At 38.9% G+C, this 60,948-nt stretch overlaps 1 protein-coding gene and 1 pseudogene across 1 annotated transcript; both read right to left on the bottom strand.

Moving 5' to 3' along the window:
• Positions 1-3,427: 3,427 nt before the first annotated feature.
• POM121L12 (POM121 transmembrane nucleoporin like 12) lies at positions 3,428-7,410 on the bottom strand. Its single transcript, XM_033192143.1, has 2 exons — positions 7,391-7,410; positions 3,428-4,847 (listed from the first exon to the last, which is right to left on the bottom strand). The coding sequence occupies exons 1-2, from the start codon at positions 7,408-7,410 to the stop codon at positions 3,845-3,847; spliced, it is 1,023 nt and encodes a 340-aa protein (XP_033048034.1). The 3' UTR covers positions 3,428-3,844.
• Positions 7,411-31,619: 24,209 nt separating this feature from the next.
• On the bottom strand, positions 31,620-32,693 carry LOC117072242 (annotated as a pseudogene).
• Positions 32,694-60,948: the final 28,255 nt, after the last annotated feature.

Raw genomic sequence — 60,948 nt, 5'->3', positions numbered from 1 at the left:
AAATTTAGCAAGGCATAGTGGCTCAGGCCTGAAGCAAGAGGATTGCTTGGGCCCAGGAGCTCAAGGTTGCCATGAGCCATGAGGTCACCACTTTACTCCAGCCTGGGCAACAGTCAGAGTTCGGCCCTGTCTCTAAAAAACCAAACCAAACCAAACAAAAAAGACAATATCAGCATGTGGTTTTGAAGGGAAATTAAGCCAAATGACTTAGAAATTAATAGTAGGGACAAAAGGAGTCCTTTTGGCTCCCATGTGAGAAATATAATCAAGCTTTTTAAATCATAAACTTGTTATCAGCTGTAACTATTTCTGTACCATGTTAGATATTTTTGTGCCAATGTCTAAGTCATAAAAATCCCTCCTATTTTTTTCTATTTTTCTTTTCTTTCTTGTTTTGTTAATGTATTTCAAAGCTATGCTATTTGGCCCAGTTCATGGCTCATATCTTTATTGCATATTAAATCCTTTATTAAAATTAAATGACACTGCCAAAATGGAAGAATAATTAAAAAGTTACATGCAAAGATAATTTGCAAACTCTCATTCTGATCAATTTATCAAATTTACATGATATTTTCTGTTTCTCCTACAAAGGAAGGGTATTAGCAGACCTTGTTTTTGGTAATGAGTGAAAATTCCATATATATTTATTTCTCTGAATATATAGAACACTTTTGAGTATTTTATATTTTTATTAATAATTTGAGCTATTTATTACATGAACTGTGTAGTTACGTTTTTAGTAATTCTATGTATTCTCTATTTTTTTATCATTGATATTTAGTGATGTCTTACTACTGTGGAATAGTAACCCTGCTATGTGGGTTATAAAAGTAGCCACCTCTCCTGTCGCTTGTCTTTCAAGTTTTATTACTTGTAGATATTTCCCAGTGTATTATAACTGGCTCACACCTAATTCAGAAGAACTGTTTTGTTTAACTCTACTTAAGTGTTTCCAAATTATTAAGCTTACATGGAAATAAATAACTCTCTTTCTGCAGTTACATTTCATTCTTCTATGAAATAGATCACCTACGTAACTAAAAAGTTTTTTATGAACTGGTTTGGTAACACATTTAAGTAAATTTGTGGTAAAAGTGCAATTAAATTGATAGAAGATATTGGGCTACTAAAGAGATTCTGGGCCACAAGATATTTGAATGTACTAATTATATACACATATTCTTATTCCTAATTGGGTGTCCAATAGTTGCAATCCAATTTCTGCAGCAATTAATTATTTTCACAGAGATTTTGAATGTCACCATTTTCGGATATTAAGTTCTTGCATACCTGTTTCAGAATCTATGTTCTCTCCTAGAGATATGTCTAGTCACATCCCCTTGCCAGGCCCTTGTGCTGGCTAGAAGGAAGGAGGCTTCCTTTGCTACTGTTCACAGGGGAATCACTGTTCCTCAGCTACTGCAATGCTGGTGTACAGTCAAGAGTCCTTGCCTTCTTGCTAAAATGTGTCCCTACATTCCAGATAAATACTCTGTTCCATAATGTAATTGATCAACCACATTACTCTGAGATAGTGCTTTGAATTACCAGGTGAGCAATCTCTTTCTAGACTAATGAGTCCTTCCCAGTCCATTCCATTTCTGACTCAGCCTTACATCCTGTCTTCTCAAATTTCACAGGGTCACCTCTGAAACTCATGAGGAGTCATCAGAAATCCCACAAACCATAACTTCTACAAATGCTCTCTTTATCTCCCTACCCTTAATTCATCTTGCATGTGCACTGCCCCTCACCTGAAAGCAAAGCCACACTTTATCTTGAATTCCAAGACCTCCATGGCTTGGACAACAGTGTAGATACCATTCTTATTCACATTTGCCCCCTATCCTTTCTTAAAAGAAAATCTAAAAACAAAGTAAAATTCCTCCAGCAGTTTTATTGCTTGCTTCACTTGACAACCTAATATCTCCTAGTGGCTTCTACAGTCCCTGCCTCCAGGCCCACTGATAGAGTTTGGATGTGTGTCCCCTCCAAATCTCATGTTGAAATGTAACCACTGATGTTGGAGATGGGTCTGGTGGGAGGTGTTGGATCCTAATTAATGACTTGGGGCCATCTCCTTGGTGACACATGCCAGCTGGTGGTTTATAAAGACTCTGGGACTTCCCTGTTCTCTCCTTGCTTGATAGCTGTCTCCATGTGAGGTGCCTGCTCACCACTGGCCTTCCGCCGTGACTGGAAGCTTCCGAAGACCTCACCAGAAGCCAGTGCTGGCACCACACTTCCTGTATAACTTGCAGAACAAAAATTAAACTCTTTTCTTTCTAAATTACCCAGTCTCAGGTATTCCTTCATGGCAATGCAAACGGACTAACACACCCTGCCTTCCTTCCATCTCCCATGCAATTGAGGCTTCCCACTTCCAACAATCTAAACAACTTCTCTTCTGAAATCAGGGAAGGAACATCTCTCTTCTCAAAGGCAGCCACCGTGGTGGGTAAACTCCATGCTCTGGAATCCTCAGTGTCCCTGCTGCTCCTGGATTTCCTTCTCCTTCATGGTTCTTGGTTTTGAGGGTTCTTCTTTTTCCATTCTCCTTTCTTTCATGTTCTAAATGTCAGAGTACCCTAGGCTTCACCCTTGCCCTTCTCTGTATTTTCTGCATAAGTGATCTCATGTAGCCTGTGGCTTTAAGGACCATTTCTATGCCATGAGGAATTTATATGTTCATGACTCCCAAATTTATTTTGCCAGGTTCAAACCCTCCAATGAGTTCCAGGATTATTATTTTCAATAGCACAGTTAACAGGACCACAGCATAGCAATTGTTTTTGTTGTTGTGGAAAACACACCCTGAACAAAACTCTTGATTTCTTCAAATATTTTCTCCTATTGGTAGTGCCCATCCCGATAAATGACACTATCATCATCCAGTTTCTTAAGCCAATATGCTAAAATTGTTGGGATCCTTCCTCTTTCCCAGTGCTAACATCTAGGGCACCAGCAGGTTCCACACTATATTCTAGGTCAACCTCAAACTTGTCTGTATCCTTCCAGATGCACCATTTGCCTCTTAGACCAAACCATCCCCATGGATTGCTTGAAATACTGTATTGATCTCCTGTGGTTTCCATTTCCGTTGCTGTAGCCAGAATCGTGTTTTTAAAAATATTAACCAGATCATAAGACTATCCACTGCTTAATACTCGTGGCTTTAGAATAAACCCTGTACTCTGGTCCCCACACCTTATAGTAAGTACTTCATCACAGTCTATTTCTCTAACCTCATATCTTCTCTCTCACTGATCACCAGATCTACTGGACTTATATTTGGACTTCAAATAAATAGAAATTATTCCCCATACAGAATCTTTGCCCTTGCCCCTGCCTGGAACACAATCTCCCCTTTGTTTTGGCATAAAAAGCTTTTTTGATTGTTATTATTATATACAGAGAGAGTTTCTGCAGACAAATGTTTTTAATAAGATCAAATATTTAACTACACAAACTGGACAATTTAGCTATACAAACTGGGAGACATGGAGAAAAAGCAAGCCTTCCCGAAATGCCTCTTTTCAGAGGAAGGGCAGGAAGAAGGGCAGGGAGAGGAGAGGGCCAGCAGGGCGAAGGTTGTTCCGAAATCAACAGCTGTTAGGGTGGGAGGGAGCACAGAGGGAAGATCTGGGGATGTGCAGATGAGGGGTGTGGGGGTTGCATGTTTGAAAACGTGGTGTCAGGGCCCCACTTTCGAGGTAGAGCAAGGATGAGCAAGTGAAAGTAGATACATGGGCGTTAAGTCTCCGGAGGTGGGTAGCAGGGCCCAGATTCTTAGGAGCCAAAGGAGCCAGCAGACTGGGTGTCCTCGAGGGCAAAGGAGACCCTACTGCAGCTGCCGTAGGAAGGCGTTGTCGCCTCCCAGAATTCCCAGACGGCGGACAGGGCGGGATATTTCCAGCAGGAAAGGCCAAGTATCATCACAAACACTGAGGCTCCAGGGGCCGACGCTCGACTTCAGAGGCCCTGGCCTGGGCACGAAGGAAGCAACCACTCCATTTTTGCTCAGGGGCTTGAAGGCAGAGGGCCGGGGCTCCAGGTTCCACCTGCCGCCCTTGCTGTCTGAAACCTCGAACCACAATGGCCCTTCGAACCTGGCGCTTTCCTTGTGACACTGGCTGAGCGTCCTCAGCAGAGTCTCCCGGGTGCAGAAGTACGGGAGCTCCTGGGCAGCGGGGAGGCTTGCGGGGCGGCCTCGCTGTCCTGGGGATCCCCAGGGGCTCTCCTGAAGCTCGGGAGGGCCGATCCTGATGGTCATCGGGCTCCAGGTACGTCCTGGGTTCCGGGCAGGACACAGCCCCCTTTTCATGTAACTCTCCGAGGCGCAGGAGAGGTTTCGCCCCAGGGCGGTCTCTCTGGGCAGGGCAGGGCGCCTCCAGGCCTCGGAGCCCACCCACTGGGACTTGTGGGGGTCCTGGCTGAGCCGCACCGCGGTGAGGTGAGTGCTGGGCGCCGGGCGCCCCCACTGGACGTACTGAATATGGCTCTGAGTCGGGGACCTCGGGGGCCACGGGCTCTGGTGACCCCGGGGAGACAGCGCGGTCTGGGGCGTGCTGGGTGACCTGCCCATGGGAGCTGCCAGGGTGTCGGGGCCTTGCAGCAGGGGTTCGCCTGCCTTCCAGAAGTTCCTGAAGTCTGCGGACTTGGCCGGAGCTGCAGCGCCCAAGGCTGGGGGACCGTTGGCCTCTGGGTGCTTGGAAGGCACGCGGGGCGTGGGCACGGGACACTCCACAATGGCGCCACGCACAGGCCAGGTGCCCAGACGCCCAGACTGCAGGAAGACACTGGAGGCATAAGCCTCCTTCCAGGTGCCGCCAGCAAGTTTCTCTCTGGAGAGAAGGGTCTGGGAGCTACCATGGTCTGCTGTTCTCTCCTCCTCCCTCCCTCTCCCCTTTATCTCTGCTCCCCCTCCCACTCCCTCTCCTCTCAGCTCCTCTTCGGCCTCACTCTCCCTCCCCTCCTCCGCTCCCCTTCCTCCCCTTCTTGTGATGTCGTTCATGTACCTAATAATTCAGCAACTTCAAGTGTAGAATTCAGTGGGTTTTATGGTACAGCCACACATGTGCACCCATCAGCACAGTAAATGAGAAAAAACTTTCATCACCTCAGGAAGAAGCTCTGTACTCTGTAGCTGTCACCTTCCTATCCACCGGTCTCCCCAGCCGGGACAACCAGGAATCCACATTCTGTCTCTGTAGACTTCCCTCCTGTGGGCTCTCCTATGGCATCACTTAGCATGATGATTTCTAGGTTCATCCTTGCTGGGACCTGTACGTCCTTCCTTTTCATGTCCAAAAATCTATTCCATTGCATGGATATAACACATCGGTTTGGCCTTTCATCAGCTGATGGACATTTGGATTGTCTGCATGTTTGGGACATCATGAAGAATTTTGTCATAGACATTGGTGGGGCAAGATTTTGTGCAGACAGATATTTTCACCTCTATGTAGTATGTAGCTGGGAGTAGAATTTCTGCGTCTGTGGTTAGTCCAAGTTTAAGGGGAACCACCAAACTGTTCTCCTGTGCCTCTGTAGGGTGTTGTGTCCTCACCAGTAATGTTGCTCTATTTTATACTTGACATTTAGAAAGAGAATGTATAATAATACCTGCAGAAAGCTGCAGATAGACTATTGACAGAAGTACCTTCTCTTTCATTATCATAAAAACAAACATAACTCACTGAAATACTTTTAAGAAAAACAGCTAGTTTTGTTTTAGTAAACAAGATACATGTTTTATTCTTCTAGAATGGTTATTAATGTTACATCTTGCAATTTACCTTTTAAGGAAATGGTGGTTGTACACCACAACTTATGTTTGAGAGCTGACGATGATTTTATGTAGACTCCTGTAATTTTAAGCTTTTATACATTCGTGTATAGATTTCTTCCCTTCAGACACTAATGCAGTTTTTCTTTTTTCCATTTTCTCCTAATATGTGTATATGGAGTAGAATGATTCACTATTGTAGCTACCAGGTGCAAAGATCTGCCTACAAAAACATTATCTGAAGGCTATTGGGCAATTGATTACAGCCATCTCATTTGAAGATCTGTTCAAGGAGGTGTAAGACAAACTGCTCTGGAGAGCCTCTCAACAGCATTGCAGAAGGCAACACCTGAGTGGGTCCAATCACAGGGGCAAAAAGTAGAGACTAACAAAATACCAAAGCCAATAATCCACAACAGGTTTTCTTTCGGGATTTGAGAGACAAAGAAGTGAATGGTGAGGACACTGAAAAAACGTGTAATAAGAAGTCTTCACGGAAGTTCTGTGGTTCAGAAAGGGGTTGATTATCAAAGGCACTGTCAGTCAAGGGGAGCAGCAGGATGAAAGGCCCAGGACTTTCCACTCAGTCAGTCATTCATTTTCATTTCCCCAGATTTCTTAAGAATCCTCCAGTATAAAATTTAAAAACAAATTTCCTATGCTATAACTTTTTTATTAACTAATTTCTTGATAAAGATGACAATAATTTTTATAGCTAAAAAGCCTCTTTAGATGGTATTATCATTGGAGTGGACAGTTAATGCAGTGAGGGGTCTATATATATTTTTTAATGTATGTTTTCTTAGTATCTACGCAGTTTTCCATGTCCTATTTGAAGTACAATCCAGTGGGTGCCATTTTGGTTTGTTTTTGGTTAAAGACCCTTCAAAAAACCACATTCTTCCTGCTGGTGAAGTGCAGGCAGCCATAGGTTGGTAGTCAAGTCTAATTATACCTTCAAAGGCAAAGGCGAGTAAAAAGTTATTTTCATAAACATTGAACATGTCTGTTTCTTTTCCTTCTCACACACTAAGAGACAACTGATTTCTTTTGGTTAGATAATATTAGAGATTAAGGTAGAACAGTAGTTTTCAATTAGAGATGACTTTGCTGTACCTGTACCCTCTCACCCCCACCTACCCATCTGAGGACATTAGAGAATGTCTGCAAGGGAGGTTGCCAGTAGCCCTGCTAAACAGCCTACAGTGCTGAAAACACACTCCCACAACACAGAGTGACCTACCCAAAAATGTGAGCACTATGGAGACTGAGAAACCCTGCTTCATGCCCTTCTCCTAAAGTTACTAAATTATGTAATACCTATGTTATGTTTATCAAAACTAACAAATTAACATTGGTTCCATCTATTAAGTAAACTCCGGACTGTATTTGAATTTCACTGGTTTCTCTTTTAACTCGATTTTTCTTTTCTAAGAACTAATCCTCTTTAGTCTTTTCTAGTCTGTGAGACTTGCTCTGTCTTTTTCATACGTCCCATGATCTTGATACTTTTGAACAATACTGGACAAAGTATTTTCTAGAAATGCTCAATTTTTAAAAACTTATTTTTAGCACTTTAATTATTTAATTACTATTTACCTGTCAACCAAATTATCCATTCAGATAGCTTAAAGTGCTAAGTCACTCTAGAATTCTTATTGAAAAGATATGCCATTTATCCTATTTTATTACCCAGAGAAATCTGATTTCATGGTTTTCAATTTTTTAAGCTGATTTTCTTTCCCCGAGCACTGCTACCTATACATTAGCTCTTTCTGTCCTCTGTTGCTCTGTTTTGCCTGAGCTCTGAGATCTTTACATTTTCTCATGTTTGTACAGAGCTGATAGCTTCATTATTTTCAATAACTTGGTGCTAAATTTTGATCATGGTTTTCTTTCCTTCTGATCTATTTTTTTATTCAAGACTATTTGTCAGTAAACTCTTTAAAAACAACTTTATTGAGATAAATCTTATACCATGTAATTTACACACTTAAAGTGCACAATTCAATCGCTTTTAATATATTCACAGATATGGGCAGCCATCAACCCAGTAAGTTGTAATATTTCATCATTTCAAAAAGAAACCCTAGACTCTATAGTTATGGCCCCCTACCTCTCCACCCGATTCTCAGCCCCAGGAACCACTAATCTACTCCCTGTCTCTAGATTTCCATATGGTGCATTTTTATATAAATGGAATTATATAATATGCATTATTTTGTGACTGGTTTCTTTCATTTAGTATGCTATTTTTAAGGTTATCTGTGTTACAGTATGTACTTCATTCCTTTTGATATGCGAAATACGCTTCAATTCATGATTATACCATATTTTGTTTATCCTTTCGTCAGCTGATGGACATTTGGGCTCTTATGAACAATAATATTCTAAATATTCATGTATGAAATTTTTGTAGATAAATGTTTTTATTTATGTTTGAATTACACAGAGTAGTAAAACTTCTGGGTCATTTGATAACTGTATTTAATCATTGAAGAAACTTCCAGACTGTTTTCCATACTGGGGATACTATTTTACATTCCCACCAGCATGTATGAGACTACCAGTTTCTCCACATTCTCACTAATGCTGATTATTATCTGACTGTTTGATTCTAGCAATTCTAGTTTGTGTGAAGTGGTATCTCATTGTGGTTTTGATTTGCATTTTGCTAATGGCTAATGATATGGAACATCTTTTCATGTGTTTACTGGCCATTGGCATCCCTTCCTTGGAGAAATGTCTAGTCAGACTCTTTATTCATTTTTAATGGAGTTATTTGTCTTTTTATTTTTGAGATTTAAATGTTCATTAAATATTCTGCTTACAAGTTTTTTATGAGATACGCGGGATTGCAAATACTTTCTCCTGTTCTGTGGATTGTCTGGTCATTTTCTTTAAAGCAAAAATGTTTTTTTTTATTGTAATAAAATCCAATTTAAAATTTTTGGTCATGAGATAGATAGATAGATAGATAGATAGATAGATAGATAGATAGAAAAATAGGTAGATATAATTACTTATTTGGGAGGGCTTGCCTTGGAGGTTATGAAGTCAGTGTTAGATAAGAAGTACAGACATTCAGTTATTTCTGAGCTCCTTTATCTACCATATTTATCAAAATGAAAAAAAAAAAGTATGCCTGCCTGAGAACAAAAGCAGGGGTACATTATGACTATGACTTGTGCGTTCCTTAAAAATGTAATAAAATTATGTTTATGAGTGTGCTGATGTGTGTGTGTGTTGTGTGTATGTATGTGTGTGTGTGCGTATGTGTGTGTATATATATATATCTCTCCACTCTGTCCTCATAGGTCGTTTACTGTTTAGATGAGAAACTTCAGAAATCTATCTGAATTCCTATCTATCTAGGAGATGAACCTATGCATCTATCTCAACTCCTCTCTTTGTTTTAAGGGATCTGGTAGGAATATTCCAACTGGTTCTGCAGCTAGGAATAAATATGCTTATTGTTCTAAAGTTTGTCATAGAACATCCCACAACTTTTTATTTGTTCACTCTGAGATTTTTCTAGATTTTACTGTGATATTGACTCCTGTGTGTGCTCCTATGTGCACATGCATGAATGCACAATGCACATTTGTAACAATTCATCCTATTCTTTTTCTCTCATCTGGGAATTCCATAAAATATCTGATCCACTTATGATACCATGTCATTTTCCAATACTGCTATGGATATACTATTTCCTTAAATTTCTCACACTTCATTTTAAGAGTATTATAGTCAATATGGAGTTCAGTTTGTGTGTCCTTTAAAAATATTTTAGTTTCTATATTGTAATTGTTTACAGTATTACAATAATTTTATAGGCCAGTAATTCTCAAACTTGCTTATGTGGCACCACAGTCACCTGGAGGAATTTCTAAACAAACTATTGAGACCCATGCCTACTAGGTCTGGGTTGGTCCCAACAACCTTCATTTCTAACATCTTACCAGGTAATGCCATGATGCCTACCTGGGGACCAAACAATAAGAATCACTGCTATAGGACTGTCTATCTTCTGGTTACGATCTGAAATTTGTGGGAACTGAACAAATTTAATTTAGATCTTAAAGGAACAGAATATCATTTGCCATCTAAGTTATATTTAATATCATTTTCCTTATTTGGGAAAAAAAAAGTGAAGATTTTTGAGGACCATTTCACAGTATTTCACGCTCATTCAAATCAACTGGAGGTGGTAAGATGCCAATATTGATTCAGTAGGTCTGACATGTGGCCCCAAATTCTGCATTTCTAGCAGCTCAAAAGGTGACAAAGTACCAGCAATTTCGGTCATAACCTGGGTGTATGTCAAAAATGCAGGACGTCAGGCACCAAGACTAATTAAATCACCTGCTGCATTTTACTAAGATTCCCAGGTGGTTCACATGCATTTTAAAGTTTGGGATGCACATGTCTAGAGACAAAATTACACGTTAGAATGACGTGCCCCGTGCCCTGCTATTCTGATTTAAATAACCTTTAGAGCTCTCCAGTGGATGTGATTGTCAGCCTGGTAGAGAAGCACTGGGCTAGCTGGGCTGGCATGTGCGTACAGCCTTCTGCAGACTCTAACATGCCATTTAGCCAGCACTGGTTGAGTCCATATGCCCAGTGTGCAATTGCTTCCTTCCATTCTCCCCCATGTTCCCCTTCCTACGACTCGGCTCTCTCAGAGAATTATGCTCCTTTTGAAAAAGACCACACCTTTGATCACGAAAATAACATCTGTCTGCTTTTCTACTATATAAGGTGATTAAATCTCAAAAATGTAATATAACTCAAAGTGAAGCTCCTATTACCAGACCATAAAGCCAGCACTGAACACAGTAGGTGGTGTATGTGTTGGCAGTTAAATACTTATTGACAGAATATTTCCTGTAGTGTGGAATCATTCAGCTTTCACGCTTCATTCATAAACTCTGTTTCTGTAAGAAAATTTTCTTTTAGACTTACACTTCTGGTGAGTATTTTAGAGAATAATTTCATGTTATTGCATCCTTTCTGGATTGAGCTCCTACAACATCTCCAATGTTTTGTTATACATATGAGACAAAATGTGTGGTTGCTCCAGTCCTGTTCAGATATAATTCTATAATCAAAACTTTAAGGCCATAAAATGAAAATAGAGGTGACATTTTTATGCTGCACTATTTCCTCCCAAAAATGAAAGTTTTAAGGGCAAAGATTATGTCTCTTGAGTGCTGCTGTATACAATAACTTTCCTGCCATGGATGCTCAACACTTGTTAAATGAGAAATTCACCCTAAGGTTCTGTAAGTTAGGATTTTGATCAACTCACTGAAAATGAATACAGATGACAGAGTGGATAGCTGCCCAGGCTCTACCCGGAAAGCAAGGATCAACATGCACAGCTGACTGAGCTGCATCTAGTTATGTTCTTGTAACTCTCCCAGATCCATAATTCAAAGTCTCACAGCTTGCATAAGATTTATCAGACAGGAAACAGTAATTACAAAGACATAATGAAAGAGTGATTTCCAGGGAAAGCTCTTTGGTGTACTGGATGACACAGTAGGAAACACATTTTTGTAGCTTTTAAGAAGGATGAATGCCACAGGTAACTGGCATGATGGCATGTTCTCTTTGGCAACCAGATCTTCTTTTATCAGAACACTTCAGGTAGTCTTGGGTTCAAATGAAATTGGAAAGTTATTCTAAAATGTATTAAAAATAATGAAAATCAAGAAAGATTAACCCTTACAAAGCAAGCATGTTTCTTGTTCCGGCTTTTAATAAGCATCCTCATGAATGACTCAATTTGATTTGAAAACAATCCTACCATTCAGAACGCAGCATGGTGTCTTCCTGGACCACATCTAAGTATTACATCAATAAAGTCACTCTCTACTGAAAAGATGATGGAAATTAACAGATTAGATCACGTAAAAAAGTGAAGGTTCAAGAATCTGTGCCAGGTAGTGTTTTGTCATTATCAGGTTAATGATGACAAAGACAACAGAATAAATACATGCAAAACTTTATGAGTTTATGGTTATGTCTAAATGTAACTAAATAGGTGATTGAATATGGAGGTATTGGCTATGCTGATTCAGTTTACAAGTCATCTTGAATGGCTACATACTTAATTTTGTATTCTTTACTGAAAACAATTTATTCAGCAATTTCAGGCCAGTGTTATTTGCTAGGAAACATCAACCTTTGCAAACCAGAACAAATTCATTTGGAAAAATAATTCCATTTAACACGTAACTTCATGTAATCACTTTTCTTTTTTTTCAAGCTCATTAGAGTACTAGTTTGATCACCATACTAGTTTGATTAGCAGATAAATTATTTGAATCATGTTTGCAGGTTAACTTTTGTTTTATTATTTCAAAGGAGAAAGAAGCATGTTTATATATTTATGTAAAAAAGAGAGGCATTTTTATACATTTTGGAAGATATGTAGTGAAAGTGTCTGACTCCTGATTCAAAATAAAAATGATAAAATATAGCTATAACTTAGAATTACAATACTTGTAAAATCTATTTGACTTCGAATTATTACTGGAAAGTACATTAATTTAAAAAATAGTATATTGAGTTTCAACCAAACTCCTCCAATATGTTTTGAGTGCATTCAAATGTGTCTTACAACAAATACATTTTATGAAAATCTACCAAGAAGTATACATTCTAAACAAGAAGTATGTATTCTAAACAGTAATTTGTTGATAAATTACATCTTGAAATCAAACTTTAAAAAATTGATTCATTTTGTTCAAAAAATAATTATCTCAAAAATTACTGAGCACTTTGAATGAAATCTTGGTCTCTGAGCAGAGTTATGTGCTACTCCAACACTAGGCCATACTTAATGCAAATACGCCCCTGCTGAATCATCTTTACATGCTTCTGAGGAACAAGATTGATCCTTGGATTGTTTTAATTAATTCATTGGACTATTAATACTTTAACAAAAATATTTGCACGTAAATTATAAGTAAATATCAACTTTTTGTTTTTTCTTTCTTGTATTATCCTTGAGTGTTTTCTCCTTTATACTATCCTTAAGTCAACCTCAAAATTGACTCAGAAACCTCAAGATTTGATGTCAAAGTTACCCTAGCACAATAAAATAAGCCAGAGAACTTTCATTCTTTTTCCATTTTCTGAAAAATTGCATATATCAAAATTTGCATCATATTTGAAAAATACATAGAGGCTCAGTCACATTTTTCATTCTCTATATAATAATTTATGGTTTGTCTATTTATAATGTTGAAAAACATTATTTTAAAAGTGTTATCTAAAGCTTTGCGTTTGATTTTGATCTTTTATATTTTACATATTGTGGCATTTTTGTTTTCTCTAACTTTATATTTGCTTAATTGCTTTTCTGCCTTCTAAGTTGAATTGTGAACCTGTCTTCTTATACTCTAATGATATGAACATTTTAATCTATACTTTTTTATACATGTCTGTATCAGTATGTTAAAAATATACTGTAATACATGTTTTGTTTCACAGGGTCAATCACATTTCTTGTTCTCTTAAGAATGACTGGCATAGCCTGAGGAACAAAGTGAGACTCATGTCTCTATAAACACTAAAAATCCAAAAATTAGCCAGGTACAAGAGCGTGTGCCTGTAGTCCCAGCAACTTAGGAGGCTGAGGCAGGAGGACTCACTGAGCCTGGGATTTCGAGGCTGCAGTGAGTTATAATCATGCCACTGCACTCCAACTGAGGTGACAGAGTAAGATCCTGTTTAAACCAAACAAAAAAAAAGACTTTAAACTTTCAAAACTGGGTTATTTTTCTTTTTATTTTAGCTGTCTCATTTTTATTGAGTTCTAATTTTATTGTATTGTTGGCAGAAACATGTTCTATAATTTTGTTTCCTTTTTTGTTGAGAACTTAATCTATAGTTTTCATGTGGTGAGTTTTTGGTAAATACTTTTTATTTGCATAAAAAATGTATTACCCCTCAAATTCGGATTGCCAGTAGTGTCATTCAAATGCTCTCTCACAAAATTTTTTCTTGTTTTAAATGTATTTAAGTTAAATGTAATGTTGGGTAGAGTTCCCATATGCACTCTCTCTATACGTAATTTCTCCATTTATTAACATCTTGCAAGAGTGCAGTACATTCACAACAACTGATGAACCAATACTGGTAATTAACTGATGCTCATAGTATTCACCAGGGTTCATACTTTGTGTTGTACAAGGATGGGTTTTCTCAAATACATAATGTTGTATATCAACCATTTCAAAATCATACAGATAATTTCACTGCTCTAAAATCTCCCTATGCTCCATGTGTTCCTCATCTCTCCCTGCCCCTAGACCCTGGCAACCACTAATCTTTTTACTCTCTATAGTTTTGCTTTTTTAGTTGAAATCAAACAGAATGTAGCCTTTTCAAACTGGCTTCCTTCACACAGCAATATGCATTTGGGGTTCCTCCATGTGTTCCATGGATTAATTGCTCACTTCTTTTAAACAATAAATAGTATTACATTGTATGGGTGTGCTACAGTTTGCTTACTCACCTATTGAAGGATACCTTCGTTGCTTCCAGTTTTTAGCAATTATGAATAATGCAACTATAAACATTTATTCACAGGTTTTCACATGGACACATTTGTTTTCAACTCATTTGTATGAATACCTAAGAGTATGGTTGCTGAATGGTTAAGACTGTCTCTAAAGGACCTGCGTCATCTGCACTTCTACAGCCATGATGAGGGATCCTGCTGCTCACCATCCTCACCAATATTTGGTGGTATTCATGTTTTGGATTTTATCCAATCTAATAGGCATGTAGTGGCACTTCATTGTTTTAATTTGCCAATTCCTAATTAAATATGACTTGAGCATCCTTTCATGTGCTTGTGACCTGTGTACTTTTGATCTGTGTATGGTCGTTAGTATGTGCTCAGAACTTTTGCTCAATTTTAAATTAGATTGTTCGAATAAGCATTCTTTTAATATTTTATATTTGCACAGATTTTCTTCCAGTCTGTGACTTGCCTTTTCATTCTCTTAACACTGTCTTTCACAGATTAGTTTTTAATAAAATCAAACTTTTTTTCTTTCAGGGATTATTGTTGTTTGTATTGTATCTTATTATTGTTGTTGTTTGTGTTGTATCTTAAAAGTCAGCATCATACCTACTGGTCACCTACAATTTCCCCTATGTTATCTACTAGAAGTTTTACAATATTATGCCTTACTTTTAGTTCGATGATTCAATTTGTTTTTAATTTTTGTAATTAACTTTAATTTTTGGAAATTTGTTAATTTTGAGACTGATTTTATGTTAGAAATTTTTGTGTTAGATTCACCTTCTTGGAAGTGGGTGCCAGTTGTTCCAGCACCATTTGTTGAAATGACTGTCCTTTCTGAGTTGCCTTTGCTGCTTAATGATAAATGTACTCTATTTGTATGTGCCTATATCTGAGCTTTCTATTCTGATTCACTGATTTCTGTGCACATTTTATTGATAATATATTTGTATTTATTCACAATGTATTTATACTTTCTACTTCCATCTCATTTTTAATAAAAATTATACTTGTCCCCACCTTGTTCTCAAGTATTATATATACTTTTCCTTGTCCAAGGTGAATCTTAAATTTAAACATTACTTCACTAGAAAAACAAATTTTAAGCAAACCAACATTTCTAGTTTTCTTTGCAGAATAAAGCTAATACTTTACCATCCACCTTACATTTTATTTTTGTCAAGTATTTTCTTTCTTTATAATATACTTCAAAACCAACAATTATGCATCATTGTTACTTATGCAGCCAATTCTTAATTGTACTTATAGTTTTTACTATTTAATAGTTCATTGCTTATTTCAGCTCATGCCAATCTGAGTTTTCTGTTTTCTTAAATTCTTTTCTCCTTATTTTAGCAAGCATATGTATGTGTGTGATGAATTTTCTTGGTGTTATCTAAAAATGCTTTTATTATACTTGTACTATTCGATAATTTATGCAGTTATAAATTTATAAAACAGCATTCCCTCTCTCGAACACAAACTTTTTCCTCCGGCCAAGCGCAGTGGCTCACACCTCTAATACCAACACTGTGGGAGGCCTAGGCAAGTGGATCACCTGAGGTCAGGACTTGGAGACCAGCCTGGCCAACATGGTGAAACCCTGTCTCTACTAAAAATAAAAATAGCTGGGTATGGTGGCACACACCTATAGTCCCAGCTACTCATGAGGTTGCAGCAGAAGAATTGCTTAAACCCAAGAAGCAGAGGCTGCAGTGAGCCTAGATCATGCCATTGCACTCCAGCCTGGACAACAGAGTCAGACTCTGTCTCAAAAAACAAACAAACAAAAAAAACAAAAACCTTTGCTCCATTTTTTCTGCTACTACTCTCTTGAGTATTCTATCAGTCTAATTCAGGGGTCAGCAAACTGTGTGTAAAAGTCTCTGGAATTGCTGGGTTCTTGGTCTGGCCAACCTCAAGAATGAAGCCGTGGACACCTGCGGTGAGTGTTACAGTTCTTAAAAGATAGTGCGGCTGAAGTTTGTTCCTTCAGATGTTCAGGTGTATCCAGAGTTTCTTGCTTCTAGTGGGTTCCTGATCTCGTTGGCTTCATAAGTTAAAATGCAGACCTCTGCGGTGAGTGTTACAGCTCATGATCACCTCCCTACAAACCCAAAAAATCACCAGCATCAAGATTTATTTAGAAAAGGGGGCAGGGTGCGGTGGCCTGTAATCCTAGCACTTTGGGAGGCTGAGACGGACGGATCACGAGGTCAGGAAATCGCAACCATCCTGGCTAACACGGTGAAACCCTGTCTCTACTAAAAAAAAAAAAAAAAAAAAAAAAATTAGCCAGGCGAGGTGGTGGTCGCCTGTTGTCACAGCTACTCAGGAGGCTGAGGCAAGAGAATGGCGTACACCCAGGAGGCAGAGCTTGCAATGAGGTGAGATCCGGACACTGCACTCCAGCCTGGGCGACAGAGCGAAATTCCACCTCAAAAAAAAAAAAAAAAACACTTCTCATTACTTTCGAGAGACGCCCCCGTTAAAACTGCTGCTGCCACAGGTGGCCTGCTTTTATTGCCTTATTTGACCCCACCCACATCCTGCTGATTGGTCCATTTTACAGAGAGCTGAATGGTCCATCTTACAGAGTGCTGATTGGTCCGTTTTACAGAGTGCTGATTGGTCCGTTTTACAGAGTGCTGATTGGTCCGTTTTGACAGAGTGCTGATTGGTGGGCTTACAAACCTTTAGCTAGACACAGAGCGCTGATTGGGGCATTTATGATCCTTTAGCTAGACAGAAAAGCTCTCCAAGTCCGCGGGGAAGCCCAGCTAGCTTCACCTCTCATAAAGACATAAACAGTAAATATTTTAGGTTTTGCAGACCTAATGGTTTCTTCCACAACTACCCAAATCTGCCTTTGTAGCACAAAAAAAAAAAAAAAAAAAAAAAGCCAATAAAATCTTGTTCACAAAAACAGGCAGCAGATTGCTGATCCTATTAAATGGATTGATTTTTTTGTACTCAATATGCCTTTTGTCACTGATTTTTAAGATTTTCACTTTGTAATCCTAGCACTTTGGAAGGCCAAAGTGGGTGGATCACGAGGTCAGGAGCTGGAGACCATCCTGGCTAACAGAGTGAGACCCAGTCTCTACTATTAGCCGAGCATAGTGGCAGGCACCTGTAGTCCTAGCTACTCAGGAGGCTGAGGCAGAAGAATGGCGTGAACCCATGAGGCAGAGCTTGTAGTGAGCAGAGATTATGCCATTGCACTCCAGCCTGGGTAGCAGAGTGAGACTCCATCTCAAAAAAAAAAAAAAAAAAAAAAAGATTTTCACTTTGTATATCAAGTTACATACATTGTATTTGTGACAGGGGACCTGTGGACCAATAAAAACTAGTTGGGATGAGAATGATACAGAAAAAAAAAGTGACCAACAACCATGCTCCAGAAACGGTGATGACATTAAGGAGAGCTGCGTGAGTGACAGTGAGCAGACTTGTTGAGGACCAGCTGTCACTTGGAATTAGGTGAATCTCATTGGATGAGAGTTGACAATTGTCTGAAACTGGAAACCTAATTTCTCTCCCAATAGCATGATGTTACCCAAGACCTAAGAATATATATGGTGGCTTGGGAGGGTGGAGGGGCATGCTAGATAAAATGACTGAGTTTAAATCAGAAATGACTGGAGAAAAAATAAAGCTAAGATTGGCTAAGATCACATTTTCTGACACAATACGTGAGGAATTTAAAAGTAATATCAGAAAATCAACCAATAGAAAATAGTTAAAAATGCCCATATCACTCTTTATAGCTTAATAATGCAAGTTGCTTCTGATCAGAGGTATACTTTTTCATATGGTCATATGGGTTTGAATATGTACTCCGGCTCATAAAATATATCTTGTTTTCAAACCTCTGCTCTAGATATCCTTAATTCATTTGTTCTATAGAATTAAATAGAGGCAATATGGTATATTTGTAAACATCACTAATTTTAGAGTCCTAAGTGTTATGCTTGAACTCTGACCCAGCAATTATTTAGAATATCATTCATTCTTTCAATCAGAAATGAATTTTGTGAACAAATGCAAATTGTGTTCCAAACTTAGTAATTGGTGATGCCTACAATGATGCATTAGAGAACACACTGCCTTCCTGGGTATTAATTATCATGAGCGAGCAAGACAAGGAAATTAGAAATTACATGGGAGAAAAATTGATGACTTTAGAGGGAACAATCAAATTGCTATGGAAACACATGCAATAATATCGCCTCTAAGTAGTTCAGAGATTTCTTCAAGGAAATGACAATTAAGGTGGTTCTGAATTATCATCAAAACTTTAAAGAGAGGGGTGAGATTATTTAGTGAGGTTATTTGAGTTATTCAAATGAAACTATTCCAATGAGATCATGACCAACGTGGTGATTAATTTTATGTGTTGATTTGGCTGGGACACAGTGCCCAGCTCTGTGGTCAAAGATTCTTCTGGATGTTTCTCTGAAGGTGTTTTTGGATGAGATTAACATTTAAGTTGGTAGACTTTGAGTAAAGAAAACTGGCCGGGCGCAGTGGCTCAAGCCTGTAATCCCAGCACTTTGGGAGGCCGAGATGGGCGGATCACGAGGTTAGGAGATCGAGACCATCCTGGCTAACACGGTGAAACCCCGTCTCTACTAAAAATACAAAAAACTAGACGGGCGAGGTGGCGGGCGCCTGTAGTCCCAGCTACTCCGGAGGCTGAGGCAGGAGAATGGTGTAAACCCGGGAGGCAGAGCTTGCAGTGAGCTGAGATCCGGCCACTGCACTCCAGCCTGGGCGACAGAGCCTGACTCCGTCTCAAAAAAAAAAAAAAAAAGACAACTGCCCCCTACAATATGGGTGGGCCTTAACCAATCAGGTGAAGGCCTGAATAGAACAAAAGATTGACATACTCCAGTAATGAAAATGCTGCCATCAGATTGTCTTTTGCTTTGAGCTCCAACATGAGCTCTTCCTCAGTCTCTAACTGGCTGGCCCATCCTGAAGATTCTGCACTGTAAATGTATTTCTATACATTTACACACACTATTGGTACTGTTTCTCTGGAGAACTCTCACTGATACAACCAAATAAACTGCAGGTAATGGTGGGGATGGTGCTAAGTGACTAGACTTAAGAGGTAAGATAACCCCAACGACACTCAATATACCCATGTCATTAACTTTCACATGTACCTCTTGAACCTAAAATAAAAATTGGAAAGAAGAAGAAAAGATAAGCTTAACCTTATAGTAGATTGCATAGGATGGAGGAAGAGATAAGAGATGAAACAGTCAAAGAGAATGTTTACATTCTTGGCTTGGGTCAGTTGGATAAGTTATAATTTTTTTTTTTTTTTTTTTTTTTTTTTACTTAAATAGGGGACATACAAAATAATGAAAGCTGACGGGGTGTGCTGGCTCATGCCTGTAATCCCAGCACTTTGGGAGGCTGAGGTGGGCGGATAATGAGGTCAGGAGATCAAGACCATCTTGGCCAATACGGTGAAACCCTGTCTCTCCTAAAAATACAAAACAGTTAGCCAGGCATGGGGGTGCACGCCTGTAGTCTCAGCTACTCGGGAGGCTGAGGCAGGAGAATCACTTGAACCTGGGAGGTGGAGACTGCAGTGAGCCAAGATCATGGCACTGCACTGCAGCTTGGTGATAGAAGGAGATGAAAGAAAAGAAAGAAAGAGAGAAAGAGAGAAAGAGAGAAAGAGAGAAAGAAAAGAAGAAAGAAAAAAGAAAGAAAGGCAAGAAAGGAAGCTGAAAGTATCAAGGAAGGATTCAGTTTTGCTTCAGGATTCTGTTTATGTCAGCAATGAGACCAAGATGTTTGGAACTGGATTCAATGTTCCAAGCATGAAAGAATGCTGAGACATGGTCAGAGATTTCAGAGTCAAGTGGTATCCCCTGTCATTATTTCATGTTGTAAGAGTCACATTTTTAAATTCAGATTTTATAATTAAGTGGGGATAACATCAATCTTAAATGGTATCTGCATTAAATTTTCCAGTTTGCACATGGCTTTGATGTTCACTGTAGGGCCAAACGAAAACATTGAAGAGAAAGCACTTGTTAAACTGCAAATGCCACTGAATGAAAGTTTTACCTTAATAAAATGAACTTTCTTAAGCTATAAGAAAGTTATGATATGATTCCTTTAAAAAAACCAACAACATAGCAATGATAAACAGACAATGTTATCAATCTAATGTATTTTGAACCTTGCTGGATGGGGCAAGGAGAGGGCCATTGACAATAAAATCCATGCCAGGCAATAGGCTGTGTTCTGATTGGCACAGAAGGCTGTCTAAGAAAGATCTGAAAAGGACATTGGTTTTAGCGATCTGCTTCTGAGACCTTTAATAAAAGTCCACCTACTGACTGGAATGCATGGAATTTACATTATATTCAAAACCAGTAAAGATCAAAGAAGTAAGAACTTATTCATGGTCCATTCTTAAGGAAATACCACACATTTGCAAATTGATATTTGAAAGTGGAATTGCCCAAGTTAATGCATGATTCAACAGCAGGAGATGCAGTATTTAGGCATCTGAGTACACAGTTTAATACATTATTTCATGAAATATTAATATGATGACATTAATTTAAATTGATTTAGACACACAAACTGTAATGGGGCAAAAAATTAAATGTTATTACCAAGTCATCACACATTGCTCTACACGGAGCTGCTGCCAGGAAAAGCACATATTCAAATGTAATTTCACATCTTCATTAATGAACTGAGTCAGTGAGAGATTAAGGAAATCCTGAGAAAATAATAAATCAGTAAACATATTTAATGATCAGGGATGCATAGTACAAAAGGTCTTTTATGATTAAAATACAAAATAAGGCAACCTGTAAAGGTACACAGAGTGCATTAAGCAAAAAAAAAAAAAAAAAAACACACACACACACACACAAAATGAAGCAAAACAAAAAGCAACTACAGTTCCTATACCATTTCTGAACAAGATACAAATCATATTGAAAGCATATAACCTCATAGCTTGTTATGCTTGAGCATGTATTTGCTTTTCTCAAGCCCTGACTCCCAATGTCCTTATTGTCTATTTTCTCTGAGAAATAAATCTTATCCTAAATTTTCAGCCACCTAATGGAATATTTCTCGAAATGGATAGAACAAATATGAACTGGTTCTATCTCCCAACTGGTTTGGGTTCTTTGCCTTACGTGGAGACATTTTTGCTTACTAAACAGGAACTGTTTCAGTTTAAAGTAGATTGCATCTGGTTACTTTCTATAGAGAGGAAATTTTCAATTCCTCAGTGTCCCCTGCTTCCTACCGCCACATACACACAGACACACATTCAGCAGGATTAAGTTACCACTACTTGGTTAGGTCCAAGAAAAGTAATAAGGTTAGAATTTATAAAGATATATTCTGAAAAACATGCTATGGAAATTTTAGAAAAAAACTCATGTGTCTCTTTCCTGAAATTTTAAAAATTATTTTATTTGTTTTAATTTTTTTTTCTCTATTACTCAATTGCCCAGGGCTCCCTATGAGTCTGTTCTCATAGCCACAGCCTGAGAACGTGGGCAGATGCTACAATACTCTTTTTCTCCTACTGTGCCTTATACTATTTTTTCCCTTCTCACTGGCTAGCATGCTCAGGGTCCATGTTTTATTCATTTTTAAAATTATAGGGCCCAAGAGGAATTCCCCACAGAACAACACAGTGACTGTGGCAGATCATGACCAGACTGTTTCATCAGGTAAGACCAGATCCATCCCACCTCACTGGGTGGGGCCTCCCTGAGGTAATTTCATCAACTCCAGCCAGGAGTTTACAAACAAGGGCTGGAACGGAGCCCCAGGAGGGAAGGGTAGCTGTGGTTTCTATGGATCAGTGGACTTAGTCTTTCCTTCCTGCTGGCTATGAAGAGTCTGGGCAGTCTAGATGACAGGGATTCCCCACATTGTAGCACACCTGCCCTGACAAGGGGCAGCCAGCCTCCTTCTTTAAGTGGGTCCCTGATCCCTTGCCTCCTGACTATGTAAGACCTCCAAACAGGGGTTGCCAGACACATCATACAGGAGAGTTCCAGCTGGCATCATGTCAGTGCCCCTCTGGGATGGAGCTCCAGGAGGAAGGAGCAGGTAACCATCTTTGCCGTTCTGCAGCCTCCACTGGTGATACCTCCAGGTGTAGGAGAGACCCAAGTGAACAGGCTCTGGAGTGGATCCACAGCAAACAAGAGAAGCCCTACAGAAGAGGGGCCTGACTGTTAAAAGAAAAACAAACAAACAGAAAGCAGCAACAATAACCTCATCAACAAAAAAGACCTGAGATAAAACCTCATTCAAAAGTCAGCAGACTCAAAGATCAAAGGTAGACAAATCCACAAAGATGAGAAAGAATCAACACAAAAATGCTGAAAACTCAAAAACCCAGAGTGCCTCTTGTCCTCCAGATGACTGCAGCACCTCTCCAGCAAGGGCAGAAAACTGAACTGAGACTGAGATGGATGAACTGACAACAGTAGACTTCCAAAGGTAGGTAATAACAAACTTCGCTGAGCTAAAGCAACATGTTCTAACCCAATGCAAAAAAGCTAAGAACCATGATAAATCAATACAGGAACTGGTAACCAGAATAACCAGTGTAGAGCAAAACATAAACGACCTGATGGAGCCAAAAAACACAAGAACTTCACAATGCAACCACAAGTATCAATAGCCAAACAGACCAAGCAGGGAAAAGAATGTCAGAGCTCCAAGAGTATCATGCTGAAATAAGGCAGGCAGACAAGATTAGATTTAAAAAGAAACAAAAGAAACAAACAAAACCTCTGAGAACTATGGGATCGCACAGAAAGATCAAAACTGTAACTGACTGGAGTACCTAAAAGAGACAGTGAGAATGGAACCAAGTTGGAAAACACACTTGAAGATATAAGCCAGGACAACTTCTCCAACCTAGCAAGACAGGTCAACATTCAAATTCAGAACACACAGAGAATCTCAATAAGATTCCATGAGAAGGAAGATCAACCCCATGACACCTAATCATCAGATTTTCCAAGGTAAAAATGAAGGAAATAAGGCTAAGAGCAGCTACAGAGAAATGCCAGGTCAGCTACAAAGGGAAGTTAATTAGATAAACAATGAACCTCTCAGCAGAAATCCTAGCAGCCCAGAGAGACTGGGGGCCAATATTCAACATTCTTAAAGAAAAGAATTTCCAATTCAGAATTTCATATCCAGCCAAACTAAGCTTCATATGCAAAGCAGAAATAAAATCCTTTTCAGAGAAGCAAATGCAGAGAGAATTTGTCATCACCAGGCCTCCTTGCAAGAACTCCCAAAGGAATCACTAAATATGGGAAGGAAAAACCATTACCAGACACTACAAAGACACACTGAAGTACACAGACCAACAACACTATTAATCAACTACATCAACAAATCTGCAAAATAACCAGCTAGCATCATGATGACAGGATCAAATTCACACATAACAATGTTAACTTTAAATGCTAATGAGCTAAATGCCCCAATTAAAATACACGGAATGGCAAACTGGATAAAGACTCAAGACCCATCAGTATGCTGTATTCAAGAGAGCCATCTCACGTGCAAACACAGACAGGCTAAAAATAAAGAGAGAGAGGAAACTTTACCAAGCAAATGGAAAATAGAAAAAAAAGCAGTGGTTGCAATCCTAGTTTCTGACAAAACAGACTGCAAACCAACAGAGATCAAAAAAGACAAAGAAGGGCATTATATAATCATGAAGGATTCAATTCAACAGGAAGAGCTAACTATCCTAAATATATTTATACCAAATACAGGAACACCCAGATTCATAAACAAATTCTTAGAGACCTGTAAAGAGACATAGACTCACACACACAATAATAGTGGGAGATTTTAACAACTCACTGTCAAAGAATTAGACAGATTATTGAGATAGAAAATTAACAAAGATATTCAGGACTTGAACTCAGCTCTGGATCAGGTGGACCTGAAAGATAACTGCAGAACTTTCCACCCAACAACAGAATATACATTATTCTCATTGCCACATGGCATTTACTCTAAAATTGATCACATAATTGGAAGCATAACACTCCTCAGCAAATGTAAGAAGTATTACACTACCTGACTTCAAACTATAATACAAGGCTACAATAACCAAAATAGCCTGGTACAAAAACAGACACACAGACCAATGGAACAGAATTGATAACTCAGCAATAAGACCATGTGTCTACAACCATCTGATCTTTGACAAACCTGACAAAAATAAGCAATGAGGAAAGGATTTCCTGTGAATAAATGGTGCTGGGAAAATCAGCTAGCTGTATGCAGAAAATTGAAACTGGACCACTTTCTTACACCTTATATAAAAATTAACTCAAGATGGAATAAAGACTTAAATGTAAAACCCAAAACTATAAAAACCCTATAAAATATCTGGGTAATACCATTCAGGACATAGGCACAGGTGAAAACTTCATAATGAAAATGTCAAAAGCAATTGCAACAAAAGCAAAAATTAATAAGTGGAATCTGATTAAACTAAAGAGCTTCTCCACAGAAAAGAAATTATCATCAGAGTGAACAGACAACCTACAGAATGAGAGAAAATATTTGCAATTTATCCATCTGACAAATGTTTAATGTCAAAAATCTACAAGGAACATAAAAAATTTATAAGAAAAAAACAAATAACCCCATTAAAAAGTGGGCAAAGGACATGAACAGACACTTCTCAAGATGTGTCCAAGAAACATGAAGAAAAGCTCAACATCACTGATCATTAGAGAAATGCAAATCAAAACCACAACATTCCATCTCTCACTAGTCAGAATGGAGATTATTAAAAAGTCAAGAAATAATAGATGAATGCTTTTACATTGTTGGTTGGAATGTAAATTATTTCAACTATTATGAAAGACAGTGTAGCAATTCCTCAAAGATCTAGAACTAGAAATACCATTTGACCCAGCAATCCCATTACTGGATATAAACCCAAAGGAATATAAATATTTCTGTTATAAAGATATAAGCACATATATGTTCATTGCAGCACTATACACAATAGCAAAGACATGGAATGAACCTAGGTGCCCATCAATGGTGGACTGGATAAAGAAATTGTGGTACATATATTCCCTGGAATACTATGCAGCCAAAACAAGGAATGAGATCATGTGCTTTGCAGTGAGATGGATGGAGCTGGAAGCCATTATCTTCACCAAAGTAATGCAGGAGTGAAAAAACAAACACCACATGTTCTTACTTATAAGTAGTAGCTGAACAGTGAGAACACAAAAACACAGGGAGGTGAACAACACACACTGAGTCCTGTCAGGGGGCAGGGGAAAGAAGAGCATCAAGAAAAATAGCAAATACATGCTTAGCTTAATACCTGGGTGATGGGTTGATTGGTACAGCAAACTACTGTCACAGGTCCTCACTTCTCCAGCTGGAAACCACTGTGGCAGTGGGGCCTTCTGCCTGAGTATTGCTCACGCCTCCTGGGTCCATTCCACCTACTTGGCCTGACAGGCTGTGCTTGGCTTGAACTACTGGCCCAGATCTCACCCCTGCCAAGGATGAGCCATGTGCAGAGTAGTGAGGGGTGTGTGAGTAACTGAGCATAGGGTGCTGCCACTGCACACAGCCAGGCACATGGGCTGCCGCAGTGGGGCATGCAGTTCCAGATGCTAGCACACATGCTAGCTCCATGTAAGGCTGCAGGTGGACCAGATGTACTGCATGTAGCATCTGCTGTGGGCACCCACATCTGGACAAGGAGAATGCAGTGGCTCCCAGATACCTGGAGACATCAGGAACTGTAAAACCCTAAAGAGAATGCAACAGCCCTGGCTCAGGGAGCCTCTAGATCTGGGCTCTCGAAAGGGCTGCAACTCTTCTCTCCTTGTTGCCCACAATGTGGCAAGTGTTGGGGGCATGTTTGAACCCTGTTCTGTTATAGCTCTTTTGGTCCTGCCCTATGGTTGATCCCGAGTTCTTGTCCCACATCCAGGAAGAATGAGGTACATAGACAACTGAAGGGTGAACATGGCAGAGAAGAGCTTCACTGAGCAGCAGAATAGTTATGAGGAGACCCGCAGAGGTTTGCTTCCTTCTGCAGGCAGGTGGTCTCAAAGTTTCTGCAGCCCTCAGCAAAGAGGAGACCCAGGGTAGGTAAGTCCTATTTGCAGGCAGGTTGGTCTGTCATCTCTACAACCCCCAGCAGAGAGGAGACCCAGAGTGGGTAGCTCCTATCTGCAAGCAGGTTATCCTGTTGTCTATAGGATTCTGGCTCAGTCCAGATTTTTATGGGCTTCAGAGGGGATCAAGTGCATGCTGATTGGTCCATGGGTGGCCACAGGTGGGCCCAGAAAAAAACACCATCAGTTCTCACTTCAGTCTGCAGAACTGACAGCCCACCCTCCAGGCTGCCTACAGGCCATTCCTGCCTTAAAGGTTTGGGCTTCACTGGTTACCTGCCTCTTTTCACCCAGGACCCTGTTTGCCTTCTGCTGCCATCAAGCCGCTATCTATGGCGCCCAGGCTCTTTGTGCTGAGAGGTGCCTTCAGGCTCACCCCAAGCTGACCTCAGCCCCACCTCAGTCTCCCTCCTATGCTTGTCAGTGCCCAAAGTCCAGAGGGGGACAGAGGGAGCAGGGGTCTGTCATGTCAGCACTGCCCCGAGAGTGTGCACGCCTGGCCAGATCATGACAGTACCTGTGCTAGGCCTCAAGTTTGCTCCAAAATCGGAGTAGGCACCAGGAGCAGAGAGAGGTCAGGCAGCAGGAGCGGGCACTTCTGAGCCTGTGGGACAGGAGGATTTCTCGGGTCTCCAAGAGTGCAGAGATTCCTGGTCGCAGCCACAGCTAGAGAGCTGCTGCTGCATCTGGGAGGCTGGGGCTCCCAACTCACCAATTCAGAAACGGGATCAGCTGCCACCTGTTCTCTGCTCCCTCTGGCTCCATGGAGCACATAGCCCATGCCACACATCCTCCACTGCAGCCAGCATCATGACAGTGGCTACTCCAGCTAGGCCACCACTGCCATGACCACCATGGCACATGTTTACCTATGTAACAAACCTGTACATCTTGCAGAGACCATTCTGCTGTTAAAGGTTGAAACTTACATTTGTTTTATCTGAGTTCCTTCCTCAAGAAATGACCTTCAGGCCTCTCCTAAAAAGTATCAAAGAACTGAAACCAGATCACCACACCAGATGCCAGAGCCCTCACTCACCCATAGTTGCTTGCTTGCCCCTCCAGAGTTTCTGTTTCCTTATACATTGTTACATTTCTTGCCTGATATACAAACCTCTAGCTTTAGTTGGTCAAGGAGATGAATTTGATACTTGAACTCCCATCTCCTTGGCTGCAGCACCGAATTAAAGCCTTCTTCCTTGGCAATAGTCGACTTCTCAGTGATTAGCTTTCTGTGTGGCAGGCAGCAGGACCTAGACAGAACCTCTTGCGTTTCGATAACATGATTAAGGTGTCCCTTTAAATCATGTATCTTAACATCATTTCATCAATTTTTCAGGCAGCTTCCTCCATTTCAACACTGGCTCATTGTTGAAACTCCCAGATATCAAATAATCAAGGCATGCAGATTTCATTAAAAAAATATACATTTTTATAATAGTGATCTAGACATATTTTTATTAGAAATTTGTACCACTGTGTGCTTGTAGTAAATAAACACTAACTGTTTGGGAAAGCTCATAGAGTTGTTGGGTGTATGTTCTGAGTTTTTAACACATAGCATGACATTACAGGCAGTATCAGAGCATTTTTTGAAATGACCTCTCATCCCCTACTAAAATGTTCATAAAGGATAATGTACAAATTGAAAACAGATGAATGATTACAGAGTGAAAAAAACATGTGATTATCATCTTAGTAGAGAAATAAAACATACCAGCTCTTCTGCAGATTTACAGTGATGATCATTACCCTGGCCCTCCACAATGTGAGCATCGTTCTGAGTCCTAACACATTAATAATTGTTCTTTTATATTTCTACATAAATAAAATATACACCATGTACTCATTTCTGTCCACTTTATTTTGCCTAATATTATTTTTGTACCTTTCATTTGTGGCATTTCATATAGCAATAATCTGTTCCTTTTAAATACTGTATACAATTTTGTTGAATGAATATGCCATGGCTTATTTAAATATTTTATTGGTGATGGCTTTTAGATTATTTTCAGTTGGGACTATTAGAACTAAAGGAGCTATGAGTACTTCTGTATGTATCTCCTGAAATACACATATATGGTGTTTTTTTAAAAAAAAATTTAGACAAATAAGTGAAATTGCTGTGTTATAGTCAACTTTGATTAATAATGCCAAATGATTTTTCTCAGTGATTTTATATCAATTTATACAATCACCAGCAATAAATGGGCTTTCAGTTGCTTCCTATTATTGGCCTATTTGGTACTGTCAATCATTTTGACATTCTGATGCACATAAAGTGACATTAAGTTATGGCTTTAATTTGTATTTTTAAGAGTTTTAGTAAGCATGAAGATACTGGGCATTGACCATTTGTATGTTACTTTTGCAAAGTTTCTGTTTACATTTCTTGCTCATTTCTAAACTCTCAATGTAATTTTTTGTTAGTTTCATGTTCACCATTATTTTAAGTCCATAATTTTCCTTTTCACTCTCTAGAACATGAATTTTGATTAACAGAAGTTTCTAATTTTAATGTAATCTTATTAACTACTCCTTTTCTTTATAGTTGGTGAGTTATTTTGTTATGCTTAACTCTATTTAATAACTCCTTAATACAATTAATGATGGTATGCTCCAATATTATCTTTCTTACTGTTTTACCTTTCACATTTGGATTACTAATTCAGGTTTTGTTTTGTTTTGTTTTGTTTTGTTTTGAGACGGAGTCTCCCTCTGCCGCCCAGGCTGGAGTGCAGTGGCCTGATCTCTGCTCACTGCAAGCTCCGCACCCCCACCCCGTTCACGCCATTCTCCTGCCTCAGCCTCCCGTGTAGCTCCTCCTGTAGCTGGGACTACAGGCGCCTGCCACCACACTCCCCTAATTCTTTTTTTTTTTTTTTTTTGTATTTTTAGTAGAGACGGGTTTCACCGTGTCAGCCAGGATGGTCTCAATCTCCTGACCTCGTGATCCGCCCTCTCCGCCTCCCAAAGTGCTGGTATTACAGGCGTGAGCCACTGCACCTGGCCACTAATTCAGGTTTAATTGATTTTTGTGTTCAATATTATGTAAGGGATCTATTGTCATTTTTTTTTTCTCTGTATCGAGAGGTGACAATGTACTAGCAGTCCTCACTCTCAGTGCCTCCTTGGCCTCCGCGTCCACTCTGGTGGTGCTTGAGGAGCCCTTCAGCCTGCCACAGTACTGTGGGAGCCCCTCTGTGGGCTGGCTGAGGCTGGAGATACCTCCCTCTGCTTGCGGGGAGGTGTGGAGGGAGAGGCGCGGGCGGAACCGGGCCTCCGGACGGCTCTCGCTGGCCAGTGCCAGTTCCAGTGCGCGGGCACGGGCTTGGCGGGCCACACACAGGGCGGCTCTCTGGCACCACCTGCCCAGGGCAGTGAGGGGCTTAGCACCCGGGCCAGCAGCTGCAGAGGTTGCGCCAGGTCCCCCAGCAGTGCCGGCCGGCTGGCACTGCACTCAAAATCTAGCCGGGTTTAGCTGCCTCCCCGCAGGCAGGGCTCCGGACAGCAGCCCGCCATGTCTGAGCTCCCCTGCTGTGGTGGGCTCCCATGCATCCTGAGCCTCCCGGACGGGCGCCACCCCCTGTTCCTTGGCGCCCAGTCTCATCTACAGCCCAAGGGCTGAGGAGTGCAGGCTCGGCTCTGGACGGGCGGGCAGCTCCGCCTGTAGGCCCAGGGCAGGATCCACTAGGTGAAGCCAACATCCTGAACCAGATGAGGACTTGGAGAGCTTTTATATCTAGCCAGAGGATTGTATGTGCACCAATCAGCACTCTGTATCTAGCTAACCTAGTGGAGACTTGGAGAACTTTTCCGTCTAGCACTCTATCTAGCTCAGGTATTATAAATGCACCAATCAGCAGCACTCTGTGTCCAGCTCAGGATTTGTAAATACACCAATCAGCACTCTGTGTCTAGCTCAAGGTTTGTGAATACACCAATTGGTACTCTGTATCTAGTTAACCTGGTAGAGGCTTGAAGGACTAGCACTCTGTGACTCTGTGTCTAGTTCAAGGATTGCAAATGCACTGATCAGCACTCTGTGTCTAGCTAAGGGTTTGTAAATACACCAATCAGTACTCTGTGTCTAGCTCAAGATTTGTAAATACAGCAATTGGTACTCTGTATCTAGTTAACTCTGTATCTAGCTAGCTAGCACTCTGTGACTCTGTCTAGCTCAAGGATTGTAAGTACACCAATCAGCACTCTCTCAAAATGGACCAATCAGCTCTCTGCAAAATAGACAGTCAGCAGGATGTGGGTGGAGTCAGATAAGGGAATAAAGCAGGCTGTCCTAGCTAGCAGTGGCAACCCGCTTGGGTCCCCTTCCACACTGTGGAACCGTTGTTCTTTTGCTCTGTGCAATAAATCTTGCTGCTGCTCAGTCTTTGGGTCCACGCTGCCTTTAAGGGCTGTAACACTCACAATGAAGGTCTGCAGCTTCACTCCCGAAGGCAGCAAGACCACAAACCCACCGGGAAGAATGAACAACTCCAGATGTACTGCCTTTAAGAGCTGTAACACTGACCGATTCTAAAATCTATCTGGAAATCTAAAGGACTAAGAATAGTTAAGACATGCATGAAGAATAAAGACAGAAGATTTAATCACTTGATAGTAAAACTTATTTTAAGCTATGATAATTTACTGTGCTGTTGATTCAAAAATAAACCAATAAAATCAAAGAAAGTCCAGAAATAAACGCCTCCATGTAAGTACTCTATTTAGGACAAACGTGAAAGTGTGGACCAGTGGTAACCAATGTTCTTTTCAATAAATTAGACAAAATGATTGCATTAACAGACACACCCCAGAGCTCCTGGCCTCTCACACACCCTGCAGGGACTGTCAGAGTCAACGAGGGATTTTGCGTCACTCAGTGATGGCCTGGGGCTGTGCCCAAGATCGTGTTTATCAAATGTGACACAGGTTCATTTACAAATGGGGGATCAGGAAGGTCTACTTCTCTGACTTCAAGACACTCTCAAGTCTCTAATTCCTTCTTTCAGAGCTACAGAAAGTTGGGCCTGGATAACACTGTAGGTTGGTTGATTGATATGTAAGAAATGTGTAGGGCATTTTGGTAAGTCCGACAGTAACTTCTTTTTCCACAGAGGAGACTCAGACAGAGGTGCCCTCCTTTGAGCTGCTGCTGTCCTCTGTCTTTTCCAGCTGTTCCTATAGCTTCTTTACTGTGTCCTTCTCTCTTGCCAGCTGCTCATCCCTTGCCAGCTGGGTCATCTTCAGAAGCTCCTGCAGCTTGTTGGCGGTACGGCCCAGGTCAGTCGTTAACTACTTCTCTTTTTATAATCTCTCCTTCAGCTGCACGGCCTCCTCCATTTCCGAAGATTCCAGGTGGCAGGCTGTGCGGAGCTTTTCCAACTCTTCTTGTAACCAACACACTGAGGCCTGAGCAGCCTCAAACTCGACCGTGAGCTTCTGCCGCTGCGTCTGCTTGTCCTCCGGGTTGACTTCTGTCTGCTTCAGCTGCGTCTTTAGCTGAATGGGGTCGTGCTCGGCTAGGAGGTTTGGGGGTAAGTCTCGGGAGGAAGCTGGGGCCCCTGCTAGGTCACCATCCCCCACGTGGCTCTTAATTTCACTAAACTGCTGCCTGAGCAGGACGAGCACATCCTTCTGTTTCTGGACTTCGCTCTTGGCTGCATCCCGCTGAGATTGAGATTCTAGTAGAAGTTGCCTCAACCCCACCACTTCCGTGGCATAGTTCTGGCACAGAACTGGGGGCTGCCATGTGCTTCTCCAGCTCTGTCTCCAAATGCGACGTGTGCTGCCTCACCTGGTCTGAACTTTCAAGTTCTCCTTTTAGCTTTTCTACAATATCTTCGAGATGTTTCACTGATAGGTGACTTCTCGAGTACCTCCTCTGTGGCGCCTACTTTGGCCCTAGACATCTGCTCCTTCTCCTCCAGGCTCTTCTGCAGGTCTCTGAGCATCCCCTCCATCTCCACCAGGATGCTGTGGTGCTGGTCACATTTGGCCTGCAGTATGCTCGGTGTCTCCTCAGCCTCCCTCAACTTAAGAGACCAGGTCCAAGGAGGGCCCGTGGGAGCCGGGGGCATCTTCAGCAGCGTGGGCCTTTCTCTTTGAGCTCCCACAGCCACTCAGTGTAATTCTGTTGTGCCAAAATCCACCATAATTTATTGAAAAGAACATTGGTTACCACTGGTCCACACTTTCACGTTTGTCCTAAATAGAGTACTTACATGGAGGCGTTTATTCTGGACTTTCTTTGATTTTATTGGTTTATTTTTGAATCAACAGCACAGTAAATTATCATAGCTTAAAATAAGTTTTACTATCAAGTGATTAAATCTTCTGTCTTTATTCTTCATGCATGTCTTAACTATTCTTAGTCCTTTAGATTTCCAGATAGATTTTACAATCGGTTTCCAGTGTCCACACATACAAAGAGAATACTGGACTTTTCATAGAATGACAATGTATGTACAAATCAATTTTGGGAGAACAAACATCTTTACAATATTGAGTCTTAATAAACTTTACTTTTAAGGAGCAGTTTTAGGTTTACAACAAAATTGAGACAAGTTACAGAAATTGCCCATATACCTCCTGACCCCACATATGCACACTTTCGCCATTGTCAACATCCTCCACCTGAGTGGTACATTCGTCGCAACTGATATGAATCAACACCAACACATCATTATCATGCAGAGTTCATGGTTTATGTAGGTTTTACTCTTATAGTCATTCTGTACATTTGGACAAACTTATAATGACATATATCCACTATTAAAGTATTGTACAGAGCAGCTTCACTGCCCTGAAACTCTTCTGTGCTCCACTTACTCATCTCTCCCTTTCCTTGACTCCTGGCAAGCACTGATTGTTTTACTGTCTCCATAGTTTCCCTTTTCCAGAATGTCATATAGTTGGAGTTTTAAAGTATGTATTCTTTTCAGATTGGCTTATTTAACTTAATAGCATGGATCTGAGTTTCCCCCATTTCTTTTCATGGCTTGATAGCTTACTTATTTTAAAATCCGAGGAACATTTTATCATTTGAATGTACCACAGTTTATTTATCCATTTGTCTACTGAAGGACGTCTTGATTGCTTCCAGCATTTGGCAATTATGAGTAAAGCTGCTGTAAACATCTTGTGTAGGTTTATGTGTAGATAAATGTTTGCAGCTCCTTTGGGTAGATACCAAGGAGTGTGATTGCTGAACTGCATGATGAGAATATGTTTAGTGTGAAGATAAATGAACACACTGGCTGTAGTGAGTGATCACAGGGTCACTCACTGTGGCCAATGAGTTAATTTTTTCCATTATTCCCAGGAGAGCAGCTCCAGAGGAATATCCTATTTGCACCTCTGAGCTAAAATGGTTCCTCTAACCCTGTGTCGGGAGCTGAAATAACATGGCAGAAAACTCCTTCCACTAGCCTCCTGAAAGGCTTCCAACAGACTTCTGGTTTGGGGTTGGAAAATACCAAACCAATCAGGCCTGAATGAATTTGAGTTATTTATTTGCATATACAGACCTGATTGAGAGCTGGGGCAGGAACTTTCTCTCTTTAAGCCAGACACCCGGCTGGGCGCGGTGGCTCAGGCCTGTAATCCCAGCACTTTGGAAGGCGAAGGCGGGTGAATCACGAGGTCAGGAGATCAAGACTCTCCTGGCTAACACAGTGAAACCCCCTCTCCGCTAAAAAATACAAAAAACTAGCCAGGCGAGGAGGTGGCAGGCGCCTGTAGTCCCAGCTACTCCGGAGAAGGGCGTAAACCCGGGAGGTGGAGCTTGCAGTGAGCTGAGATCCGGCCACTGCACTCCAACCTGGGCAACAGAGTGAGACTCCGTCACAAAAAAATACAAAAAAAAAATACAAAAAAAAAAATAAAAAAATTAGCCAGGCATGGTGGTGGGCGCCTGTAGTCCCAGCTACTCTAGAGGCTGAGGCAGGAGAATGGCGTGAACCCGGGAGGCGGAGCTTGCAGTGAGCCGAGTTCGCTCGACTGCACTCCAGCCTGGGCTACAGAGAGAGACTCTGTCTCCAAAAAAAAAAAGAAAGCCAGACACCCTCTTTATCTCCAGAGTACACTCTTGTTTTGCTTTGGAAGCAGCATCTCTCTGATCAGCAGATTTGTTATTATTATTAGAAAATAAAGCACTTCTTTATTTTTCCTCTGCAAACCTCATGGTCTTTTGTTAACATTAGTTTTATAAGAAATTTCCAAATTATCTTCTAAAGAGGTCATGCCATTTTGCATTCCCACCTCCATTGAATGAAGGTTCCTGTTGCTTCACATCCTCATCAGAACTTGGTGCGGTCAATGTTCTGGATTTTGGCCTTTCTAATACGTGCATAGTGGTATCTCATTTTTACTCTAATTTCCACATCCCTGATGCCATATGATGTGATGTGAAACATCTTTTCCTACGTTTATTTTCCATCTGTATATCTGCTTTGGTGTGGTGTATAATACTGAACCTTTTAATCAATGAAATTTGATATGTATATAGGTTTTAATTTAGTTTCTATCAATATATTTTTAAAGTGTTTTGAGTAGAATCTTGTCCATGTTTTATGTATCTGTTTCTTGAAAGATGTTTCTGAAACTATTATAAATGATATTGTTTAAGATATTGTTTTCTGTTGTTTTGTACTTCTGTATAGATGTGTGTGATTTTTATGTAAAGAACTTATATACATAAATGGATATGTGTATAATAAACATATATATTTTATTATATATGTCATCTAATATACTTTATATGTATTATATATTATATGCAATTTTTTTCTTCTGTGAGATTGGCCCTAATATTTCAAATCTTTTGAGCAAGTTTAAATTATGCACAAAACTCTTGGTAGATTTTTGTCAATCCACTAATATGGTAGTTGTGTTAATAGAGGACACAGAAAAAAAAAAAAAGTCACACATGTTTAATAACATTATGGCATAATTGCAATATAACTATCTTAAGGAATTTTTATGTGATCATATTTTAATTATTTTAATATTATTTAATATTTCATATTATTATTTAATATTTAACATTTAATTATTTTAACATTTTACTATCTTCCCAATATAGAGTTATATTTTGTTATTATTTTTGTTGATCACATACAAATTCTTAGAGTTCTTAAAACATTGTTCTTAGAAAAGTTCGAAAAAATTTCAATTCTCCTAAATTACCAATAGGTAAATTTTACTATATTTGCTCTCTGAGTAGATAGATAGGTGGAAAGATAGAATTATTTTTGCCAAAGTTGCTTAGAAAGAATTCTCAAAAAGCTGTTAAGAACAAGTATCTCCTCCTATTTAGCCATGTGATGACTTTTACACCTAAGTATGTTAGCATTAATTACATCACCTAATATACCTTCATGTGTTCCAAAAATGTTTTAGGACTGTCTTTTTTTAGTCAACACTCAACATCGGTTCATTCATTTCATTGGGTTTCCATGTTTTTTTATGCTTTTTTAAAAGTCTAAAATGGGTTACTCCAGCTCATTTTTTTTTTCTTTTCCCTGACATTGGAAAAGTATGCAGACATGTTTATCTGTAGAATGCCCTATGTTCTGGATTTGTCTGTGATTAGATGCAGCAGAAATATATTTGGAAAAACTAAAAATGAAGTGATATTATGTAGTTTTTATCCAATCCCATCAGGAAGCACATTGGATGAAGTCACTTGTCTACAATTTATGTACGGATTCTTTTGTCAATAGGTAAATACACCTTCTATGTAATAGGATACCATTGTTTCATTTTCAGTCCTGTTGTGCTCCTATTTTGTGCTTTATTATATTTTTCAGGACCTTCCAATAATTGTAGGGAACATTATTTTGTTTACAACAGAAATATATTGAAAATTTTAAAATAACTTGTTCACTCTTATTTTTTTGAATGTTAAATATTTCTTTCTACCATCCTAGTTTTGCGACAGTTTTATTAACACTTATTGAGATAATTGTATCACTTATGGTGGGGCACAATGGCTCACGTCTGTAATCCCAGCACTTTGGGAGGCCAAGGAAAGCAGACCTCCTGACCGTAAGTGTGAGGTCAGGAGTTCGAGACCAGCCTGGCCAACATGGTGAAACCCCGTCTCTACTAAAAGTACAAAAATTAGCCGGGTGTGGTGGCAGGCTTCTGTAGTCACAACTACTCAGGAGGCTGAGGCAGGAGAATCGCTTGAACCCAGGAGGGGGAGGTTACAGTGAGCCGAGATGACGCCATTGTACTCCAGCCTGGGCAACAGAGTGAGACCTTGTCCAAAAAAAAAAAAAAGTTGTATCACCTGTTTCCCTTTGTTTTGTTACACTAATATCCTACAGCTAAACTAGAATCCCTAAAGTAAAATGAACTTGATTATAAGGCAATATTCTTTTCATATTCCTTTCATTGATATATTAATTCTTTCTGCCATTTTTTTGTGTGTGTTTTCATCCAAGTCCATAAAAGAGTCAGAAATGGAAATTTTCTTTCTTGTATTCATGTCTGATTTTGGTATCAAGGTCTCTTTTTCCTCAGAAAATAAATTAGAGTGTCTTTTTTTTTTCCTAGTTTATGAAAGGGTTTGCCTAAGATTTGTGTTATTTCTGTTTTAAATGTTTCATAAGATTCATCTGTGCTTTACATTTTGAGTAACTTATTTAATTATGGTTTGAATTTTAATGTTTTATGTTAAAAAAAGGAAATACAAATTTTTCATCTATATTTTTTGTTTTTATTATAATTTTTCTAGCAATTACATATTTTATCTAAGATTTTGAATTTATGGGCATAAAGTAGACCATAGTATTCCCTTCTAATTTCTATGTCATTAATATCTATAGTGATGTTCTGTTTTCTTATGTCTTATATTGTGTACTTTTGTGTGGGCTGTCTCTGATATTGTCAAGGTGTTATAAATTTTATTAGTGTTTTCAAAGAACAAATTTTTATCTTTATTGATGCCTATACTATAGACTTGTTTCTCATTTCATTATTATTACTCTTACCATGGTGACCAGTTTTCCACTTAGGAATGTAAGACAGGGGAAAAAAAGAGAACAGGATGCTCAGGTAAATATGAATTCAGATATGCCATTTTTTTTGTTTTTTAGTGTCAGTATATTTCCTTCCAATATTTGACACTTGTTTACACTAATATATATGTTTATCTGAAATTCAATTGGACCAGAGTAGCCTGTATTTCATTTGGCAACCCTATTAGTACTACTTCTTATAGATTTAATGCCTTGCTTGTTGATTTCTGTTTCTTTGGGTATTTAGATTACTTACTTTTAGGCTTTGATTTTTTTATATTTGCATTTAAGGCTATACATTAACTCTCAACATAGTTTAGATGGAACACTCAATTTTTAGGTTGTCTTAATTTCATTACCATTGTGTTTAAAATATTTTCTACTTACTTTGCAAATATGTTTACAAAATGACTGGTGAAAGCACATTTTTTACAACAAACACTGTGGGAAACTACTGAAATATCCATCAACAATAGAATACCTAAAGGTCTATTATTTTTATGATGCAATGCTAAAGAATAATTTTAAAAGAACAAACTACTGATAAATTTAACAACAAGGATGGATCTCAAAGGCATTAAAAGTAAATACAAGGTTATACTATTCTGGCTGAGGTGCCATTGCCTGGACAAGCACAGGGCAAACTATTCTGGGGAGATAAAAATGTTCTATATTATAATCTCAGTGATAATTCTAGAAATATATGTAAAAATTTTAAGAGATACATGCTTACAGTTTTTACTCTGACTACTTGAAAATTATATTTCTTTTTTAAGGCAATTAACAAAAAAGAGATTGATTAAGATTAAAACCGGGAACGGATTTGCATCACCAATTACTGTGTGTGGAAGAAAAAGCTATCACATTAAAAATATCAGATATTAGTTATCTCTAAACAGCATACTGAACACTATACATCTTGACAAAAGAAGTGTTAAATTCAGGTAAACTTATTTAATAATTATAATTATGTTCATTTCTTTTTCCTCTTTTTCTCTAGACTTCTCTTCTCACTTCATTTCATTCATTTGCTCTTCAATCATTGATACTCTTTCTTCCAGTTGATCGAGTCTGTTACTGAAACTTGTGCATTTGTCATGTATTTCTCATGTCATGGTTTTTATCTCTGTCAGTTCGTTTATGGCCTTCTCTGCATTGATTATTCTAGTTATCCATTCTTCCATTCTTTTTTCAAGATTTTTAGTTTCTTTGCAATAGTTACATAGTTCCTCCTTTAGCTCTGAGAAGTTTGATGGACTGAAGCCTTCTTCTCTCAACTCATCAAAGTCATTCTCCGTCCAGCTTTGATCCGTTGCTGGTGATGAGCTGCGTTCCTTTGGAGGGGGAGATGCGCTCTGAGTTTTTGAATTTCCAGCTTTTCTGCCCTGCTTTTTTCCCATCTTTGTGGTTTTATCTGCCTTTGGTCTTTGATGATGGTGACAAACTGATGCGGTTCTGGTGTGAGTGTCCTTTCTGTTTGTTAGTTTTCCTTCTAACAGTCAGGACCCTCAGCTGTAAGTCTTTTGGAGTTTGCTTGAGGTCCACTCCAGACCCTATTTGTCTAGGAATCAGCAGCGGAGGTTGCAGAAGATAGAATATTGCTGAACAGTGAGTGTTGCTGTCTGATTCTCACTCTGGAAGCTTCGTCACAGGGGCATACCCCACCGTGTGATGTGTGAGGTGTCAGTCTGCACCTAGTGGGGGATGTCTCCCAGTTAGACTACTCAGGGGTCAGGGACCCACTTGAGCAGGCAGTCTGTCCATTCTCAGATCTCAACTTCTGTGCTGGGAGAAACACTGCTCTCTTCAAAGCTGTCAGACAGGGACATTTACATCTGCAGAGATTTCTGCTGCTTTTTGTTTAGCTATGTCCTGTCTCCAGAGGTGGAGTCTACATGTAGAGGCAGGCAGGCCTCCTTGAGTTGTGCTGGGCTCCACCCAGTTCGAGCTTCCCGGCAGCTTTGTTTACCTACTTAAGCCTCAGCAATGGTGGGCACCCCTCCCCCAGCCTCACAGCTGCCTTGCCGTTAGATCTCAGACTGCCGTGCTAGCAATGAGGGAGGCTCTGTGGGCGTGGGACCCTCCTGGTCAGGTGTGGAGTATAATCTCCTGGTGTGCCGTTTGTTAAGAACCTGGGTAAAGCGCAGTATTAGGGTGGGATTTTCCAGGTGTTGTGTGTCTCAGTTTCCCTTGGCTAGGAAAAGGGATTCCCTTCCTCCTTGCACTTCCCAGGTGAGGTGATACCTCGCCCTGCTTCAGCTCTCGCTGGTAGGGCTGCACCAGCTGACCAGCACCGATTGGCACTCCCCAGTGAGATGAACCCGGTACCTCAGTTGAAACTGCAGAAATCACCCATCCTCTGTGTAGCTCATGCTGGGAGCTGGAGGCTGGAGCTGCTCCTATTCGGCCATCTTGCTCTGCCTCCAAGAAATATGGGATTATGTGAAAAGACAAAATCTACGTCTGATTGGTGTGCCTGAAAGTGAGGGAGAAAATGAAACCAAGTTGGAAAACACTCTTTAGGATATCATCCAGGAGAACTTCCCCAACCTAGTAGGGCAGGCCAACATTCAAATTCAGGAAATACAGATAATAACACAAAGATACTCCTCAAGAAGAGCAACTCCAAGACACATAATTGTCAGATTCACCAAAGTTGAAATGAAGGAAAAAATGTTAAGGGCAGCCACAAAGAAAGGTGGGATTACCCGCAAAGGGAAGCCCATCAGACTAACAGCAGATCTCTTGACAGAAACTCTCCAAACCAGAAGAAAATGGGGGCCAATATTCAACATTCTTAAAGAAAAGAATTTTCAACCCAGAATTTCATATCCAGCCAAACTAAGTTTCATAAGTGAAGGAGAAATAAAATCCTTTACAGACAAGCAAATGCTTAGAGATTTTGTCACCACCAGGCTTCCCTACAAGAGACCCTGAAGGAAGCACTAACCATGGAAAGGAACAACTGGTATCAGCTATTACAAAAACATGCCAAAATGTAAAGACCATTGGTGCTAGGAAAAAAACTGCATCAACTAACGAGCAAAATAACCAGCTAATATCACAATGACAGGATCAAGCTGACACATAAGAATATTAACCTTAAATGTAAATGGACTAAATGGTCCAATTAAAAGACACCGACTGGCAAATTAGATAAATAGTCAAGACCCATCAGTTTGCTCTATTCAGGAGACCCATCTCACGTGCAAAGACACACATAGGCTGAAAATAAAGGGATGGAGGAAGATCTACCAAGCAAATGGAGAACAAAAAAAAGCAAGGGTTGCAATTCTAGTCTCTGACAAAACAGACTTTAAACCATCAAAGATCAAAAGAGACAAAGAAAGCCATTACATAATGGTAAAGGGATCAATTCAACAGGAAGAGCTAACTATCCTAAATATATATGCACCCAATACAGGAGCACCCAGATTCACAAAGCAAGTCCTTAGAAACTTACAAAGAGACTTAGACGTCCATACAATATTAATGGGAGACTTCAACACCCCACTGTCAACACTAGATAGATCAACGAGACAGAAAGTTAACAAGGATATCCAGGAATTGAACTCAACTCTGCACCAAGCAGACCTAATAGACATCTACAGAACTCTGCACCCCAAATCAACAGAATATACATTCTTCTCAGCACCACATTGCACTTATTCCAAAATGGACCACATAGTTGGAAGTAAAGCACTCCTCAGCAAATGTAAAAGAACCGAAATTATAACAAACTGTCTCTCAGACCACAGCGCAATCAAACTAGAGCTCAGGACTAAGAAACTCAATTAAAACCACTCAACTACATGGAAACTGAACAACCTGCTCCTGAGTGACTACCGGGTACATAACGAAATGAAGGCAGAAATAAAGATGTTCTTTGAAACCAATGAGAACAAAGATACAACATACCAGAATCTCTGGGACATATTTAAAGCAATGTGTAGAGGGAAATTTATAGCACTAAATGCCTACAAGAGAAAGCTGGAAAGATCTAAAATTGACACCCTAACATCACAATTAAAATAACTAGAGAAGCAAGAGCAAACACATTCAAAAGCTAGCAGAAGGCAAGAAATAACTAAGATCAAAGCAGAACTGAAGGAGATAGAGACACAAAAAACCCTCCAAAAAATCAATGAATCCAGGACCTGGTTTCTTGAAAAGATCAACAAAATTGATAGACCACTAGTAAGACTAATAAAGAAAAAAAGAGAGAAGAATCAAATAGACGCAATAAAAAATGATAAAGGGGATATCAACACTGACCCCACAGAAATACAAACTACCATCAGAGAATACTATAAACATCTCTACGCAAATCAACTAGAAAACCTAGAAGAAATGGATAATTTCCTGGATACTTACACTCTCCCAAGACTAAACCAGGAAGAATTTGAATCTCTGAATAGACCAATAGCAGGCTCTGAAATTGAGACAATAATTAATAGCCTACTAACCAAAAACAGTCCAGGACCAGACGGATTCACAGCCAAATTCTACCAGAGGTACAAGGAGAAGCTGGTACCATTCCCTCTGAAACTATTCCAATCATTAGAAAAAGAAGGAATCCTCCATAACTCATTTTATGAGGCCAACATCATCCTGATACCAAAACCTGACAGAAACACAACAAAAAAAGAGAATTTTAGACCAACATCCCTGATGAACATCGATCCAAAAATCGTCAATAAAATACTGGCAAACCGAATCCAGCAGCACATCAAAAAGCTTATCCACCATGATCAAGTGGGCTTCATCTCTGAGATGCAAGGCTGGTTCAGCATATGCAAATCAGTAAATGTAATCCAGTATATAAACAGAACCAAAGACAAAAAACACATGATTATCTCAATAGATGCGGAAAAGGCTGTTGACAAAATTCACCAGCCCTTCATGCTAAAAACTCTCAATAAATTCTGTATTTATGCAATATATCTCAAAATAATAAGAGCTATTTATGACAAACCCACAGCTAATATCATACTGAATGGGCAAAAACTGGAAACATTCCCTTTGAAAACTGGCACAAGACAGGGATGCCCTCTCTCACCACTCCTATTCAACATAGTGTTGGAAATTCTGGCTAGGGCAATCAGGCAAGAGAAAGAAATCAAGGGTATTCAGTTAGGAAAAGAAGAAGTCAAATTGTCCCTGTTTGGAGATGACATGATTGTATATTTAGAAAACCCCATCGTCTCAGCCCAAAATCTCCTTAAGCTGATAAGCAACTTCAGCAAAGTCTCAGGATACAAAATCAATGTGCAAAAATCACAAACATTCTTATACACCAGTAGCAGACAAACAGAGAGTCAAATCAGGAATCAACTTCCATTCACAATTGCTTCAAAGAGAATAAAATACCTAGGAATCCAACTTACAAGGAATGTAAAAGACCTCTTCAAGGAAACTACAAACCACTGCTGAGTGAAATAAAAGAGGACACAAACAAATGGAAAAACATACCATGCTCATGGATAGGAAGAATCAATATCGTGAAAATGGCCATACTGCCCAAGGAAATTTGTAGATTCAATGCCATCCCCATCAATCTACCAATGACTTTCTTCACAGAATTGGAAGAAATTGCTTTAAAGTTCATATGGAACCAAAAAAGAGCCTGCATTGCCAAGACAATCCTAAGTCAAAAGAATAAAGCTGGAGGCATCACACTACCTGACTTCAAACTATACTATAAGGTTACAGTAACCAAAACAGCATGGTACTGGTACCAAAACAGAGATATAGACCAATGGAACAGAATAGAGCCCTCAGAAATAATACCACACATCTACCACCATCTGATCTTTGACAAACCTGAGAAAAACAAGAAATGGGGAAAGGATTCCCTATTTAATAAATGGTGCTGGGAAAATTGGCTAGCCATAAACAGAAAGCTGAAACTGAATCTTTCCTTATTCCTTATGTGAAAATTAATTCAAGATGGATTAGAGACTTAAATGTTAGACCTAATACCATAAAAATCCTAGAAGAAAACCTAGGTAATACCATTCAGGACATAGGCATGGATAAGGACTTCATGTCTAAAACACGAAAAGCAACAGCAATAAAAGCCAAAATTGACAAATGGGATCTAATTAAACTAAAGAGCTTCTGCATAGCAAAAGAAACTACCATCAGAGTGAAGAGGCAACCTACAGAATGGGAGAAAATTTTTGCAAGCTACTCATCTGACAAAGGGCTAATATCCAGAACCTACAAAGACCACAAACAAATTTACGAGAAAAAAATAAACAACCCCATCAAAAAGTGGGCAAAGGATATGAAAAGACATTTCTCAAAAGAAGACATTCATACAGCCAACAGACACGAGAAAAAATGCTCATCATCACTGGCCATCAGAGAAATGCAAATCAAACCAAAATGAGATACCATCTCACATCAGTTAGAATGGCAGTCATTAAAAAGTCAGGAAACAACAGGGACTGGAAAGAATGTGTAGAAATAGGAACACTTTTACACTGTTGGTGTGATTGTAAACTGGTTCAACCATTGTGGAAAACAGTATGGCGATTCCTCAAGGATCTATAACTAGAAATACCATATGACCCAGCCATCGCATTACTGGATATATTCCCAAAGGATTGTAAGTCATGCTGCTATAAAGACACATGCACACATATATTTATTGCAGCACTATTCACAATAGCAAAGGCTTGGAATCAACCCAAATGTCCATCTGTGACAGACTGGATTAAGAAAATGTGGCACATATACACCATGGAATACTATGCAGCCACAGGAAAGGATAAGTTCGTGTCCTTCGTAGGGACATGGGTGCAGCTGGAAACCATCATTCTGAGCAAACTTTCGCAAGAACAGAAAACCAAACACCGCATGTTCTCACTCATAGGTGGGAATTGAACAATGAGATCACCTGGACATGGGAAGGGGAACATCATACACCAGGGCCTATTATGGGGAGGGTGGAGGGGGGAAGGATGGCATTGGGAGTTATAACTGATGTAAATGATGACTTGATGGGTGCTGACGAGTTGATGGCTGCAGCACACCAACATGGTACATGTATACATATGTAACAAACCTGCACATTGTGCACGTGTACCCTAGAACTTAAAGTATAATAAAAAATAAAAAAATTAAAAAAATAAAAATTCATAATATAGCTTAAACAAACAAAAAAAGAAAATACAAGAGCAGAATGACTCAATAAATAACACCTAAAAATTATTCATTCATTCAAGCCAAAATTTTTAAAATAATGACATTCTTAGTAATCAACTTAATTTTATCATAATTAATGAATTGGTTCCTTATAGGACATTCTGTCTCTATTTATATTATCTGAATCTATCATGGCGTCTTCAATAAAGTGGTGGGACATTCAATACATTTTTAAGGAAGGGAAGAAGGAAGGAAAGAAAACGTGCATTTGCTTATGTAATTGAGATAACTAAACTTGAGAATATTTTATATAGGAAAATAAGATGTAAAATGGGAAACAAAATAAAAAAATTATAATTATGAGACATTTTAATATTTTATTTTACTGTCTTCCGAATATAGCCTTATGTTTTGTTTTTATACAATCAATATTATATGTAAAGAATCAAAACTGAAAATAAGCAATTTGTCAATGATCACAATTTAGGAAAAGAAAAAATAGAGATTTAATTCCATATTACTTGAGTTTAATTCTAAAACTAATTGATTTATTCCACAAGCATTGATTCAGCATTTGGTACACCATAGTCCACACCAGAAAATGAGATTTCAGTTTTGGACAGACAACAATCTATGGGTGATGTTCCTTAAGCTTAGAGCTTATAAATAGTGCCAATGATATTTAATATAATACAAAACACACAAATGGGAAAAATGAGGGGAGGGCTTTCTTTTACTTTCATTCACACTTTTAATAATTTCTATGCAGAAAATTTAAAGAATAAACTTCATACTAAATCTGCAATGTCTCCAACTTACTAAAACTCAAAAGTCAAAAATTATCCCCAAGTTCCGCCATATTATTTTCTTACTGAGTCAAATTTTCATCCATTAAACACTTTTTCAAGTAGCCTCTCATTTTAAAAAGAAAATAAAAAAGGATTTGTCCATGTGGTCTTGTGATAGGTGACATGACTCTGGTATTCCAATCAATAATTGCACCGTTGAGTTATCTCCCCCATTCTGAGTTTAATTATCCAGACTCATTTCTTTTGACCTTCAACTCCAGCATACTTCATTGACTATCAGTGACTTACACCCTAAGCCTTATTATTACCAGGAATTAATCCACCTCTGAGTTTTTTGAACTCTATGATTCTCTTAACTGACTGACGTATATTCTTACATATCTCTTTCCCTCTTATTTCATTCTGCACTTGTTAGACAGTTATCCCATTCATCTTCTCTTCTCTCCTGTGTTCTGAGTCCACTCAAGGTTTTATTTTTGCAACCATACCCATAATAGAATTCAAGGTTTACCAATTTAATTGTGCCCTAAGTCAATGTCTTTCATTGTCCTTTGCCCACAAAATCAATGAGACATATCTCACTCACAATTATTCAACAACATTTTATTTCTTCATTGTTTTGCTGCTCAACCTAGGCTGTTGTTGCCATACATGTGATGACTAGTTTCACCACAATTTCATGCTAAGCAACTTTGGCCAGGGTTTTAGAGATACTTGGGAATGATTTTCCTCATCTCTGACTGATTCATTTTAACTCTTCTTTTAGCAGCTGTTGAAAATATTTTCCACAGCCCTCATATCCCCAACCTACTTCTACACTCCACTCTTGGGTGAAGGCTCTGGTTCCTTTGTCATTCTGGAGATAGATGACATTCTGCAATCTACCATCTGTATGATGTTTCTAAAATAAAAACAAAATCTATCATATGACTCTCCAGTGCCATTATCTGGCTTCAGCATATCTTCCCAGCTGATGTTTCTTAGACACTCATGGATTCTACTTTTTATTTAACTTCTTCAATGTCTCAACTTATCCTTGCTTTCTCATGCGTCCTTGCCCCTGCCTACCCTCTGCCTAGAATTTTATTTGCCCTTTTCTTCATTTATCTCTCTTCTGAACACATTTTAAAATCCACCTTCTTCTGGACTCCTTCCCCAAGCTAGTTGAAGGGCAGCTCCCTGTAACACCAGCCCTTTTGTTCCAAAACCACCTCTCTTACATATCTGTCAAATGTGCTTTAAGCAACTTGAGAGTCAAGACTAGTATCCACTTAACATTTTTCTTCAAGCCAGTCACACTGTCTAACACACAATAAATGCCAAATTGATTGTTACAAATATATTTTCAAAAATAAATGTCCTGAATGTTATTGACAGCCACCTTGAAATTTCTGGATTGTTTTAGTATCTCACTTCCTTTATTTCTGCTACATTTATCTTTTTCTTTCTTTTTTAATCCATTTCTTTTGTATCCCCCTTATACTTTTCCCTCTTTCTCATTGTAGAAATGGCAAATCTTTACTCATTGCTATAGCAGTGTAATTTGCTTTTGATTCAATCCTCTTCCACCTCTGGAATAATATACCATATCATTCTACTTTATGTTTTTTGTCTAAAAATATTTTCCCTTCTTTTCATGTTGAGAAAGCATATTTTCTTAACACTGCTACTAGGTAAAATGATCTTTCCCATGCTTTCCCTTCAAATATCTCTCCTGCCCCAACATTTATTTACTTACGTATTTATTTATTTTTTGAAACAGAGTCTTGCTCTATTGCCCAGGCTGGAGTGCAGTGGCGTGATGTCAGCTCACTGCAAGCTCCGCCTCCTGGGTTCATGCCATTCTCCCGCCTCAGCCTCCCAAGTATCTGGGACTACAGCTGCCCACCACCAAGCCCGGTTAATTTTTTGTATGTTTAGTAGAGACGGGGTTTCACCGTGTTAGCCAGGATGGTCTGGACTTCCTGACCTCGTGATCCGCCCGCTTCGGACTCCCAAAGTGCTGGGATTACAGGCGTGAGCTACCGCTCCCTGCCCTGCCCCTACAATTCTAAACTCTCCCTGTATATCCCTTTTCATTACTATTTTGATCCTTAACTAATGATAATCTCATTTCTGCCATTACCATTCTGGTGAGATTGCTTTCCTTATTTGTGGTTCAAAACATGCTCTGCAGCCATGATCCTCAAGCTCTCTATTCTTAACAAACTATAAAGCCCACGTGTTCTTAGCTAAAGAGATCCTCCTCCCAACTGTTAGAATGAGCCATAGACTGATGTTCTGTTCACTCCCTTTGTCTTCTCTCTTCTTCTACATGTTTTATTCTTTGAACTCATCACCTGGTAACCATTTAAACTTAAATGTCCTGCTAGCAATTACAGTCATGTGCTTCTTGACAACATTTTGTCACCAGATGACATACATGGTGATGGTACCATAAAATTATGATACATACTTTTACTGTACTTTTTCATGATTAGGTATGTTTAGAAACACACATACTTCACATTGTGTTATAATTGCTGTACTAGTTTGTACCTTGAGAGCAATAGGCTGTATGATACAGCGTAGGTGTGTAGCAGGCTCTCTTATCTATGGTTGTGTAAGTATATTCCATGGTGTTCACACAATGATGAAACTGCTTAATGATATATTTCCTAGGACATATTCCTGTCATTAAACAATACCTGGCTATGTATTCAAAGCACAGGGTCTTTTCCTGGACAACATGCAAATGTAGATTCTGAGCCATTTTGATAAAAATAGGTTTAGTGTGGTTGCCATTGAATTAGAATTACGTGGGACCAACTGCACTTTGGACCACAGGCTACTCAATTCTCCAGAGTGTTACTCAGCCTTATATACCTTACCCAGGGCCTCTTCATTGCCACTGAACCCAGCCTTCCAAAAACACAGTCATGCTCCTGGGGAAAACTTGGATTGAGCTCCTGTGTCTCTGGTCACATTTTTATCAACGAATCAAGATATTCTCTTGCTTTTTGTGTTTTTCTGTTTACAGACACCTTATCTAATATATATTGATAATTCATTAACACTGGACTTACGGCCAACAGTCCTATAATTTATACTTAAGTGAAGTGTTTTCTAACACAGGTATTTTCTCCATAAGGCACATCACAACCTTCTTGCACTTAGGAACATTAGACGACACTTCAGCACTATACATAGGAAGACTTTAAATGGCAAAATGACCAAGAAGAAGCACAAAACTTTTAAAATGTGGCACTAAATGGACTTGAAATGGACACTTGCTTGTTTATTATTCTTATTTTTTTTTTTTTTATTTTTGAGATGAAGTCTCCCACTGTCACTCAGGCTGGAGTGCAGTGGCGCAATCTTGGTTCACGGCAACCTTCACCTCCCAGATTCAAGCAATTCTCGTGCCTCAGCCTCCCAAGTAGTTGGGATTACAGGTGCCCGCCAGCACGCGCAGCTAACGTTTTGTATTTTTTTTTTTTTTTTTTTTTTTTAGTAGAAATGGGGTTTCACCATGTTGGCCAGGCTGGTTTCAAATTCCTGACCTCAAGTCATCCACCTGCCTTGGCCTCCCAAAGTGCTGAGATTACAGGTGTGAGCCACCGTGCCTGGCACAGATGCTTGTTTATAGTATGAAAGTTGAGACAAGAACACAGTGTCCACTTTGTTCAGGCTCAGCTGAGAACGCGCATATTGAATGGCTCCAAATTTTTCGCTCCTCTGCACATGTTCACAAATGACCTCAAACGCACTGAAAGTATTGATTTTGGAGTAACAATTCAATTTCAGCGAGTAGGTGAATTTACACATAAAATTCATGAATAATGAGGACAGACTTTATATATAGTTCTGTGGCTTCTTTATTAACTTGCACTCATTTAATAGTTGCTTAACTATTTGGAAACATTTTACAATAAAATTATTCCTACCTCCCTCAGAACACTCTCTTCCTTTGCTTGGTTAATTCTCCACATAGCTACAGTATCTCAAGCCAGATCCTGAATTTTGCTCATGCTAAACCACAATTTTCACAATGCCATGTCCCTTGTGTACAATTTGTACAGTGACAGACATTGTTTACAAATTGAAGAAGCTCTCATCTTTTCCCAAAGATGCTTTACTTGTCCTCTGCCTGGTAGAAAGATTAGGCTAGATAGAACTAATTTAAGATTGTGTTGCAGTTCTGGTAACATGTTTTTTGTTTGTTTGTTTTTTGTCTTTTGTTTTTTTTTTTTTCACCCGTGCCTCTTCTCCTGCTATTGTGCGGCTTTCTCAACTTTCCAACTGAGAGCATGGGGTGCTTCCAGTCCTTAACCCTACTGCTGTACATCCCGAACTCTGATATTTATTTCCCCAGTACCACAAGACTGCTATAAATTCCAGTGTTCTTTAGATTTTTCTGCTTTGCTTTTTGTCATCCTATGCCATCCAGTTTTAAATTTTGGCAAGTAGCAACTGAGGACTGGATTGATTTCTCTATCTTTTTCTTCCAAAATCACTAAATTTGTCTGTGAAGCCTCCCAGACAGCCAAAATTTTAGTTGGTTTCTTTGTTTCAGAAAGATGATCCTCTAACCGTGTGTTTTGCCTGGATTTATATGCTCAGAATTAGAAAATATACTTAGGGAAAATGGCTACAAAATATAGCTTCATCTCTCCCCAGTTCTCAAAGATCTTGGTCTCTCAAGGCTCCAAAAGCTTCAGCAGGTCCCCACTGCCTTCTAGTATATATATATATATATATATATATATATATATACTAATGTAATATATATTACATTATGTTTGTGTCTTAGCAGAAATATTTTCCCACAACTGATTAATCCATGATAGCCACAGGTAGACCTCTCAATGAATTTTCCCTAAGAACTCTGTGTCTTCTTCCTACTGCTTGCCTATTCGTGGTTGGCCATTTCCATTTTTCTACTGGTTGACTATTAGATTTTCATAATAGGGCAATGTGAACCTTCATGAATTTCCATACTGAAAAGTGATTTTTCTTTCTTTGATGCTTTTGTCTTCTGTGCAATATCTTGACCTGCATAATTTATCAGGAATACTAATATTCAGGCGTCATGAGAGCCATCAATTTCTACATCCTTTTAACGTTACCTAACTATATCTTTTTCATTGTGAATAAGACCTCTTTATTATTCATTTTCCATGCCCTTCTCTTACATGATGATATGTGGACACCTGTAGGTAGAATGAAAGTAAAATATGCATTTGTTTGATATAAATTAATTCAATGCATAAGTTAAGTATGATTAGGTCTTTTTTTTTTTTTTTTTTGAGACGGAGTCTTGCTGTGTCGCCAAGGCTGGAGTGCAGTGGCACGATCTCGGCTCACTGCAAGCTATGCTTCCCAGGTTCACCCCATTCTCCTGCCTCAGCCTCCCAAGTATCTGGGACTACAGGTGCCCACCACCACATCTGGCTAATTTTTTTTATTTTTTAGTAGAGACAAGGTTTCACTGTGTTATCCAGGATGGTCTTGATCTCCTGACCTTGTGATCCGCTTCTAAGAAGGCTCCCTTTCAGTGGAACAACTCTGTATCAGAATTTTTTTCTTAATAATAATATTTGTAATATGTTTTAGACCCTGCTGAAATGCAAATTTACTTTTGCAGAGTAACAAGTTGAAATTCATTTTTTTATTTCTTATTTTGAATGAGTTTATCAGATTTTTTTGTTTTATAGAAAGAGGAAATTTTTCAATACAGTTGTATTTAAGCTTACGAATGAAGAAAGGGTGATTTTGTTTATTTGTTTCTATGCTTGTATGAGGCGTTTTTCCAGAAAATATTGTTAAGAGAATCAAAAAGCAAGCAAAAACAAGGACAAAATATTTTCAAATCACACATCTGAGAGAGGATTTGTATCAAAATATGCAAGAAGTCTTAAATATCAACAATTAAAATCAAAAAGCCCAATTACATAATGAAGAAAAATTATAAATTGAATGAATGTAAAAATGAGACTTAAAATGACTTGTCATTAAGGAATGGCAAAATAAAACCATAATGAGAAATGTCTATAATCTATTATAATGCCTACAGTCTAAAAAAAAACCAACCGCCACTACCAACTGCTGTGAAGAATTCAGGGCAATAGGAACTCTAATTCTTTTCTGGTGGAAATGCAGAATGGGACAGTCACTTTGGAAGGCAGAGAGTTTCCAAAAACATTAAACAGTCTTACCATGCTATCCAGCAATTGAACTTCTATATATTTACCCTTTGATTTGAAAACCTATTTTCACCCCAAGCCTTTTACAGTAGCTTTATTTATAATTGCCAAAATTTCAAAGGAATCAAGATAGTCTTCAAGAGATGAATGGGCCTGGTGCGGTGGTTTATGCCTGTAATTCCAGCACTTTGGGAGGCTGAGATGGGCAGATCACTTGAGGCTAAGAGTTCAAGACCAGCCTGGCCAATATGACAAAACCTCATCTCTACAAAAAATGCAAAAATTAGCCAAGCATGCTGACACGTGTCTGTAAGTCCAGCTACTTGGAAAGCTGAGGCATGAGAATTGCTTGAATCCTAGAGGTGGAGGTTGCAGTGAGCCGAAATTGTACCACTGCACTCCAGCCTGGGTGACAGAACAAGACACTGTCCCAAAAAAGAGAGAAAGAGAGAGAGAGAGAGAGAGAGAGAGAGAGAGAGAGGAATGGATAAACAATTTTCTTACAAATATATGATGGAATATTATTCATCAATAAAAAGGAATGAGCTATCAAGTCATGAAAATTAGTAGATGAATCATAAATGCACATTATTAAGTGAAAAAAATATGAAAAGGCTATGTACCATATACCAATTATATGGTATTCTGAAAAAATAAAAATTATAGAGACAGTAAGATCAGTGGTTGCCAGAGACTAAGGTAGAGAAGTATTGAATGAGTGAATGACAGGGTAGTTTTAGGGTGATGAAACTATTCTCAGTTTTTTCTGAGCCCAGTAATGGCGGGCTAATGACAGCAAGTATTCCCTAAGTGCTCATAGCACAAAATGTATATAGTTAAATATTTTCACAGAGCTGAAGTTTTTAATTTTAATGAAGCCTACATTATTATTATTATATTTTTCTTTTTGGATTGTGCTAAGAACTCCCACTCAGTTCAAAGTCACATAGAATGTTTTTCCTTACATTTTCTCCTATGAGATTTACAGTTTATTTAGGTCTATGGTCTTTTTTGAGTTAATTTTGATGTAAGGTTGTATAAGGTTTGTGTCTGATTATATTATTTTGGATATACAGATCCAGCTGTTACAACACTATTTTTTGAAAAGACTATTATTTTTTCTATTAAATTACCTTCCCTCCCTTTTCAAAGATTGCTTCACTGGGTTTGTGTGGTTTCATTTTTGTATTATGTATTCTGTTATATTTATGTATGTATCTATTTTTCACCAATACTACATGACTCAATTACAGTAGCTTTATAGTTTGTCTTGAATTAGGGTGGTGACAGTCTTTCAACTTTGTTTTTCTTTGGTATTGTATTGACAAATCTGAGTCTTATGACTTCCCATATAAATTTAACAATTAGTGTGTCCATATCCACAAAACAACTGGCTGAGATACTGAATGGTAAGGCATAGAATCTATATATCAATTTGAGAAGAGTTGACATCTTATTAATATTTAGTGTTCCTGTCAATGAACAAACAATATCTCTCACATAACTGAATTTATTTGTTTTCTTTCATCAGAGTATTGTGGTTTTATACATATGGGTTCTATCAAATTTTTATTTATTTAATTCTAGGTATTTAATTTTTGAAGCTATATTAAATGGTACTTTTAATTTCAAATGTCAATTATTCATTGTTATATTTGAAAGCAATTAACTTTTGTATATTAACCTTATATCATATGATCTTGCTATAATCACTTATAAGTTCTAGCATTTTTGTGTGTGTGTGTGAATTCTTTGGGATTTTCTACATAGATGATGATAACTATAATTATACCATCTGAGAACAAAGACAAGTTTTTTTCTTTCTAATTAGTATAACTTTCATGTCCTCTGTTTTTCTTATTGCATGCACTAAGACTTCGAGTACAATGTTGGAGAGATGTGGTGAGATAGGCATATCTGCGGACAACACATTCCCTGAATTTTTACTTTTCTGAGAAAGTTTTTATTTCTTCTTCACTTTTGAAGAATAATAACAGAGTACAGAATTCTAAATTGGCATCTTGGATTTTTTATGTATTTTTCTTTTCTCATTCAATGATTTTTAGTATTTCACTTCACTTTCTTCTGACTTGTGTGGTTTCAGAGGGGAAGTCATATATAATTCTTATTCCTGTTCTTCTATGGAGGAACTGCCCCATTCTTCCCATGTGACTTCCTTCAAGACTTTCTCTTTGTCCTTTGTTTCATGCAGTTTGACTATGATATGCCGAGATGAAGACTTTTTGGTTTTTCACCCTGCGTGGTTTTCTCTGTGCCTTCTGCATCTGTGGTTAATTGTATGTCATTTTTTTTTAATTCTCAGTTATTATTAATTCAAATATTCTTTTTGTTTCTTTATTATTTTTCCACTATTCCTATTATATGTATTTATACCTTTTGTAATTATCCCTCAGTTTGGGGTATTCTGATATATTTTTAATTTTTTTCTTTCTGTATTTCAATTTGGAAAATTTCTATTACATATGTTCAGACTCAGCGATTTTTCCTCAGCTGTGTCCAGTCTAAGAATGAGTCCATTATAGAAAGTCTTCTTCTCTGCTACAGTGTTTTTGTTATCTGACATTTTCTTTTGTTTGTTTCTTAAGTTTTCCATCTGTATGCACATATTGCCCATATGTTCTTGTGTATTGATGACTTTTTCTATTAGACTCCTTAATATGTTATTCCAAGTTATTTTAAATTCCTGGTCTAATATTTCCAAAGTCTCTCCCATGCTTGATGCTGGTTCTTATGCTTGCTTGTCTCTCCAACCTGTGTGTTTTCTTGTCTTTCAGCTTTGCAGTGTGGGCTGAAAGCCAGACACAATGTGTCAGGTCATTAGGCTTTGTGTGTGATACTTTCTGTACATCAGACTAGGAGTTGGTCTGAGCTGAATGTCTGCTCTAACTGCAAGTGACAGAGGTTTTATTTTACTATATTGGTTCTTTTTTTATTTTTCGCCACTTGTGTGAGATACAATACTAGAAGATATTGGAATTGCCTAATTGATGTTCCTCTAGCTCAGATAAGGTTCTGGTAAAATATTTTCTCTACAGAGAAGATTTCTATTATTGAGAATGCTCTGAGTATATTTCAAAATGTTTTTTTCTCCCCTTCCTGCCCAAAACACAACTGGATTTTTGTCTATGCTTCATTGAGTAAGGCTGTGAGAACTATGTTTGCTAAAACTCATGAAAATGTGGGGCACTCATCAGTCTAGGCCCTCAGAGAGTTTTTACCTCAAGCTAATCCACATTCAGTTGTCAATTATTCATCACAATTATCATTTTTTTCCTATCACTTATTGGTTTTAGCATATTTTTCTTCACTGCTGGAAGCAGATCTTCACTATTTTTCTCTGTGTTCACCTGTCTCTCCAGACTTTGGAGCAGCAATTTGACTTATGACCTTGATTTCTGATGGATCTGAGAAGTCAATGATTTTCAGTTTGCTCAGCTCTTTCCTTATTTGAGGGCAGGAGTGATGCCTTTTAACCTCTTTATATCTTGAAGCTAATAGGAAGTTTCTTCTTCACATTTGAAGGATTATTTCAGTGGATATATAATTTTTATATGGTGGCTTTATTTTCTTTTGATGCTTCAAATATTTCATTTCATTCACTTCCTGGTTGAATGGTTTCAGAGGATAATTTCATTACAGTTCTTATCTTTTTTTCTGCTATAGCTAAGATGTTTGCTTCTCTAACTTTCTAGTTTCTTTCATGATTTTCTCTTTTTCTGTATTTTGTTTTCTGCAGTTCAAAAATAATATGTCTAGGTGTAGAGATTTTTGTTGTTGTTCTTAACAAGCTTGGTCTATTCTGAGTTTTTTCTTTTAAACTCTCATTTGGTGTCTGTATTAGTCCATTTTCATGCTGATAATAAAGACACACTCAAAATGAGGTAATTTAATCAGGAAAAAGGTTTAAGGGGCTTACAGTTCCATGTGACTGGGAAAGCCTCAAAATCATGGCAGAAGCCAAGGAAGAGCAAGTCACATCTTACATGGATGGAAGTAGGCAAAGAGCTTGTGAAGGGAAACTCCCCTTATAAAACCATCAGATCTCGTGGGACTTATTCAATATCATGAGAACAACATGGGAAAGACTTGCCCCCATTAATCAATTACCTCCCACTGGGTCCTTTCCACAACACATTGGATTTCAAGATGAAATTTGGGTGCGGACACAGCCAAAACATACCATTCCGGCCCTGGCTGCTCCCAAATCTCGTGTCCTCACATCTCAAAACCAACCATGACTTCCCAAAAGTCCTCCAAAGTCTTAACTCATTTCAGCATTAACTCAAAAGTCCACAATCAAAAGTCTCATCCAAGAAAAGGCAAGTCCCTTTCACCTATGAGCCAGTAAAATCAAAAGCAGGTTAGTTACTTCCTAGATACAATGGGGGTACAGATATTGGATAAATACAGCAATTCCAAATGGAAGAATTTGCCCAAAAGAAAGGGACTACAGGCACTGTGCAGTCTGAAATCCAGCAGGGCAGTCAAATCCTAAATCTCCAAAACGATCTCCTTTGACTCCATGTCTCACACCTGGGTCATGCTGATGCAAGAGGTGGGTTACCATGGTCTTGGCATCTCCATCCCTGTGGCTATGCAGGGTACAGTCTCCCTCCTGGCTGCTTTCATGGGATGGCATTCAGTGTCTGCAGCTTTTTCAGGTGCACAGTGCAAGCTGTTGGTGGATCTAGTATTCTGGGGTCTGGAGGATGGTGGACTTCTTCTTACAGCTCTGCTAGGCAGTGACCCAGTGGGAATTCTGTGGGAGCTCACACCACATTTCTCTTCCACATGGCCCTAGTAGAGGTTCTCCTTGAGGGCTCCTTCCTTGAAGCAAACTTCTGCCTGGACATCCAGGCATATCCATTAATCCTATGAAATCTAGACAGAGGTTGCCACACCTCAATTCTTGACTTCTGTGCACCTATATGCTCAACACCACGTGGAAGCTGTCAAGGCTTGGGGCTTGCACCCTTTGAAGCCATGACCCATGCTATACATTGGTTCCTTTTAGCCATGGCTAGAGTGGCTGGCACATGGGACACCAAGTCCCTAGAATGCATAAAGCAGTGGTGGTGGGGAGGCCTGGGCCTGGCCTACAAAACCATTTTTTCCTCCTAGGCCTCCAGTTCTGTGAGGGGAGGCGCTGTCACAAAGGTCTCTGACATGCCCTGGAGACATTTTCCCCATCATCTGGGCAATTAACATTTGCTTCCTCATTCCTTATGCAGATGTCTGCAGCTAACTTGAATTTCTCCTCAGGAAATGGGATTTTCTTTTCTATTGCATTGTCAGGCTGCAACTTTTCTGAACTTTTATGCTGTTTCCATTTTTAAAATGAATGCCTTGAATGGCACCCGAGTCACCTCTTGAATGCTTTGTTGCTTAGAAATTTCTTCTGCCAGATATCCTAAGTCATCTCTCTCAAGTTCATAGTTCCACACATCTCCAGGGAAGGGGCTAAATGCTGCCAGTTTCTTTGCTAAAACATAGCAGGCGTTACCTTTGCTCCAGTTCCCAACAACTTCCTTATGTCCATCTGAGACCACATCAGCCTGGATTTCATTTTTTGTATCATTATCAACATTTTGGGGCAAGGCATTCAAGAAGTCTCTAGGAAGTTCCAAACTTTTCAACATTTTTCTCTCTTCTTCTGAGTCCTCCAAATTGTCCCAACCTCTGCCTGTTACCCAGTTCCAAAGTTACCTCCGCATTTTTGGGTATCTTTTTACAGAGCCCCACTGTACCGGTGCCTATTTATTATATTAGTTAACTTTCATGCTACTAATAAAGACATATCTGAGACTCGGTAATTTATATAGAAAAAAGTTTTATTGGACTTACAGTTCCATGTGGCTGGGAATTGTGTTGGGAAGCCTCACAATCATGGCGGGAGGCAAAGAGAAGCAAGTCACATCTTACATGGATGGGAGCAGGCAAAGAGAGAGCTTGTGCAGGAAAACTCCCCCTTATAAAACCATTAAATCTCATGACACTTAATTCACTATCATGAGAACAACATGAGAAAGACCTGCCCTCATGATTCAATGACTTCCCACTGGCTCTCTCCCACAACATGTGGCAATTAAAGATGAGATTTGGGTGGGGACACACAATCAAACCATACTGGTGTCATGATGTGGCCCTGTGTCCCCACCCAAATCTCATCTCAATTGTAAATCCCCACATGTCCAGGGAGGGACCTATAATCCTCCAGTTTTAAGGGAAGCAGATGACTGGATAATGGGAATGGTTTCTCACATGCTGTTCTCATGATAGTGAGTGAGTTATCATGAGATCTGATGGTTTTATAAGTATTTGACAGTTCGTCCTTCACACTCACTCACTCTGTCCTGCCTGACACCATGTAAGGCACGCCTGCTTCCCCTTATGCCATGATTGTAAGTTTCCTGAGGCCTTCCCAGCCAGGTGGAACTGTGAACCAAATAAACCTATTTTCCTCATATATTACCCAGTCTCTGGCAGTTCTTTATGGCAGTGTGAAAACAGACTAATACAGTGTCAGTTATTAATTTTGAAAAATTGTTTAACACTATTGATTCAAATATTTTTTTCTGCTCTGTCTTCTGTTTCTTCTCCTAATATTCATATTATGTATATATTAAACCTTTTAAAATTGCTCTGCAGTTCTTGGATGTTGTGTTGTTTTTTTCTTTTAATTTTTTTTACTCTTTTTATTTTGGTTTGAAAAGTTTCCATGGAAAAATCTTTAAACTTACCGATTTTTTCTTAGTCCATGCCCAGTCTTCAGAGGAATCCATCAAAGGTATTCTCCAACTCTGTTACAATGTGTTTGATTTCTAGTATTGCCTTTTGTTTCATTTTTTGAGTTCCCTTTTCATAACCCATTGGTTCTTTTTCCATTAGATCTCTTAACATATTAATCATACCAACATTAATTTCTCTGTCTGATAATTCTAACACATGTATCTGAACCTGGTTCTAGTGAGTCTTTTTTCCTCTTGAAATAGTTTCTTCTGCCTTTATTGCATGTCTTATGATGTTGAATGGACTACAACACTTAATGCAAGTTTTTATATTAATATTTCCCATCAATTTGCTGAGTACAATATGTTCTGTAACAGTATTACCAGAGGACTCTGATTCTTCTATTGTTTTGTTTTGTTTTTGAGATGGAATCTCACTCTGTCACCAAGGCTGGAGTACAGTGGTGCAGTCTCGGCTCACTGCAAGCTCCACCTCCCGGGTTCATGCCATTCTCCTGCCTCAACTTCCTGAGTCACTGGGACTACAGGTGTCTGCCACCATGCCCAGCTAATTTCTTGTATTTTCAGTAGAGACAGGGTTTCGTCGTGTTAGCCAGGATGGTCTCAATCTCCTGACCTTGTGATCCACCTGCCTCGGCCTCCCAAAATGCTGGGATTACAGGTGTGAACCACTGCTCTTGGCCATGTTTTTGCTTTTGTTTCCTCTTTTGACATTGGGCTTTCCCAACTCCTCCTCATAAAGCATCTGAGAATGACAGTTCTTTCCACTGCAATCTGCAATCTATTGCTATTCTGAGTCCTATTGGTGTGGCAGTAAGGGGTGGAAAGGGTTACCACTCTGTAATCTAGGATTCCATCCAAGTCTTTGAGCGATCAAACCTCCATAAAAGGTCCTGCAGGGGTGTATTCCACTTATCTCTAGACCAGACCTTAAGGCTAACGGGGAAGAAGTTGGGCTGGAATTCGTGTAGATGAGATAAAGGACTTCTTGTAAAGTCCTTTCCCCTGAAGAGTAGTCCTTTGTTATAGAAAAAAAAACTCTGGAAATATTTCACAGTGATTACTCTTCCCCTGGCAAGAGCCAGTAGGTGTCTTTCTTAGAGCTTTACTGTGAAAATCTGATGGAATGCCTGGTAGTTGAACCCACAGTGTGAGGCTTCCTTCAGACCTTGGACTCCAGTTTTGTTCTCTACCACATTAGTCCGTGCTCACCTCCAGTAATTCTTCATTTTCATTCAAGTCTTCCTGAGAGTTTGTAGTCTAGCAGCTCCAGGTCATCAGTCTCAGCTATGGTTCTCTTGATTCATCTCTCTCCCCAGATTGTGGAAGAATGATTTGCTCTACATCATTTCCCTGATGGGCCCAAGAGGAGTTGTTAATTATCTTCTTATTGACATTTGTTTGTTTGTTTGTTTAATTATTGATTGATATTTTGAGGATGTGGTGTAACCTTTCAGTCTCTTTAAATGTCAAAGCTAAAACCAGGAGACTATAGTGCAAAAAGTTTCAAGGATTATTTGTATCACTATAACTCTATAATAGGAACATTGCTTTTTATTAAAGAATTTTTCATTTTGTCTTTACCTCACCATTTTAAAAAAAACCTAATGATATGCAAGATTCACATATTTCACAATAGCAAACTTTTATCTTTAAAGGCAGTCTTTTTAATTGTATTTATCACAGGTGTTATAATTTTCTGCTTAACACTGTATTTAGTAAGGCATCAAATTTTCTCTAGGTTACAGGTAGCTTTATTTCATCAAAAATCAATTTGCAGTTTTAACATGGGCACATTTTCCCCACAGCAACAACTTCCTGTTGTGAAGCAGAAGAAAAAATAATAATTTAATTATGTGCATTAAGACTTCAAATTTTGAATCTAATTGTATGCAGAAGCATAGTTTACGGACTGTTAGTCTGATTTTTATGGTGAAATTTGGGCTGGGGGTCTTGATGAATGGTTTATTCATTTAATGGACTTAAATATTCTCTCTCAAGCTGCCAAATAACTTGTGGACATGCATTATCATTTTGTGCATGTGCCCTAGAGAGAAAAAAAAGTAAAAAGACTACATGTTAAGCGTGCAGGAGAGAAAAGTAAACATCGTCCCCTAAAATGCAATTATATAAAATCATCTCTCAGAAATATACGAAGCACTTTTATTTAAATTGAAAAAGTCATCAAATAATGTAGAGTTTAGACATAACTGTTTGACAATAATTTGTTGCTTCATCCAAATTTAAAAATAGCAACAATGACTATAGAATAACTATGCATATGCAAAATTCTGCATTCTGAAGCTATCCATCACACAGTATATTTCAGCCAAGGCGTTTCTAATTTCACACGCTTGTAAATACATGTGGGAGATCAAAGGCTTTTCTAAACTGAAAAATCAAAATGGTATAAGGCTATTGCTTCTTGGTTTTTGTTTCTTACATGCCTAATTCTTAGCAGAA

This window comes from Trachypithecus francoisi, unplaced genomic scaffold, assembly GCF_009764315.1.
Source record: "Trachypithecus francoisi isolate TF-2019V2 unplaced genomic scaffold, Tfra_2.0 Lachesis_group4, whole genome shotgun sequence".
Classification (NCBI taxonomy): Eukaryota; Metazoa; Chordata; class Mammalia; order Primates; family Cercopithecidae; genus Trachypithecus; species Trachypithecus francoisi.
This window is presented reverse-complemented; position numbering and strand designations above follow the sequence as displayed.

Bases quoted from the DNA above. Each gene is read 5' to 3' on its own strand.
- POM121L12 (XM_033192143.1), bottom strand. From the start codon at position 7,410: ATGGATAATTTGGTTGACAG. The intron at 4,848-7,390 runs GTAAATAGTAAT...CCTTCTCTCCAG, and splicing joins ATGGATAATTTGGTTGACAG to AGAGAAACTTGCTGGCGGCA.